Source organism: Pseudophryne corroboree, chromosome 6 (assembly GCF_028390025.1).
Source record: "Pseudophryne corroboree isolate aPseCor3 chromosome 6, aPseCor3.hap2, whole genome shotgun sequence".
Lineage (NCBI taxonomy): Eukaryota > Metazoa > Chordata > Amphibia > Anura > Myobatrachidae > Pseudophryne > Pseudophryne corroboree.
This window is the reverse complement of record NC_086449.1, coordinates 233,480,567-233,552,655: the sequence shown is the minus strand read 5'-3', so window position 1 is coordinate 233,552,655 and position 72,089 is coordinate 233,480,567. Positions and strand designations below refer to the sequence as shown.

At 45.9% G+C, this 72,089-nt stretch overlaps 2 long non-coding RNA genes across 2 annotated transcripts; one reads left to right on the top strand and one right to left on the bottom strand.

The window, feature by feature from the left end:
- Window positions 1–23,203: 23,203 nt before the first annotated feature.
- LOC134935151 (uncharacterized) lies at window positions 23,204–40,509 on the bottom strand. The gene is made up of 3 exons (XR_010179941.1): window positions 40,424–40,509; window positions 23,400–23,465; window positions 23,204–23,321 (listed from the first exon to the last, which is right to left on the bottom strand). It is a non-coding gene; the product is annotated as an uncharacterized LOC134935151 (long non-coding RNA).
- Window positions 40,510–40,549: 40 nt separating this feature from the next.
- Window positions 40,550–61,686, top strand: LOC134935150 (uncharacterized). Its single transcript, XR_010179940.1, has 2 exons — window positions 40,550–40,626; window positions 61,573–61,686. It is a non-coding gene; the product is annotated as an uncharacterized LOC134935150 (long non-coding RNA).
- The last annotated feature ends 10,403 nt before the right edge of the window (window positions 61,687–72,089 follow it).

Sequence of the window (72,089 nt, the reverse complement as noted above, 5' to 3'; positions counted from 1 at the left end):
CTCGTGCTGAAGCTGCTGCCACTAGTCATGGCCGAGACGATGAAATGCCATCAACGTCGTCTGCCAAGGCCGATGCCCAATGTCATAGTAGAGAGCATGTAAAATCCAAAAAAATAAAGCTCAGTAAAATTACCCAAAAATCTAAATCAAAATCATCTGAGGAGAAGCGTAAACTTGCCAATGTGCCATTTACAACACGGAGTGGCAAGGAACGGCTGAGGCCCTGGCCTATGTTCAAGGCTAGTGGTTCAGCTTCACCTGAGGATGGAAGCACTCATCCTCCTGCTAGAAAACTTAAAAGAGTTAAGATGGCAAAAGCACAGCAAAGAACTGTGCGTTCTTCTAAATCACAAATCCCCAAAGAGAGTCCAATTGTGTCAGTTGCGATGCCTGGACGGGTAGAGGTGGCGCCTTCCACCATTTGCACGCCCCCTGCAAGTGCTGGAAGGAGCACCCGCAGTCCAGTTCCTGATGGTCAAATTGAAGATGTCACTGTTGAAGTACACCAGGATGAGGATATGGGTGTTGCTGGCGCTGGGGAGGAAATTGACAAGGAGGATTCTGATGGTGAGGTGGTTTGTTTAAGTCAGGCACCCGGGAAGACACCTGTTGTCCGTGGGACGAATATGGCCATTGATATGCCTGGTCAAAATACAAAAAAAAATCACCTCTTCGGTGAGGAATTATTTCAACAGAAATGCGGACAACTGGTGTCAAGCCGTGTGTTGCCTTTGTCAAGCTGTAATAAGTTGGGGTAAGGGCGTTAACCACCTAGGAACATCCTCCCTTATACGTCACCTGGACCGCATTCATCAGAAGTCAGTGACAAGTTAAAAAACTTTGGATGACAGCGGAAGCAGTCCACTGACCACTAAATCCCTTCCTCTTGTAACCAAGCTCCTGCAAACCACACCACCAACTCCCTCAGTGTCAATTTCCTCCTTACACAGGAAAGCCAATAGTCCTGCAGGCCATGTCACTGTCAAGTCTGACGAGTCTTCTCCATCCTGGGATTCCTCCGATGCATCCTTGAGTGTAACGCCTACTGCTGCTGGCACTGCTGTTGTTGCTGCTGGTAGTCGATCGTCATCCCAGAGTGGAAGTCGGAAGACCACTACTTCCAGTAAGCAATTGACTGTCCAACAGTCCTTTGCGAGGAAGATGAAATATCACAGTAGTCATCCTGCGGCAAAACGGATAACTCAGACCTTGGCAGCCTGGATGGTGAGAAACGTGTTTTCCGGTATCCACCGTTAATTCACAGGGAACTAGAGACTTGATTGAGGTACTGTGTCCCCGGTACCAAATACCATCTAGGTTCCATTTCTCTAGGCAGGCGATACCGAAAATGTACACAGACGTCAGAAAAAGAGTCACCAGTGTCCTAAAAAATGCAGTTAACCACGGACATGTGGACAAGTGGAGCAGGGCAGACTCAAGACTATATGACTGTGACAGCCCACTGGGTAGATATATTGCCTCCCGCAGCAAGAACAGCAGCGGCGGCACCAGTAGCAGCATCTCGCAAACGCCAACTCGTTCCTAGGCAGGCTATGCTTTGTATCACCGCTTTCCATAAGAGGCACACAGCTGACAACCTCTTACGGAAACTGAGGAACATCATCGCAGAATAGCTTACCCCAATTGGACTCTCCTGGGGATTTGTGACATCGGACAATGCCACCAATATTGTGCATGCATTACATCTGGGCAAATTCCAGCACGTCCCATTTTTGCACATACATTGAATTTGGTGGTGCAGAATTATTTAAAAAACGACAGGGGTATGCAAGAGATGCTGACTGTGGCCCGAAGAATTGCGGGCCACTTTCGGCATTCAGCCACCGCGTGCCGAAGACTGAAGCACCAGCAAACAGTCCTGAACCTGCCCTGCCATCATCTGAAGCAAGAGCTGTTAACGAGGTGGAATTCAACCCTCTATATGCTTCAGAGGATGGAGGAGCAGCAAAAGGCCATTCAAGCCTATACATCTGCCTACGATATAGGCAAAGGAGGGGGAATGCACCTGACTCAAGTGCAGTGGAGAATGATTTCAACGTTGTGCAAGGTTCTGAAACCCTTTGAACTTGCCACACGTGAAGTCAGTTCAGACACTGCCAGCCTGAGTTAGGTCATTCACCTGATCAGGCTTTTGCAGAAGAAGCTAGAGACATTGAAGGAGGAGCTAAAACAGAGCGATTCCACTAGGCATGTGGGACTTGTGGATGGAGCCCTTAATTTGCTTAACCAGGATTCACGGGTGGTCAATCTGTTGAAATCAGAGCACTACATTTTGGCCACCGTGCTCGATCCTAGATTTAAAACCTACGTTGTATCTCTCTTTCCGGCAGACACAAGTCTGCAGAGGTTCAAAGACCTGCTGGTGAGAAAATTGTCAAGTCAAGCGGAACGTGACCCGTCAACAGCTCCTCCTTCACATTCTCCCGCAACTGGGGGTGCGAGAAAAAGGCTAAGAATTCCGAGCCCACCCGCTGGCGGTGATGCAGGGCAGTCTGGAGCGAGTGCTGACATCTGGTCCGGACTGAAGGACCTGCCAACGATTACTGACATGGTGTCTACTGTCACTGCATATGATTCTGTCACCATTGAGAGAATGGTGGAGGATTATATGAGTGACCGCATCCAAGTAGGCACGTCAGACAGTCCGTACGTATACTGGCAGGAAAAAGAGGCAATTTGGAGGCCCTTGCACAAACTGGCTTTATTTTACCTAAGTTGCCCCCCCCCCTCCAGTGTGTACTCCAAAAGAGTGTTTAGTGCAGCCGCTCACCTTGTCAGCAATCGGCGTACGAGGTTACTTCCAGAAAATGTGGAGAAGATGATGTTCATCAAAATGAATTATAATCAATTCCTCCGTGGAAACATTCACCAGCAATTGCCTCCAGAAAGTACACAGGGACCTGAGATGGTGGATTCCAGTGGGGACTAATTAATAATCTGTGAGGAGGGGGATGTACACAGTGAAAGGGGTGAGGAATCGGACGATGAGGAGGAGGTGGACATCTTGCCTCTGTAGAGCCAGTTTGTGCAAGGAGAGATTGATTGCTTCTTTTTTGGTGGGGGCCCAAACCAACCAGTCATTTCAGTCACAGTCGTGTGGCAGACCCTGTCGCTGAAATGATGGGTTTGTTAAAGTGTGCATGTCCTGTTTATACAACATAAGGGTGGGTGGGATGGGTGGGTGGGAGGGCCCAAGGACAATTCCATCTTGCACCTCTTTTTTCTTTCATTTTTCTTTGCATCATGTGCTGTTTGGGGACTATTTTTTTGAAGTGCCATCCTGCCTGACACTGCAGTGCCACTCCTAGATGGGCCAGGTGTTTGTGTCGGCCACTTGGGTCGCTTAGCTTAGTCACGCAGCGACCTTGGTGCACCTCTTTTTTTCTTTGCATCATGTGCTGTTTGGGGACTATTTTTTAAATCTGCCATCCTGTCTGACACTGCAGTGCCACTCCTAGATGGGCCAGGTGTTTGTGTCAGCCACTTGGGTCGCTTAGCTTAGTCACACAGCTACCTCATTGCGCCTCTTTTTTTCTTTGCATTATGTGCTGTTTGGGGACTATTTTTTTGAAGTGCCATTCTGTCTGACACTGCAGTGCCACTCCTAGATGGGCCAGGTGTTTGTGTCGGCCACTTGGGTCGCTTAGCTTAGTCATCCAGCGACCTTGGTGCAAATTTCAGGACTAAAAATAATATTGTGAGGTGTGAGGTGTTCAGAATAGACTGAAAATGAGTGGAAATTATGGTTATTGAGGTTAATAATACTATGGGATCAAAATGACCCCCAAATTCTATGATTTAAGCTGTTCTTGAGGGTTTTTTGTAAAAAAACACCCGAATCCAAAACACACCCGAATCCGACAAAAAATTTTCAGGGAGGTTTTGCCAAAACGCGACCGAATCCAAAACACGGCATCGGAACCGAATCCAAAACCAAAACACAAAACCCGAAAAATTTACGGTGCACATCACCCTGGAATCTTTTCTGTTGCTATCCGTAACACTCGGGGCTTCTACTTCTTTGAAATTGCATTTCTTCTAGCTTTGCACAGGATTCACATTATTTTGCTTGCACTTAATTGCTTAGTGACCTATCTTGTGTCAATTATAGCACTTGAACATTCTGAATTTTTCACTTTTTGTATGTAATACAGTGGGTCTGGGACTCCAGGTCGACAGCAAAAAGGTCGACACACCTTAGGTCGATGCCAATTGGTCAACACACCTTAGGTCAACATGGACAAAAGGTCGACATGGACAAAAGGTCGACAGGAACAAGGTCTACATGGAAAAAGGTCGACATGAGTTTTTTATGTTTTTTTGGTGTCGTTTTCTTCGTAGAGTGACGGGGAACCCCAATTAGTGCACCGTGTTCGCTCGCCATGCTTCGGGCATGGTGCCTTCGCTCCGCTCCGCTTGGCACAGATTACCGTTCCAATCGTAGTCCACGTGGATCGTTAAGTATGAAAAGGTTCCAAAAAAGAAAAAAATTGTGAAAAGCTCATGTCGACCTTTTTCCATGTCAACTTTTTTCCTGTCAACCTTTTGCCCATGTCGACATTTTGTCCATGTCGACCTAAGGTGTGTCGACCAATTGGCGTCGACCTAAGGTATGTCGACCTTTTTGTTGTCGACCTGGAGTCCGGATACCATACTGATTTGGGTGCAAGGCATTTAAGCTACAATGATTAATGGTAAACCCAGTTAACCAAATATGACCCTATCACAATCAAAGGAATTGTCAACTATGGGGGTAATTCCAAGTTGATCGCAGCAGGAATTTAGTTAGCAATTGGGCAAAACCATGTGCACTGCAGGGGAGGCAGATTTAACATGTGAAGAGAGAGTTAGATTTGGGTGGGGTGTGTTCAATCTGCAATCTAATTTGCAGTGTAAAAATAAAGCAGCCAGTATTTATCCTGCACATAAATAAAATAACCCACCCAAATCTAACTCTCTCTGCACATGTTAAATCTGCCTCCCCTGCAGTGCACATGGTTTTGCCCACTTGCTAACTAAATTCCTGCTGCGATCAACTTGGAATTACCCCCTATGTGCTCTCAGCTACAATGATGGTGGAATGATTAAAGCTCGCTTAAAAATTGGAACAAGAACACAAGTCACAGAAATCAAAGATGTGCTTTATGTAACTGATATGGGAACAAATATTATCTTGTCAACAGTGTCCTAGAACAGAGAGGCCACAGAGTTTACTTTGCTAGAGGAAAGTGTATTGTACAAAACAGAATAGGGACCGTCATAGCTACAGGCACAAGGTGTCAGTAATTGTACATTATTGATAAGCAGCATTGTTATGCTATGATGAAAACTGAGTGACAGTCATTAGAACTGTGATATAGAAGATTTGGTCACCTTGATTTTGTAGAGAAATAAAGTAATCGGCCATTTGAAAATCAACAAACAGTGCTAAAAACCTCTTGAGAGCAGTGACGTGCGGTCAGGGCCGGTTCAAGGGCGCTCTGCGCCCCGGGCAGGAAATGGGGCGTGGCCTAATACAGGGGGCGTGGTCAATTACGCCCCCTGTACATTAAAAGCGCCGCTTGAATGTTGAGCGGTGCGCAATGACGTCATCGCGCACCGCACAGCAAAAGGTCCTCCCCACGAAGGGAAACTAGACGTTATGAGTCTAGTTCCCTTCGTAGAGAGGACCTTTGCTGTGCGGTGCGCGATGACGTCATCGCGCACCGCTCAGCAAAGTTACTCTCCAGGAAGGGAAACTAGACGCATAGCGTCTAGTTCCCTTCAGGAGGCGGACGGGGACGGGGACGGCAGCGGAGGCGGACAGGGACACAGCGGGCAGCAGTGGCGGATCTTGCCACGGTGCGGCGCCCTCCGGATGGCGCCAGTGCCCTCCGGAAGGCGGCGCCCCGGGCAAAAGTCCTGCTTGCCCGTGGCAAGATCCGCCACTGCGTGCGGTGAGGTGAGCCAGAGCCTTTCCTGTCATACTAACATATATGCCAGAGTGTAGACTATATAAGGTATATGAAAAATACAAAGCATATATAAGAAATATCTTCTCTGTAGTATTCTAATATTTTTTATAGTCAAAACTCTAGAGTAAAAAGTCTATGACAGGCGAGGCAGATCAAATATTGGCAAAACACATAAGTAGTTTAATGAAGAATTTGCAAACATTGCAGTCAGTTAGCTTTAAGATATCCAGAGACCAAAACTAAAGTCTGATTAGTGTAAATAGAAATCCAAGATAGGCAAAGACACTTTGCAGGATTTAAGAGCCACAAGTCTGAAAAGCATTAGTGACTGCATCGTCATAGTGACTGCAGCAAATTCAAAAGTCGAGAAACTGTTGCAATGGCCCATCAGTAAAGGGACTTTTGTAATATTTAATCCAGTTTATTTTATAGTTTGCTATAGAGAAGCTTAAATTAAATGTCTGTGTAACATGGAGAAGCTTGTAACGAGGGGGGTGGGGGGGGGGTTTGAAGAGCAGTGTGCTACTGTGCAAACTCCAGTCTTCCTATGTCCAGGGAGGCTTCATGCCCTATCCCAAGATGGCCACCAAGATGACTACTTAGTGGCCCTCATTCCGAGTTGTTCGCTCGTTGCCGATTTTCGCTATACTGCGATTAGTCGCTCACTGCGCATGCGCAAGGTTCGCAGAGCGCATGCGCTTAGTTATTTTACACAAAAGTTAGGTATTCTACTCACGGCATAACAAAGCTTTATCATCGCTGTACTGATCGTAGTGTGATTGACAGGAAGTGGGTGTTTCTGGGCGGAAACTGGCCGTTCTATGGGAGTGTGCGGAAAAACGCAGGCGTTCGAGTTGCAAAACGCAGGAGTGGCTGGAGAAACGGGGGAGTGGTTGGGCAAATGCTGGGTGTGTTTGTGACATCAAACCAGGAACGAAAAGGACTGAGCTGGTCGCAATGGCTGAGTAAGTCTGGAGCTACTCAGAAACTGCTTAGAAATTTCTATTCACAATTCTGCTAATCTTTCGTTCGCACTTCTGCTAAGCTAAAATACACTCCCAGAGGGCGGTGGCTTAGCGTGTGCAATGCTGCTAAAAGCAGCTAGCGAGCGAACAACTCGAAATCACCCCCAGTATGTGCAGGAGCCATCTGGAGACTGTGTACTGTGGCTAGTTGGGAGACAGATGTCACATAATTAGCTACAGAGAGTTCTAATATAAACACAATAGATAATCCCGCACCAATCCAATATTATACTGTATTGTAGTATCTAAAGTTCCTTACTCTTTATATAAATAATTGGTATTACATCAAAATTTCCATAACATTTAAAGAGGTGCTTCCCACTACTCCAACAAGACCATAACACCTACACAAGACAAAGAAAGTGATTGGATGCAGTAAGGACCTTTCTCAAAATGTTTATTTAAAATGTAATAATACAAATTTTGGGAAAGGTTCTTAGCGCACCCATACAATCACTTTCTTTGTCTTGTGTAGGTGTTAGCTCTAGAGAGACCTGCGATTACCTGCAATCCACAATGATTCCATCTAATACTGCAGCCAGATATGGGCCCTCATTCCGAGTTGATCGCTCGCTAGCTGCTTTTAGCAGCCGTACAAACGCTAAGCCGCCGCCCTCTGGGAGTGTATCTTAGCTTAGCAGAAGTGCGAACGAAAGGATCGCAGCGCTGCTACAAAAAAAGATTGTGCAGTTTCTGAGCAGCTCCAGACCTACTCCTAGCTTGCGATCACTTCAGACTGTTTAGTTCCTGTTTTGACATCACAAACACGCCCTGCGTTCGGCCAGCCATGCCTGTGTTTCCCCAGGCACGCCTGCGTTTGTATCTGACATGCCTGCGTTTTTACACACACTCCCAGAAAACAGTCAGTTACCTCCCAGAAACACCCACTACCTGTCAATCACTCTGCAGCCAGCAGTGTGCGATTGAAAAGCGTCGCTAGACCTTGTGTGAAACTGCATTGGCTTTTGTGAAAGTACGTCGCGCATGCGCATTGCGTTCCATACGCATGCGCAGAAGTGACGATTTTTTACCTAATCGCTGCGCTGCGACCGAAAACAGCTAGTGAAAAACTCGGAATGACCCCCATGGATTTTACCACCTCTACATTCTCATCTGCCCCTGCCTCATTTAAACCTTTGTGCAAGTACTTTGCCACTTTATTGCCTTTGTTCCGATCTTTCTCTGCCAAACTCTTATTACCAGTAATGAATCCCCTTCCTCTCTCCATAGTCTTGAACACTAAATACAGAGACTAAAAGCACAACACAAACCACTCACACCCCACTCATACACAAAAAAAAAACACTGGCAATGCATAAAGCAAACAAGATGCCAGCAGTAATTACAAATAGCTAAATAATTAACAATTGAACAACAACAAAAACGGGCAAGATTACTTTCATAATTCACAAAATACTATCTACATAGTACTCCTGCACTTTATCACCATGCTCCTCAGATGCTTATCAAAGACAGTGAGGAAGTAGACAATCATGGACAGATGTTACAATCTCGCGTGTTTTGAAAGCCCATTGTAAACTGTCAGTGAAAATTTATTTTTTTATTTAAATCAACTAGGTTTGGCTTGTAAACAGCTGCCAGCCATTGACTCCATTAAATCCTGATTCCATAAGTGAAAATCCCTTTCAATGTTTAGCGACTTGCAAAGCACAAAAAAACAGTATCTTAGTAAATTAGTAAATATGCCCCTCTATATCAGGAGGTAACAGAAACAGTGACATTTTATCTTTGCACAATTTTCCCAGCCAATCACTGGACAGCAGCTGACAGTTTCACAGGTAGAAAGCTGCCGTCTGCTTCTCCTCCATGTCAGTGAACAGCAGTCTGTGAACGTGCACAGTGAAGACTTTAAAAACACTAGTAGTTTTGTGGAACTTGTGGGTGTTGGGCACAGGTGCAAAAATATAATTGGGCCCCTCTCCTCCACCTCATCCCAAGTACACAATATTCCACACAGCAGTGGGTTAAAAGGAGAGGCAGAGGGTGACAGCGTAAGGCAGAGGGAGGCAGGGTGTCAAAATGGAAGGCAAGGAGAGGCAGATGGTGACAGCATAATGCAGGGGAAGACAGTGGATGACAGGGGCTCAAGCACAATGTCCTGTGTGGTGTGGAGAACAGGTGGAGGCAGGAATACAGCAGCCTCTGCTCTGTCGGTGACAGGGGCTTTCACCTCTTGTGCTTTCCTTAGTTTGGCACTCGGTCAGACAGACTCTGACAGTGCCAGTTACACTGCCTGTAAGATGCCTTTAATTCACAGACAGCAGTGTATCAGAAATAATGTACAACTGTCTGTTAATTAAAAGCAGTAAGTGACTGTGATTACCAGCGCTGATAGGTGGCAGGAGTACTTTATCAGTCTGGCACACACATAATTAACCCTGCCTACCTAAGGGAAGGGGCATGTCCCTCAGGCAGCGGGCCCACCCTGCCCTCTGCACTGGGCCATTCATCTGACATTGCTCAAAATGGTTTGTGGCAGGACCAGGGTATAACTCTTACTTACTAATCTGAGCAGCAGTGGGCCCCTTAGTCCTGAGGGGCCTTGATGCAATGCACCTGCTGCACCAAGAGTACTGTAGTGCTGCCTCTGGGTACTAATTAGAGATGTGCGCCGACGCCCATGTTTTGGTTTTAGTGCTGGATCTGTATCTCCCTCGTGTTTTGGATCTGTATTTGTTTTTGCCAAAACTGCCCTTGGGTGTTTTAATCTTGGTTTTGGATCTCTATTTATGTAAAAAAAAAACATAAAAACCACTAAAATCACATAATTTGGGCTTATTTTTGTTCTTACAGTATTATTAACCTCAATAACATTCATTTCCAGTCATGGCAGTCAATTTTGACCCCCTCACAGCTCACAATATTGTTTTCATCCGTTTTAGGCCAAAGGATTCTTCGAGCTGATTGGTTACTAACCGACAGAGCAGCAGCACAAGCACGTGGAAGTTTATAGCACATTCGTGAAACATTGTCACACATTTTTGGAAGGGCTACCTCTGATAATTAATGTGGAGGTTGATGATGAGGGTATCAATTACATTATAATCTTGGGCCTAATTCAGACTTGATTGTTGCACGGCTATGATCAGTTACTCAGACATGCGGGGGGACGCCCAGCACAGGGCTAATCCACCCTGCATGTCTGGCTCTGTCCCACCGCACAGGTACAAAAGCATTGCACAGCGGCAATGCTTTTGTACTTGATGAGTAGCTCCCTACCAGTGCAGCTACTGCGAGGGGATGCGGTCAAGATGCCGCCGGCCGGAATCCCGGCGGTCGAAATACCGATGCTGGAATCCCGACCGCCACAATCCCGACCGCCACAATCCCGACATATTCTCCCTCCATGGGTGTCCACGACACCCATAGAGGGAGAATATAATAGTGTGCCGAGCGTAGCGAGGCACTGTGCCTGCAGCTCGGCGAGCGAAGCGAGCCCGCAAGGGGCTGCGTTCCGCTCGCCACCCCTGTCGGGATTGTGTGGTCGGGATTCTGGCGTCGGTATTTCGACCGCCGGGATTCCGGCCGGCGGCATTTAGTACTGATCCCACTGCGAGCTAGCAAGGAGCTACTCATCACTGTCTGGTTTGCAGCAGCTGCGTGTGACGTCACGCAGCCACCACAGCCCTCCCCCCACACGGTCTGGGCACACCTGCATTGCCCGGACTGTGCCCCTAACAGCCCTCCCCCTCCCGGCCAGCGACCGCCTCTGCCTGTCAATCAGGCAGAGGCGATTGCAGGGCTGAGATGGCCGTCAGCTGTATGGCATGTGCCGGTGCACTGTAGCGCATGTGCAGTTCAGACCTGATCGGCTGCTGTGCGAAAAAGCACAGCAACGATCAGGTCTGAATTAAGCCCTTTGTACAATAAATTTAATGAATTTGCAGCAAATGATGTAACATGGAGGAGTTGCCTAGATGGCTAATGTCCCTACCTTTACTAACTTTGGCCTCACAAATGGAGCAGATGCCTTCACAAACATTGTCAGGATTTGGGAAAACATAATCCCACACCCAAGAGGTGGCTGTTTTGGTCTTATGCTCAGGCATCACAATGGCTTTCTTTTTATCACAGACAAGAACTGCAGCCACTGGTAGCTGACTTACACAAACAACATCATCATCATCATCATCAACATCATCCTTAGTGTCAACAAACATGAACCAAGTGGGGTACAGCCACTCACAACAATTTGTACAAAAAAATGTACTTCTTACATTGTCACACGATACGTTTATGAGTCCGAAATAATAATCTAATGCTATGGTTTACTTTCACCAACAATATCACACAATACATGCATGAGTCAGAACTAAAACTATATCGTTGTGTGTGATTTACTTAACCAACAGTATCACACAATACATATATGAGTCAGAAATAATAGTATATCGCTAGGGTTTACTTTCACCTACAGTGTCACAATATGTGTATGACTACACTGCGGTCTGACCGGCAGTATCACAGAAAAATAATAGTATAGTACACTAGGGATTAGCACCCAAAAAAATAATATACATTTTTTTAACTATATATTTAGCTTTTATTTTGTTTAAACTGGTGCAGAAGAGCACCCCTAGATTGACAGAGGACTCCTAGATTGACAGAGGACTCCTAGATTCACAGAGCACTCCTAGATTGACAGAGGACTCCTAGATTGACAGAGCACCCCCTTGGTGGAGTGACACAGCACCTCTTTATGTACAACAAAGCATGGACCACCTACAGTGTCACAATACGTGTATGATTATACACTGCAGTCTGACTGGCAGTGTCACAGAAAAATAATAGTATAGTACACTGAGGTTTAGCTAAAAAAAATAATATTTCAAATGATATATTTAGGTTTTATTTTGTTTAAAGGGCTGCAGAAGAGCACCCTTAGATTGACAGAGAACCCCTACATTGACAGAGCACCCACTAATGGACGGAGAGAGTACCCCTGGAAGATACAGCACTCCTTTATGGACGGAGAGAATACCAGAAGCACCCCTGGACGGACATTGCACAGACATGTCTGTTCAATACAGTTTGAGTGAAATGGCGCTGATCACCGGGGACCTTAATAGAATCCAAAACCTGTGAGAATCCGACAGCGGGAGGATTACATTTTGCCTTATTTTGGGATCTGAGTAAGGCGGGAAACCTTGAGCCAGTCTCAGATCCTGGCTAGGTTCACAAAGTTTGGGTGGGTCCAGTTCCCATAGAACCGGACCCACTCATCTCTTGTACTAATTCAATGTTTTAGGTGAACTATTGATGCTGCCACCCTTATCTATAATGGATACAGAATCTCCAGTATCCACATTGCACACCCTGCATCTATTGAATAAGCTTACTTGCAGCCACCTTTGAAGACATCTCCAAGAAAATGGCTACAGTGCCATTTTACCAGAGATATGCACATGTGAAGTAGGCTTGAGCACAATACCAGATTTTATACTACTGTATGTGTGCCCTGGAGTAAGAAGGGAAGAGGGGGTTGGAGACTGGAAATAAGACGCCTCTGCATGTGTTTTTGCCTTGAACCTCACAACCTGCAATAAAAGGCAATTAAGCCGGCGCTGGCTGTCTTTCCAATAATTAAAACAACTATGGATGATTGAAAAACACTTGTATTTATTAACTGACACTAATTAGTGAATAAGAACATGAATAAAATATAAAATTCACACAATCATATAAAATTAAGGGCATATATGGAGCTGAGAAAAAATTCAAATGTGCTGCTAATGAGCAGCACATTTGAATCTCCTCTTTCACAACTTGCTTTACAGCTTTGCATTGCTTCTCCCTTGCTTTCTAATAAAGGCAATCCCGAGGTCCATTATGGAAACAGTGTATTTCAAATTACAGAATGACTTCTACATCTGCACCTGTGATTTTCTACTTCTCCAGACCCCACACGCTGCTTAACAGGAGAATGATTGCATCATGAGATAATGTTAATCCCACTCATAATAAACATATTTATTGTGTCGTTGGAGGAGATGTTTTCCAATCTGCACACATATGCTGGCATACATTTGAATAGAGCAAGAGAACAGCGGTAATTTTATCACAGAGCTGGGAGTGCATGTGAAATTACATTGAAGAGTGAAGAAGATTAAAGTGAGGAATAGTTAGTATTGTAAAAATCTCATTCTTCCGGGTGCGTGCCAGGAATTATAAGGGAGACTCGCTTAGGGAACTAGACCTGTAGCCATATGAGAGGTTTGTACAAGTGCTCCGGCCCTCTTACCAGCTTTCCTTCAATTTATTTTAATCAAAATCAAGTTTCTTTGTTTTCTGTCCACTGGATTGTGAAATTTAAAGAATATGTAATTTCTATGGTTCTTGTGAGTGGCAGCATGAGACATGTTAATTAGATAGTGTGAGGAAATGGACAACCAAGCACTTAAGACCTCTTACTTACGCAGGCTGCTTTTTTCTTGTTATAGCTTCACATCATTACATATTGTGTATTTTATTTTTTTATACATCAGAAAAAAAGAATGTATTAACTAGCAGACGAATATATTTTTTATCCTATTGTTTTGCCAAACCAGCAATTATTATTCAGCTGATATGTTAACTCCAAGGGCAAAATTTACTAAGAGTCGTGTTTGACTTTGCATTCTCGGCTGTGTTTTCGAAAATGGAAATTTACTAAAGGCAAACATGGGCTTACACGCAAATACGATCAAATACACCATTGGCCACAATCACAATTACTTCCCATAGGAAACAATAGATTGTGTTTGCAAACATACCCCAGAATTAGGCAAATTCTGGCCAAATAAAAATCCTCATCAGCAGCATGTTTGAGTGCGTTTTAACCTGAGTTGAGTGTGCACGCAATAATGTTGCCCATAAAAGAGGCCAAATCAGCTGCATTCATTTCTCACAGTTTGAAAATGGCTGAATATGTTACTACAGCACTGCAGAACACATGGCTGGGGTCAGAGCCGGCCCCAGCCAATATGATGCCCTAGGCAAGATTTTGGCTGGTGCCCCCTAGCACAACCGCTGGTTTCGCCTCTGACCTTGCACCTCTTTCCCAGCACCATCACCCCTCACCCATAGCAGTCCTTATTTTGGTGTTTGTACCCCCTATATTTTAAATAGGAACAGATCGCACATTTGGCGCACAGACCAAAAAGGGGTGTGTTTTTGCTGGCAAGGGGTATGGCCACACAATTGTAACTCCAATTCCAATTACGCCATACAGTACTGCAACTTTATTCACATTTGATCATGCGATAGTGTCCATAATTCATATTGCATCCCACAGTAGTATCACTTTACCTTAAACATTACTCCTCACAGTAGAGCCCCTTATTCACATTACATCACACAGAATTGCTCCTTAATCACATTACACCACACCCTATTGCTCTTTATTCACATTAGACGACACAGTTGTGCCCTTTCTATACGCAACGCCACATAGTAGAGCACCTTATACACATAATGCCACAAATTAGTAATGCATTTATACAAATAATTCCACACAGTAATGCCCCTTACACATATGAGACAAATTATTAATGTCCTTATAAACATAATGCGCCATACACATTATGACAATCTTTATTAATGCCCTTTTACACATAATGTCCCTTACACATATGCCGCACATTATTAATGCCCTTTTACACATAATGACACATAGTGCCCCCTACACATTTGCTGAACATTATTAGTTCCCCTATACACATAATGACACACATACAGTAGTACCCTGTTACACATAAGCCGCACATTAATAATGCCCTTATACACATAATGACACACATAGTGCCCCTTACACATATGTTGCACATTAATGCATTTTTACATGACACACATAATGCTCCTTACACATATTCCGAACACTACTGCACAACCAACCCACTCACATGCACACAGCCACTAACACTGTGACCTCTGCCTCTGCTTGGATACAGATGTGTCCTCATAAATCTTGTCTCAATGCTAACGTTGGGCACCTTTTTTTATGAAAATGCATCTTATTTGCATTGCTATGTCGCTAGGATGCACAAGCAACTCCTGCTGATTAAAATGATATGCAGCATGCCAATATACTGTGTGAGACTGTGGCTGTATCTACATATGACATGCTACACACAGAATATAGGCATGCCACATATCATTTTAATCAGCAGAAGCTGCTTATGCCCCTAGGCATATCAAATGCCCTAGGCAATTGCCTAGTTTGCCTATGCCTATGGCCGGCTCTGGCTGGGGTATCAGAGCCTCTACCACCAGGCTGAGCAGGTTATGCAGGTACCATGGAGGCTGCACAGGCCACGTTCTTTTTAGGGGGCATTTGAACCTGAACACATTATATGATAGCAAGGTCATACAGATGTTCCATAACAACATATTCCCCCTGTATGACCAAGTCAAACTAGAGCTAGATCCTGCAACAGGCAGGGCCATCTTAACAGCAGTGTAGGCCCCTGGGCACAGCAATGCACTGGGCCCCCTACCCATCCTCCAGCAGTAGGTGTGTGGAGGGGGGGGGGGGTGCAATCAGTGGATGATAGGAGGTGTTCTATCTTCCGCTCAGCATGTAGGACCTGGAGCAGTAATTTCTGCTAATTACTCCTTTACTGCACAGATGGTGTAAGATGGGGCGGGAGGGAGAACACTAAACTATAGAAGAGGCATTGGGCTGAATGAATGGGCCCTGGTACATGACTTCCAGGGTGGTAGGGGGTGTAATAGTGTAATACACAGGGGAGGGGTGGATAATGGAGTGGGCTTAATATTCCACATTTTCTGGTGGGAGGGCAGCTTGCTTGACTGAAGATATCTCCAGTTAGCTTTGAATGTGATAAAAAAAACTAGAGAGTCCCACCTTTCAGGAGGTACTAGGGACTTGGGAATCAGAGTTTAGGATCCAGAGCAATCCACCAGTGAAAATATAAAACTGCAAACCAGATGTGTGGAGCTGGAGCAGTGACCAGCTGCTTGAAGGCTTATATCTCCGGTTCTGGGCATAGTAGAGGCAAGCTGTCAGTGTCCACAGAAAGGTAAGGGATCCCATATTTTGGAGAGTGCCCTCAGAAAAGCTTTAGGTCAGACAGAACCCAAGATATCTGGCTGGGAAGAGCAATTAACAGTCTTGGATGGGGACCACTGCTTCGAAGTCAGATATCTCTGGTTCCCCAGGGCCGATTTTCAAAAATCTGGTACCCCTGGAAAGGGGGGACCCTCAGCTACAAGTCTAGGGCCCTTAGACTCCTGGGGCCCTTGGGCAAGAGCCCACTGAGCCCATACGAAAAGACGGCCCTGGCGACAGGATGTGCACGCTCTGTCTCAGGCCTTCATAATCTTTTCGGTGTGTTGCACTTTGTAGCTACTGGCAATTTCCAGTGTGTCACTGGTAGAGTTCTAGGGATATCACAATTCACCTTTCCCCAGTACCTCGGCCATGTTTTGGCAATATTTTAGCCACTGATCTGTACCTGCATCTGCTTCCCCGGCCATGAGTTACAGTCGCATGAAGTCAAGTTACCTTTTTTTTATCATTTCAGGCATGCCAAATGTCCTGAGTGCTATTGTCTGCACACACATTGAGCTGATACCACCTAAGACCAGAGCACATCTATCTAAGTCACCACCATGCTCATTCTACCAGTGTAAAGGTGTTTTGTGATTAAAATCTTTAAATCAAATGAGTGTTGTGGTTGGCTACCCTGGCTCATCTCACAATGGCCCTCATTCCGAGTTGTTCGCTCGTTATTTTCCTTCGCATCGGTGCGATTTTCCGCTAACTGCGCATGCGCAATGTTTGCACTGCGGCTGCGCCAAGTAAATTTGCTAAAAAGTTTGGTATTTTACTCACGGAATTACAAGGTTTTTTCTTCGTTCTGGTGATCATAGTGTGATTGACAGGAAGTGGGTGTTTCTGGGCGGAAACTGGCCGTTTTATGGGAGTGTGTGAAAAAACGCTGCCGCTTCTGGGAAAAATGCGGGAGTGGCTGGAGAAACGGGGGAGTGCCTGGGCGAATGCTGGGTGTGTTTGTGACGTCAAACCAGGAACGAAACTGACTGAACTGATCGCCGTGGCAGAGTAAGTGTCGAGCTACTCAGAAACTGCTAAGAAATTTCTATTCGCAATTTTGCGAATCTTTCGTTCGCAATTCTGCTAAGCTAAGATTCACTCCCAGAGGGCGGCAGCTTAGCGTGTGCACTGCTGCGAAAAGCGGCTAGCGAGCGAACAACTCGGAATGAGGGCCAATGCCTTAATCCTCAGCCAGTCATCCCTCAGGACAAATTTGAGCCTGGACTAATGCCAGATGGATGGCTGCTGTGTAAGTAAATGTTTCAATGTGCCTTTAATGCAAAATTATTACTCCTTTAGATGATACTTGTTTCACCATATCTATTTTATATGTCTTGGTGATTCTGGCTATGGCTGTTACTCCTGGCTTCTGCTGAGTGTAAGTATAATGATGCACATACAGATGGGTCCACATTTATCTTGACCTTTAATAGGATTAACTGACACTGGCCAGTCGGACTTGATCCCCTGCTGTAATGACTTCATCCCCTACTGTACTGTTCTCTGTATTGTATTGCAGCTGAGAACAATAGATGAAGGATTTATGCTAATAAGTAATGTTGTGACTAGGCGCAGAAAATTAGTCAAGATAACGGTGGACCCATCTGTAAGGCCACTAGATCAGTGATAGAAAATAGTTTTGGTATATTGATAAATAGGTTCTGTTCTCTTGAAAAAATCTGGTGAAATGTTGTTGTACTCACCAAGTAAGATCTAAGCTGTTGCTTACTACATAATTTGTTTGTGTTTGCAACAGCCACTCCATGCTGATTATGTAATAAGAAGTGAGCAGGCAGTGGAATTTGTTATATCAGGGGACAGTCTGAGCACACAAAGATTGAGGCAGGTCAGGGATGACTTACTTAACAGCACTTCTCGTGTAAGTATAATTTACAATATATTTGATTTGTCAAAAATTACACATTTCGCATACGTCCTAGAGGATGCTGGGGACACTTCAAGAACCATGGGGTATAGACGGGATCCGCAGGAGACATGGGCACTTTAAGACTTTCAAAAGGGTGTGAACTGGCTCCTCCCTCTATGCCCCTCCTCCAGACTCCAGTTTTAGAATTGTGCCCAGGCAGACTGGAGGCACTCTGAGGAGCTCTACTGAGTTTCTCTGAAAAAGACTTATGTTAGGTTTTTTATTTTCAGGGAGACTGCTGGCAACAATCTCCCTGCTTCGTGGGACTTAGGGGAGAGAAGTCAGACCTACTTCCAGTGAGTTAAAGGCTCTGCTTCTTGGCTACAGGACACCATTAGCTCCTGAGGGTTCGGAACACTAGGTACGCCTAGGGGTTCACTCCCAGAGCCAGCCGTCACCCCCCTTGCAGAGCCAGAAGTCAGAAGACAGGTGAGTAGAAGAAGATCAGAAGACTTCAGTGATGGCTTTGAGGTACCGCACAGTGATCGCGCTGCGCGCCATGCTCCCACACACAGCGGCACTACAGGGTGCAGGGCGGGGGGGGGGGGGGCGCCCTGGGCAGCATATAAAACCTCATATGAGACTGGCAAAGAGTGGTATAAGTGCCTAAGCACTAAATCCTAACCCCGCCAGTATAAATATGTTAAAAATTAGCGGGGCTGAAGCGTGTCATTAAGGGGGCGGGGCTTAGCCCTCACAGCTCTACTCAGCGCCATTTTCTCTTCACAGAGCTGCAGAGACGCTGGTCCTTCCTCAACACTGCTGTACAAGTAACAGGGTGCAAAACGGGGGGGGGGGGGAGGGCACAGTTAATTTGGTGCAAAATAAGTTAATTATATAAGCGCTACAGGTCTGAGGCAATATATAAGAGTTTTAGAACCGGGATAAGCGCTTGATTGTGAGCTGGCAAACTCCCTTTGTGTTTCTCTGACAGGCTTTACTGTGGGTCTGTCCCCTATATGCCCAGTGTGTCTGTAGGTGTCGGTACACATGTGTCGGCATGTCTGAGGCTGAGTGCTCTTCCCAGGAGGAGACTGTATTAGGGATAGAAACGGCTGTGGGAGTGACCCTGTCAGCACCGCCGACTCCTGATTGGGTAAAAGTGTTGAATGCTTTGAATGCCAATGTGGCTCTTATTAGTAAGAGATTAGATAAATCTGAGTCGCAAAACCAGGCATGGAAGAAATCTGTCGAGGTTGTGTTAGCACAAGTCCAGACCCCTCGGGGGTCACATAAGCGTTCGTTTGCTCAGTTGGCAGACACAGATACCGAGACGGACACTGACTCCAGTGTAGACTATAGTGATTCCAGATTAGACCCAAAATTGGTAAAGAGCAAAGTACATGATTGTGGCGATAAAAGACGTATTGCACTGAGGACCCTACTGTTCCTGATAAAAGGGTCTGTATGTATAAGGAAAAGAAACCTGAGGTAACGGTTCCTCCCATGCATGAACTGAATACTCTTTTTGAGAAACTGTGGGAAAATCCTGACAAAAATTTCAGATTCCCAAAAGGATTCCGGTGGCGTATCCCTTCCCCTCTGGGGATAGAGAAAAGTGGGAGTCACCCCCCATTGTGGACAAGGCTCTATCACGGTTGTCTAAAAAGGTGGATCTACCATCTCCTGACACGGCAGCCCTTAAGGATCCTGCAGATCGTAGACAGGAAAATACGTTAAAATCCATTTATGTCACCACAGGTACACTATTCAGACCAGCCATTGCATCTGCGTGGATGAGTAGTGCTATCGAGAAGTGGGCAGATAATTTGTCATCTAATATAGGGATAGCATCCTTTTAACGCTGGGTTATATCAGGGATGCTGCAGTCTACCTAAAGAGAAGCGGCGAGAGATATTGGCCTTTTGGGATCAAAGGCCAATGCCATGGCAATTTCAGCTAGGAGGGCATTGTGGATTCATCAATGGAATGCTGATGCTGACTCTAAGAAAGCTATGGAGTCTCTACCGTATAAAGGTGGTGTATTGTTTGGTGACGGCCTCGCTGATTTGATATCTACGGCTACCGCGGGTAAGTCGTGTTTTTTTCCTTATGTAATTCCACAACAAAAGAAAGTTCACCACTATCAGATGCAGTCCTTTCGGCAAAATAAATACAAAAAAGGCCAAGGTTATTCCTTCCTTGCTACTAGAGGAAGAGGAAAAGGTAAAAGATCTCCGGCCATGGTGGGTTCCCAGGAGCAGAAGTCCTCCCCGGCTTCTGCCAAATCCACCGCATGACGCTGGGACTCCTCTGCGGGAGCACGTCTCAAACTCTTCAGTCAGTTCTGGGTTCGTTCGGACCTGGACCCATGGGTATTAGAAATAGTGTCCCAGGAGTACAAACTAGAGTTTCAAGACGTTCCCCCTCGTCGATTTTTCAAATCGGCCTTACCAGCTTCTCTTCCGGACAGGGAGGTAGTATGCGATGCAATACAAAAGTTGTGTCAAAATCAAGTCATTATCAGGGATCCCCCATCACAACAGGGAGAAGGCTTTTATTCGAGTCTGTTCGTGGTCCCGAAGCCAGACGGCTCGGTCAGACCAATTCTGAACCTAAAATCCCTCAATTTCTACCTAAGAAAATTCAAACTCAAGATGGAATCTCTCCGAGCAGTGATCTCCAGTCTGGAGGAAGGGGATTTTATGGTGTCGGTCGACATAAAGGATGCCTACTTACACATCCCAATATATCCTCCGCATCAGGCTTAACTGAGGTTTGCCATTCAGGATTGTCATTACCAATTTCAGACATTGCCATTTGGTCTGTCCACGGCTCTGAGGATTTTCACCAAGGTAATGGTGGAAATGATGGTTCTCCTGCGCAAGCAAGGAGTCACAATTACCCCATACTTGGACGATCTCCTGATAAAGCCGAGATCCAAGGACTAACTGGTGCAGAACATTACGCTCTCCCTGACAGTTCTGCAACAACATGGTTGGCTCCTAAACTTGCCAAAGTCACAGTTAATTCCGACGAAACCGCTGTCGTTTTTGGGAATGATTCTGGACACAGAATTACAGAGAGTCTTTCTTCTAGTGGAAAAGGCTCTAGAAATTCAGAGTCTGGTCAAACAAATTCTGAAACCAGTGAGAGTGTCAATCCTTCAATGCACTCGATTGCTGGGGAAGATGGTGGCGGCCTACAAGGCCATTCAGTTTGGCAGGTTCCATGCCAGAGTGTTTCAGTGGGACCTGTTGGACAAGTGGTCCGGGTCCCATCTGCACATGCACCGGAAAATAATCCTGTCCTCCAAGACCAGAATCTCACTCCTGTGGTGGCTGCACAGCTCTCACCTCCTAGAGGAACGCAGATTCGGGATCCAGGACTGGATCCTAGTGACCACGGATGCGAGTCTCCGTGGCTGGAAAGCAGTCACACAGGGGGAAACTTTCCAGGAAAGATGGTCAAGTCATGAAATTTGTCTACACATAAACGTTCTGGAGCTAAGGGCCATTTACAACGGCCTTCTTCAAGCGGAACATCTTCTTCACAATTTGCCCGTCCTGATCCAGTCGGACAATATAACAGCAGTAGCGCACATAAACCGCTAGGGCGGTACAAAGAGCAGAGCGGCAATGGCAGAGGCCACAAAAGTTCTCCGCTGGGCGGAAAGACATACAAGCGCTCTGTCAGCGATCTTAATTCCAGGAGTGGACAACTGGGAAGCAGACTTCCTCAGCAGACACGATCTCCATCCAGGAGAGTGGGGTCTTCATCATCAGGAGGTCTTTGCAGAAGTGACAAGTCATTGGGGAATTCTTCAAATAGACATGATGGCGTCTCGCCTCAACAAGAAACTTCAGAGATATTGTTCCAGGTCGAGGGACCCTCAAGCAATAGCAGTGGATGCCCTAGTGACACCATGGGTGTTTCAGTCAGTGTATGTGTTCCCTCCGCTTCCACTCATTCCAAAGGTGCTATGGATCATAAGAAGAACAAAGGTTCAGGCGATCCTCATTGTTCTGGACTGGCCAAGGAGAGCTTGGTATCCAGATCTTCAGGAATCACTCATAGGAGATCCCTGGCCTCTTCATCTGCGAGAGGATCTGTTACAGCAGGGGCCGTGCGTATATCAAGACTTACCGCGGCTACGTTTGACGGCTTGGCGGTTGAACGCCAGATCCTAGCCCGAAAGGGTATTCCTAGTGAAGTCATTCCCACACTTCTTCAGGCTAGAAAAGGAGTGACCGCGAAACATTACCACCGTATTTGGAGAAAATATGTGTCTTGGTGTGAATCCAAGAAGGCTCCTACAGAAGAATTTCAGTTAGAACGTTTTCTCCATTTTCTACAAGCAGGTGTGGATGCGGGCCTAAAGTTGGGCTCCATTAAAGTACAAATTTCAGCATTATCAATTTTCAAGTGTCCCCAGCATCCTCTAGGACGTATGAGAAAATAGGATTTTAATACCTACTAGTAAATCCTTTTCTCTTAGTCCGTAGAGGATGCTGGGCGCCCGTCCCAGTGCGTACTGTATCTGCAGTTATTATCTATTAGTTATGGTTGCACACATGTTGTGTTACGTTTATGGTCAGCCTGTTGCTGATGTTGCTCATGCCGTTGACTTGCGTTGTTGAATGCCATGTTATACGGCGTGCTTGAGGTGTGAGCTGGTATGTATCTCACCTTAGTTAACAATAAATCCTTTTCCTCGAAATGTCCATCTCCCTGGGCACAGTTCCTATAACTGGAGTCTGGAGAAGGGGCATAGAGGGAGGAGCCAGTTCACACCCCTTTGAAAGTCTTAAAGTGCCCATGTCTCCTGCGGATTCCGTCTATACCCCATGGTTCTTGAAGTGTCCCCAGCATCCTCTACGGACTAAGAGAAAAGGATTTACCGGTAGGTATTAAAATCCTATTTTTTCATATTGGCAAACCTTTCTGAAATAGTTCTGGGGTTCATTCATAAATCTATGTCTTAATAGTGCATAATAGATATTTTGTACCCTACCAAACTGGGCTATAAAATTAAAAAAATACCAATACGACTCAAGTAAATTAAAAAATACCCATTATATTTCTATTGTCACAATATAAAATCAAACATTAATCAATAAAATCCATTTTGCATAGTTAATAAACAAATATACTTAAAAGCTTTTTTTTTCTATTGTGAACGTTCCTGTTGATTTGGAATAAAACAACCATACATATAAATTTTAGATATAACTTTATTAACTGTATATACACAGGCCCATTGTTTTTTCTCGATGCATGAAAAGGTTGCCCTTTGCAAAAAAACTGTAATTGCTCTTTAGTAACAAAGAGATGCATGACATGTCTCACATGTCTGGATGTTGGAGCAGTGGATGCACCTACAAGCATAAACATGTTTTAATATACACATTATTTGATATTCCTGTGTAGGATGATGGGTTTGAGCATGTACATACCAGCCTCTTACTCCTCACCAGTTCGTGGTTGGCTTGCGGGACGTGTGTTAGGTGCTGATGGCGGTGCTGTGAATTTAAATGTACAATAAAAATGACTCCTTAAAGTCCATATTGCTTATGAAAACATGTAAGATTCATTATCAACATTGGCTTGCAATCAACTCTACAACAGCCCCGTGTGAAATTATGCAAGAAATCCTAAGAAATATGTAATGGCTCATTATAGTCTCTGCACCATATGAATCTATATAAGACACCCCATATAATTAAGCTAGCCATGAAACGTAGGGATACATTTACTAAGACTCTTGTTTGTTCCAAGTTTAAACATGCTGGGTATTGCTGGTAGAGGTTTTCAAGAAAAATTACTTAAATTTACTAAGGATCATGTTTGACAGAATCATGTTTTCTGATGGTGTATGCAATCGTGTTTAGTTGTGTTTATTAGTGTGAGAGTTCATTCGTGCTGTCCTCGAATTCTATAGTCCTGCCTGTGAGCAGCGTGTTTGGAAAAGCCTGAACAGATCACTGTGATTTGTGCAGTGCTTTTCTTTGTGAAAAACAGCAGAACGAGTTAAAAATCAGGAAAACAAATGTGTGTGGTCTCCCTCTCCAAGCATAACTAGCACCGGGCTCTTTGAGATGTGAGAAGGGAGTGTTCGAATTCAATGCTACAGTGAATTGTTGTGTAGAAATCAAGGTGTCCAGCATTTGCGGGTTCCGGGCCTGGGGGGTCATTCCGAGTTGATCGTTAGCTGCATTCGTTCGCTGTGCAGCGATGAGGCAAAAAAATGGCACTTCTGCGCATGCGTATGCAGCGCAATGCGCACGCGCTTCGTACTATTACACAGAACGATGTAATTTTACACAAGGTCTAGCGAAGCTATTCAGTCGCACTGCTGGCCGCAGAGTGATTAACATGAAGTGGGTGTTAGGTGTCAACTGACCGTTTTCAGGGAGTGTTCGGAAAAACGCAGGTGTGCCAGCAAAAATGCAGGCGTGGCTGGGCGAACGCAGGGTGTGTTTGTGACGTCAAAACAGGAACTGAACAGTCTGAAGTGATCGCAAGCGCTGAGTAGGTCTGAAGCTACTCTGAAACTGCACAAAAAAATTTTGTAGCCGCTCTGCGATCCTTTCGTTCGCACTTCTGCTAAGCTAAAATACACTCCCAGTGGGCGGCGGCTTAGCTGTTGCACGGCTGCTAAAACTGCTAGCGAGCGAACAACTCGGAATGACCACCCTGATTCTTAGTAGTACACAAAGCTGATGGTTTATGTACAACTTGATGGTTCCAATTAGAATGGTTGTCCCCATTGTGTGGGAGTGTCATGGCCAGTTTCTGCAGATTTACTGGCCCTGGAAGCCTGAACAGCCCAGCCATCCTGAGTAATCTGATGGCCGGTGTCCATGCAAGCGATTGGATGCTGCATCTTTATAAGCAGCAGCGGTTCACACAAGCATGCAAGATGCATCTATTTACACATGTCCCCTCCTACAGCATTAGCATATTTCAGAACAATGGCCCTCATTCCGAGTTGATCGCTCACTAGCTGCTTTAGCAGCCGTGCAAACGCTAAGCCGCCGCCCTCTGGGAGTGTATCTTAGCTTAGCAGAAGTGCGAACGAAAGGATCGCAGCGCTGCATTAAAAAAAGATTGTGCAGTTTCTGAGTAGCTCGAGACCTACTCCTAGCTTGCGATCACTTCAGACTATTTGGTTCCTGTTTTGACGTCACGAACACACCCTGTGTTCGGCCAGCCATGCTTATGTTTTCCCAGCCACTCCTGCGTTTTTAACTGGCACGCCTGCGTTTTTTCACACACTCCCCGAAAACGATCAGTTACCTCCCAGAAACACCCACTTCCTGTCAATCACTCTGCGGCCAGCAGTGCTACTGAAAAGCTTCGCTAGACCTTGTGTAAAACTGCATCGGCATTTGTGAAAGTACGACGCGCGTGCACCATACGCATGCGCAGAATTGTCATTTTTTTACCTGATCGCTGCGCTGCGAACGAAAGCAGCTAGTGATCAACTCGGAATGAGGGCCTATATCTTCATACAAAGATGCAGTTACTGTGCTTCTGCATCAATCACTGAATCAGGCCCTACATACACTAGCAGCCAGTGTTTACCCATACAGAAACAATAAATGTATTTTCACTCCTTACATTGAACCATGGTTTGTTCAGGTTCAAAGTTACTTGCTTTTTTTGCTTTGCTCCCACCTCAGAATCAGTCCCTTAATATTAAATGATGTTGGACACAAATTAGAGCACGGACGATCCACTAACCTGCATATACACTTACCAATCGACGGCCCGATGTGTTATGTCTGACATCACATCTTGGTGGGCATTTACATGTGCCCGCCCAGCGGTGATGTCAGTGATTGGCAGCCTCTGCAGCAAGTGTACGAGCAGCCAGCTGACCACTCCTGCACGCAGCACGATGCACCACTATATATCTTCAGAAATGTGCTGCAGGTCTGACATGATGCAGTATGTCTGTGCATAGTTCCCACTACACACCTGATATATTGGCTGTTTAATTGAATGGCCGATATATCGGCCAGTGTATACAGTACAGTACCTAGCTTACGTCATCTGCCCCTCCATTAATCTACAGTCTACCGCATCGCCTGGTACACCCCGATTAGCTTGTTTAATCTTGTTTTATTTTTTATTATTAACAATAAACTGCATCCAAGTTCCAAATACAGTAGCCAACAAATATATTATCGTCCAACAGATAAAAAGAAAAGATTTAAATCATGTTTTTATGACCTATAATTAGCTTTCTAAGAGATTTTTGAAAACACACAGTTTACAAAGTCTCTTCATAAATGACACACAAATAGCATAATCTCTGCAAATTGCTTCAATGTGTGCATTATATAAAGACTTATTTCAGAAATTAGCATTGGAATGATTATTTATGCTGTAGTTCTGTATGAACTCTGCAGTATGCGTTTAAACACGCTGTTAATGGAGCATTGTTTTGCTTTCCTAGCTTTGAGCATAAATACAGTTTAAGGACAGACAGATAAGGGGGCCAGACGAAAAAGGCAGAGAAAATCCCTGTACCTACAGTATCTCTTCTCGATATGTACTAAAGGGATTTGCTCTGCCTTCATCTGCAAGCGCCATTAGCAGGCTACAATATCAGCGCTGCACCTGGTCACTAACACTGCCATAAACACTAGTGTCACAGGTGTTACTAAGAGGAGTGTACACAAAAAGAGAAATAAACCAGTGCTCACCAAAAAAGTGACAAAAGTAATAGTATTTTATTAAAAGTTCTAGTAGTATTTCAAGAGTATATGGGTTGGGTTATACGTATAAACACTGATCACTGATAAAAACTTACCAAATTTTTAGCAGTATATACTGCTGCACCCAGGGCCGGTGTTAGGGTGTTCAGCGTCCTCCTGCAAACTATAAATTTGCGCCCTCTCATACTTTAAAAAAGGGGTGTGGTCTCACAAGGAAGGGACATAGCCACACAGTAGTACCCCCATTTAAAATGCCCCCAGTAGTGGCGCTGCTTACACATAACACTCCAGTTGTAGCACAGTTTACACATAACGCCCCAGTAGTAGCACCGCTTACACATAACTAGTAGCGCAGCTTACACATTAAGAACCCAGTAGTAGCGCAGCTTACACATAATGCCCCAGTAGTAGAGCAGCGTACACGTAGCACCCTCAGTAGTAGCACAGCTTACACGTAACACCCTCAGTAGTAGTGCAACTTACACGTAACGCCCCTGTAGTAGCGCAGCTTACACGTAACGACCCAAACAGTAGCTCAGCTTACACATAACACCCCAGTAGTAGCGCTGCTTACACGCAACGAACCCAGTAGTAGCGTACCTTACATGTAACGCCCCCAGTAGTAGTGCACCTTACATGTAACTCACCCAGTCGTAGCACAGCCTACACGTAACGCCCCCAATAGTAGCGCAGCTTACACATAACGTCCCCAGTAGTAGTGCCACTTACACATAATGCCCTAGTAGTAGCGCCGCTTACACATAATGAACCCAGTGGTACCGCAGCTAACACATAACACCCACAGAAGTGCAGTTTATTCACATTTTGCACCCCCCCCCGCACACATACATACATTAAATACACACACACACACACACACACACACACACACACACACACACACACACACACACACACACACACACTTTCTCACTCAGTCCGCCTTCACTTATCACAGTCTGGCTGGCAGGATCTGGAGCAGCATGTCCTCCTCTGTGGCACTGCAGTCTGTTGGTCCCATGTATCTCCGCCCACTCCATCCATGTAGCTCTGCCCACTTTTCAGTGTTTAGATAACACTGTCACCAGAGGGAGGGGAGCCTGGGGAGAAGGCTTCTTCATGCTGCCGGTGCCGCTGCCTGTCAGTGTGACAGGTACATCAGCCGGCAGCAGCAGGGGGACAGGTCGGTGCAGCAGCAGGGATGCAGAGCAGGGAGAATGCCTCTCCAGCCTGGCGCCTACCTGCTCTGTATCCCTTTGCTTAGTGCGTAGCACCGGGCCTGGCTGCACCTTTGTATAATGCCAACATGAACCTTCAGGTTCATACAAGTGTGTGTAAATCTGGTTGATACTAGCCAGTGCCTCCCCAGCCATTTACCTCGCTGGAGGCGAGATCACTTACTTTTGAGTGTATTCTCTAGTGCTGATATCATCACCTATAGAAGGGGGCGTAGGAACTGGGGAGGGGGGGGGGGGGCAGGGGCAATTTCTATTGAAATGAACTTGTAAGCTTTTTCAGCCTTGCCATCGAGGTGCGGCTTCCGAGGCCTAGGAAACTGCGTATATAGCCATTTAACGATGTTTAAATATTGTACTATTTTCATAGGCAAATAGGCTGTGCAGTATATTTTCATTTGCTAGTACAGTATGTCTGAGTGCACACCATTCACATAGAGATCAGTAGGAACCAGATCAAAATGAAGTCACTTATATGAGTTTCTGCCACAACTTCCTTTATACCTAGGGTACATACAGTATGAAGCAGATAAAGGGTAAAAAAAAAAAGAACCTAGAGGTGCAGTAAATATTTAAAGTGGTTGTCTTACTTCAGATGACTAATGTATTGCCTTATACACATTTTCCTAAAACTTTTATTAAGAACATTGCTATAAACTTTGTGATTCCTTCTATAATATAAGTATGTCTTCATATCATTAGACAGAGTTGTTTATTATGTTTGCCCTGGAATATGACACAAATCTACTCTCTAGATTCAATTGTATCCAGTGCTGAGCACAGAACAGCTGTGTCATATCCCGGAGCAATGTAAACTACTCTGACTGGTGATATGTAGGAAAGGAGCCAGAAACAAAAAGCACAAATCGCAGTACAGAAAGCATACTACTAGGCACCACAAGCCAATTAGTTAAAGTATAATGAAGATGAGAAGCCTTTTATTTTTAGTTTTTGTTATACAAATGGCTATAGATATTTACTATGGGGGTAATTCCGAGTTGATCGCAGCAGCAAATTTCTTAGCAGTTGGGCAAAACCATGGGGGTCATTTTGACCCATTCGCATGCAGCAGTTCTTTGCTGCGGTGCAAACGGGTCGGAAATGCGCATGCGCAGTGGACGCATTGCGCACGTGTGTCGTTGCCGCAACGCCGCCACCAGCGAGAGATCGCAAGAAGACGGACAGGCGGGAGGCGTTCCGGGGTGTATACTCACCGTTTTCCAGGTGTGGTGAGTCCAACGCAGGCATGTCAAGGCGTTCGGAGGGTGGATGTATGACATCTGGACCAGGACCTTCTTCGCTGGATCCATCACACTGGGTGAGTAACTGCAGCCCTGATCTTGTTTTACTTGAAACTTTTTTAGCATAGCAGGGCTGCACAAGGGTTTGCAGCCCTGCTATGCTATAATACACTCCCCCATAGGCGGCATCAGGTTGATCGCACGAGCAGCAAAAAGTTGCTACGTGCGATCAACTCGGAATTACACCCCATGTGCACTGCAAGTGTGGTTGATATAACATTTGCAGACTGAGTTAGATTTTGGTGGGTTATTTTGCAGGGTGAATACTGGTTGCTTTATTTTTACACTGCAATTTAGATTTCAGTTTGAACACACCCCACTCAAATCTAACTCTCTCTGCACATGTTACATCTGCCCCCCCTCCCTGCAGTGCACATGGGCCCTCATTCCGAGTTGTTCGCTCGGTATTTTTCATCGCATCGCAGTGAAAATCCGCTTAGTACGCATGCGCAATGTTCGCACTGCGACTGCGCCAAGTAACTTTACTATGAAGAAAGTATTTTTACTCACGGCTTTTTCTTCGCTCCGGCGATCGTAATGTGATTGACAGGAAATGGGTGTTACTGGGCGGATACACGGCGTTTCAGGGGCGTGTGGCTGAAAACGCTACCGTTTCCGGAAAAAACGCAGGAGTGGCCGGGGAAACGGTGGGAGTGCCTGGGCGAACGCTGGGTGTGTTTGTGACGTCAACCAGGAACGACAAGCACTGAAATGATCGCACAGGCAGAGTAAGTCTGGAGCTACTCTGAAACTGCTAACTCGTTTGTAATCGCAATATTGCGCGTACGTCGGTCGCAATTTTAAGAAGCTAAGATTCACTCCCAGTAGGCGGCGGCTTAGCGTGTGTAACTCTGCTACATTCGCCTTGCGAGCGAACAACTCGGAATGAGGGCCATGGTTTTGCCCAACTGCTAATAAATTTGCTGCTGCGATCAACTCTGATTTAGGCCCAATATCATATCTTAAGGTGCACACACACTTGCTGAGAAAATGAATGACGTCGCTCATTTTAACCCTTCCTGAGCGATGTCGTTCACTTTCTCGGCAAGTGTGTATGCCGGCAGTGACGAGCGATGCGCGGCCCCATGAGTCGTTAGCGACCCTCATTGTCAGCCATTCATGCAGCTCAATTTGGACTGTTGTCCAAGAGCTGCCTGCAGGGCCCGGCCATGGCGTGACGTCACTGAGTGATATGGTCGTCATATCGCTCAATGTGTATGCACTGCCGCCGTCCGGGAGGGAAACACTAGGCAATGTCGCTCATAGAGCATGTCACCTAGTGTGTACCCACCTATAGACACGATAATTGGTTTAGATGTCCCTATTCACAGCATTAAGAAATTAGCATTTTTGCAGGGATGTACCAACAATCTCATGGGGTGCTGGTTTGGGAGTGTGGGGGGGGGAGGGGGAGGACATCCCTGCATCGTGAAAATGAGTGAAATGATTGCAAAAGCACTTCTGTATAGTAAACCTGGGACATACTGTGTATGCACAGCCTACTGCATTTTCTATTGCTTGGGAGGCCTCCGATGGAACACACTTCCAGTAATTTTTTTGCGGGTAATGCCATTTATCTTATCAGGCCCATGCTCAAGAATACTCTGCATTCTGGAGCTTGATAAAACCGGCAGCACTGCAGCCCACATAGAAGCCAGGTGTGGTATACAACTATACAAGTTAGACATTTAAAAGATAGACAGTCATTACGTCGACACCATAGGGTCGACAGTCAAAATCCGACAGTATCAAAAGTCTGAAAGGGTTAAAGGCCAGACAATCAAACGTCTGACAGGGTCAAAGGCCAGACAATCAAAAGTCTGACTGGGTCAATAGTACGACAATCAAAAGGTCAACAGGGGTCAAAAGGTCAGCATAAAAAAAGTTTTCTCTAACATCCTAGAGGATGCTGGGGTCCATTAGTACCACGGGGTATAGACGGGTCCACTAGGAGCCATAGGCACTTTAAGAGTTTGAGAGTGTGGGCTGGCTCCTCCCCCTATGCCCCTCCTACCAGACTCAGTTTAGAAAATGTGCCCGGAGGAGCCGGTCACAGCTAGGGGAGCTCCATAGGAGTTCTTTTAGTTTTATTATTTTAATTAGAGTTAGGCACAGGGAGGCTGCTGGCAACAGCCTCCCTGCTTCGTGGGATTAAGGAGGGGAGTAGTGTCCGCCCTGAGGGGTCTGAGCCACTATCTCCGCTGACAGAACACTGAGCTTCTGAGGGGATCGAATGTTCCCCACCACAGGGGATCGCTCACCCCAGCAGCATGCCGCCACCCCCTTACAGAGCCAGAAGATCGGTGGCGAGTTAGTCACCGGCCCCCCTAGCAAGTGGGTAGCCAGTGTGAAGATGGCGGCAACAGGGTATGGAGTGCAGTACTAACTGCGCTCCGGGGCTCAGCGGTACATAGTGCGGCGCTGTGAGGGGAGCCCTGAGCCAGTGCCTACACCCTACACTGACATCCAAGCCTGCCAGGGTCCCTGGGTCGCTGCCAGCGCAATTCCTCAGGCCAGTATAATCTTCAGAAGAGCGGGAAGATAGCGCCATGTAAGGGGGCGGAGCTTCTCCTCAAAGCGGACCCAGCAGCGTTCAGCTCCATTTTCCTGCCTGCAGAAGCGCTGTCAGTGTGAGCTGTCCCTCCAAACCAACTCCAGCTATCTATTACAATACCAGGGGAGTGTAGAAGGAGGGGGAGGCTGTATACAGACTGTGTAACCTATTAAGGTGCACAGTCAGCGCTGGTTAGGAGTCTCCCTATATATTAGCGCTCAGTGTGGGTTGGCTCCAATCTCTGTGTCTCTCTTGCCATTCGTAGGGGGAAAACTCTGTCTGCCCTTCCCTGTGTGTGTGTGGAGTGTCTGTGGTCTCCATTAAGCTATGTCCAGGGACTCTGTGCCATATGCTGCAGAGGATATGTCCTCTCAGGAAGATCCCATACCATGTAATCAGGATTGCACTGTGTTAGTGCAGGTCCCAGCAAGGGAGCCTGAGTGGTTAGCCTCAATTAAAACTATGATTTCTCAGATTTCTAGAAGGGTTGCACAAAATGAATCTGCAACTCAGGTTTTACAGAACTCTATGGCAGTTTGGTCCAGTTCTGTTACCTCAGGGCCCCCTACTGTATGTTCCCACAAATTTGCTTGTGCTCAGATTATGCAAGATGACACGGATACCGATTCTGACACAGCAGATGGTGATGGGGATGTGCTGAGGGGGAGGGCGGCATCTCTTGCAAAGGGGGGTGCACTTGATGAGGCCATTAGAGATGTGTTGAATATTGTTGATAGAACACCTGGGCAGGTTGAGGAGGCTTACTTCACTGACAATAAGAAAGCCTCGCTAACCTTCCCTACATCTAAGGAATTAAATGCTATATTTGAGAAAGCCTGGGAAAACCCAGAGAAAAAATGTCAGATCCCTAGAAAGGTTCTGGTTGCTTTCCCTTTCCCTGATGAGGATAGGAAAAAATGGGAAAACCCACCCATTGTTGATGCGTCTGTATCCAGTCTCTCAAAGAAGGTGGTTTTGCCTGTCCCAGGATCTACCGTGTTAAAAGAGCCGGCTGATCGCATAGTTGACACTACGCTCAAATCCATATACACGGCTTCAGGGGCGATACTCCGTCCTACTATTGCCGGTGCATGGATTTCCAAAACTACAGTAAAGTGGTCAGGCAAGATACTTGAAGATTTGGATACAATGGATAAAACTGACGTTGAATTGTTTTTACGTAACATTCAGGATTCTGCAGGATTTATTGTGAAATCCGTGAAAGACCTGGGTTCCATGGCTGCAGGGATATCTTCCGTGTCTGTCTCAGCTCATAGAGGTATTTGGCTGCGCCAGTGGTCTGCCGATGCGGAATACAGGAAAGGTGTGGAGACCCTACCCTATACAGGTCAGACTCTCTTTGGGGAAGCGTTGGATGTGTGGATTCCACTACTACAGCGGGTAAGTCACCTTTTCTTCCCTCAGCTGCACCTGCTACGAAGAAACCCTTTTCTTCAGCTGCATCACAGTCCTTTCGGGCTGCTAAAACAAGAAAGGCCAAACCGTCCAACACCTTCTTTAGAGGAGGTCGGCCAAAATCCAAGAAACCTGCTGCTGCAGGTTCCGAGGAACAGAAGCCTGCTTCAGGCCAAAGTCCTCAGCATGACGGTGGACCGTCTGGAGGTGAGGCTGGTGGGGGCGAGACTCAGGTATTTCAGTCACATCTGGGTGTCATCCGGCCTGGATCCCTGGGTGCAAGATATTGTGTCCCAGGGGTACAGGCTGGAGTTTCAAAATCTCCCTCCTCACCGATTCTTCAAATCAGGCTTGCCAGCTTTGCTGGCGGACAGGGCTATCCTACAGGAAGCCATCCAGAAGTTGGTGGAGTCACAGGTCATTGTACCTGTTCCACCCCATTTGCAAAACAAAGGTTACTATTTGAAGCTTTTCGTTGTTCCGAAACCGGATGGTCCGGTCAGGCCCATTCTGAACCTGAAATCGCTAAACCCCTTTCTGAGGGAGTTCAAGTTCAAAATGGAGTCCCTGAGGGCGGTGATATCAGATCTGGAAGAGGGGGAATTCCTGGTATCCCTGGATATAAAGGATGCGTACCTCCACATTCCGATTTGGCCACCACATCAAGCTTTTCTCCAATTCACACTGTTAGACTGTCACCATCAGTTTCAGGCACTGCCATTCGGCCTCTCCACAGCACTGAGGGTCTTCACTAAGGTGATGACGGAGCTGGTGGTTCGCCTCTGCAGTCAGGGGGTGAACATAATTCCATATCTGGACGATCTGCTGATAAAGGCATCATCCAAGGAGAAGCTGTTATGGTCCATTGTTCTCACTACCCATCTACTCAGGGAACACAGTTGGATCATGAATCTTCCAAAATCACATTTGGAACCAACCAAGAGGTTTCTGAGATTGATCCTCAACACGGAAGTGCCGAGGGTGTTTCTTCTGGAGGAGAAAGCGTTGGTGATACAAACAATGGTACAGGATGTCCTGAAGCCAGCCCGGATGTCAGTTCATCAGTGCATTCACCTTCTGGGGAAGATGGTGGCCTCTTACGAGGCTCTGCAGTATGGGAGGTTTCATGCTCGGCCCTTCCAACTGGATCTCCTGGACAAGTGGTCGGGATCTCATCTACACATGCACCAGAGAATTTGTCTGTCGCCAAGGGCAAGGATTTCTCTTCTCTGGGGGCTCCAAATGCTTCACCTCCTGGAAGGCCGCAGGTTCGGGATTCAGGACTGGGTCCTGCTAACAACGTATGCGAGCCTCCGGGGCTGGGGATCAGTCACTCAAGGAGTGACCTTCCAAGGATGGTGGTCAAGCCTGGAAGCCGGTCTGCCCCGCCAACATTCTGGAACTAAGAGCCGTTTACAATGGTCTTCTTCAGGTGGCCCCTCTTCTAAGAAACCGGGCCATTCAAGTACAGTCGGACAACGTAACAACAGTGGCTTACATAAACCGACAGGGCGGAACGAAGAGCAGAGCGGCAATGTCAGAGGTGACAAGAATACTCCTCTGGACAGAAAAACATGTGCTGGCGCTGTCAGCCATCTTCTTTCCGGGAGTAGACAACTGGGAAGCAGACTTCCTCAGCAGACATGATCTCCATCCAGGAGAGTGGGGACTCCATCTGGAGGTGTTCACGGAGGTAACAGATCTTTGGGGTGTACCTCAAATAGACATGATGGCCTCTTGTCTCAACAAGAAGCTTCAGCAGTATTGTTCCAGATCGAGGGACCGCAAGCCGTGGCGGTGGATGCCCTAGTGACTCCGTGGGTGTTCCAGTCGGTGTACGTGCTTTCTCCACTTCCACTCATTCCAAGAGTTCTTAAACTCATAAGGAAAACATGGGTTCTGGCAATCCTTAGGAATTTTACTCACGGCATTACAAGGTTTTTTTCTTCGTTCTGGTGATCGGAGTGTGATTGACAGGAAGTGGGTGTTTCTGGGCGGAAACAGGCCGTTTTATGGGAGTGTGTGAAAAAACGCTACAGTTTCTGGGAAAAACGCGGGAGTGGCTGGAGAAACGGAGGAGTGTCTGGGCGAACGCTGGGTGTGTTTGTGACGTCAAACCAGGAACGACAAGCACTGAACTGATCGCAGATGCCGAGTAAGTCTGGAGCTACTCAGAAACTGCTAAGAAGTGTCTATTCGCAATTCTGCTAATCTTTCGTTCGCAATTTTGATATGCTAGGATTCACTCCCAGTAGGCGGCGGCTTAGCGTGTGCAAAGCTGCTAAATGCAGCTTGCGAGCGAACAACTCGGAATGACCCCCATGGTTATTCCTACCCTGACACAGGCTAGGAAAGGAGTAATGTCTAAACATTACCAACGTATTTGGAAAAAATATGTATCCTGGTGTGAGTCCAAGAAGTTTCCTACGGTGGAGTTTCAACTGGGACCGTTTCTCCTCTTCCTGAAAGCAGGTGTGGATATGGGCCTGAGGTAGGGATCTGTAAAGGTCCAGATTTCGGCCCTATTAATTTTCTTCCAGAAACAGTTGGCTTCCATTCCTGAGGTTCAGACTTCTATGAAAGGGGTTCTGCACATCCAGCCTCCCTTTGTACCGCCTATGGCACCCTGGGATCTTAACGTGGTGTTGCAGTTTCTCCAATAGGATTGGTTTGAACCTCTGCCAGAGGTTGAGGTCAAGTTTCTCTCGTGGAAGGCTGTCACTTTGTTGGCCTTAGCTTCTACTAGACGTGTGTCAGAGTTGGGGGCTTTATCTTGTAAGAGCCCCTACTTGATCTTCCATGAAGATAGAGCTGAGCTCCGGACATGTCAGTAGTTTCTTCCAAAGGTTGTGTCGGCTTTTCCTATCAACCAACATATTGTGATGCCAGTGGCTACTGACTCCTCAATCTCATCAAAGTCCTTGGATGTTGTAAGGGCTCTGAAAATCTATGTGAAGAGGACTGCTCGTCACAGAAAATCGGACTCTCTGTTTGTCCTGTATAATCCCAAGAAAATTGGGTGTCCTGCTTCTAAGTAGACAATATCTCGCTGGATCAGGTTCACTGTCCAGCATGCGTATTCTACGGCAGGATTGCTGTGTCCTATGTCTGTTAAGGCCCACTCTACTCGTAAGGTGGGTTCTTCCTGGGCGGCTGCCCGGGGGGTCTCGGATTTACAGCTTTGCCGAGCAGCTACTTGGTCGGGGTCGAACACGTTTTCTAAGTTCTACAAGTTTGATACTTTGGCCTCTGGGGACCTAAAGTTTGGTCAATCAGTTCTGCAGGAGCCTCTGCGCTCTCCCTCCCATTTTGGGAGCTGTGGTACATCCCCTACATCCCCATGGTACTAATGTGGACACCAGCTTCATCTAGGACAGAGGTTCTCAAACTCGGTCCTCGGGAGCCCACACAGTGCATGTTTTGCAGGTAACCCAGCAGGTGCACAGGTGTATTAATTACTCACTGACACATTTTAAAAGGTCCACAGGTGGAGCTAATTATTTCACTTGCGATTCTGTGAGGAGACCTGCAAAACATGCACTGTGTGGGCCCCCGAGGACCGAGTTTGAGAACCTCTGACCTAGGACATAAGAGAAAATAGGATTTTAATTACCTACCGGTAAATCCTTTTCTCGTAGTCCGTAGAGGATGCTGGGCGCCCGCACAGCACTTCGTTATCTTGCTGTGGTTACTTAGCTCAGTACTGCTTGGTTCTTAGTTACATACTGTTTTGTTACTTTGTAAGTAATCTTGTTCAGCCGTTGCTGATGTATCAAGCTAGTTAGCTTGGTTTGCCTTGTGTGTGAGCTTTTGCGAATCTCGCCATTATCTGTGTAAAATCTTTCTCTCGAAGTTGTCCGTCTCCTCGGGCACAGTTTCTAGACTGAGTCTGGTAGGATGGGCATAGGGGGAGGAGCCAGCCCACACTCTCAAAATCTTAAAGTGCCAATGGCTCCTAGTGGACCCGTCTATACCCCATGGTACTAATGTGGACCCCAGCATCCTCTACGGACTACGAGAAAAGGATTTACCGGTAGGTAATTCAAATCCTATTATTTGGTGTTTTTAAATAATTTTTTCCCTCAAATTGTTAAAATTCGTCTCCGTTCGCTGCACTCGCCACACTTTGGGCTCGTGGCTTGCTTCGCTTGCCACAAGATTACTAAAGGTAATAGTTTGTGACATGGATAGTAAATGAAAAAAAAAGTTGTAAAAGCATGTCGACCTTGTGACTCGCAGACTTTTGAACCTGTCGTACTTTTGAATGTCAACCATATGGTGTCGACCTAATGCCTATACTGTATTTTAAGTGTCTATCTATCAACCGCTTCCCACAGAAGCCTATAGGGGATGCATATACAGTCAGAAATGGGGAGACCAAAGCATATAATGGAGATAGAATACAGAACATAAAACATCTGGGGATACTTTATATTTGCAGGTACCCCCTGAAAACATTTGCTTTCGGGGAATATCCCACAAATATTTAATGACAAATAGTCCACTTAACATGGTGGACTTGCTATTTAATATTTGGATAGTGACATTAATAGGATGGAAAGTGTTTAGAGTGTTTTGAAGATGTAACATATTGTTAATGTTTTCTGAGATTGTATCAATAAGATCATCTGCAGAGACCTTTCTTGTGGCCCTTATATCTTGCACTGCATGCCTTATTTTTCTATGTTAGAAATGATTTAGTCTGCTGGATAATTAAGGCAATATTAAAGATAATACAATACATCCCTGGCATTTTCCATTAATTATTAGGAAATTTCTCAACAGGAAATGTGTACAGAAAATAATATTTCATTCATAGCTGCTAAGGGGAAATATTTGAAATGTTTGCAATATATACGTAATATAAGGAATTTGAAGATAGTGCAGTCTATGTATTGGCATGGCATGTGCACTCTGGATGCCTCTGGAGCTGGGCATTACTGCCTTACGTGGAGGGTCATAGCCCAGTGCTGCATGTCCTATGAAAGTGTGCACTTGCCTCTATACTGTATATTAATTTACTACCTGCATAATTGTTTAAATGTCACCAAAGAATGGCCAGTGTTATAGTGCATCATAACCAGGAGACAAAGAAAGGACTAACCTAACATGTTTTTGTAATTGTACATATGCAACCAATTCATGCTATTATATTTCTAGGTTCTTTCTGTTGTGAGCTAGGGGGGTAATTCAGACCTGATCTCTAGGCTGCGTTTCTCACAGCCTGCGATCAGGTGTGAACTGCGCATGTGTATGCACCGCAATACGCAGGCGTGACGGACCGCAGCAATGGGGATCGATGCATAGTGAAGGGATGGTGCGAAAAAAGCGATTGCACGGGTGATCACAAGGAGATTGACAGGAAGAAGGCGTTTGTGGGTGGCAACTGACCGTTTCTAGGGATTGTCTGGAAAAACGCAGGCGTGTCCAAGCATTGGAAGGGAGGGTGTCTGACGTCAATTCCGGTCCCGGACAGGCTGAAGTGATCACAGCGGCAGAGTAAGTCCTGGTCTGCGCAGAGACTGCACAAGATCTGTTTGTGCAGCTCTGCTACACATGCGTTCGCACACTTGCACAGCTAAAATACACTCCCCCTGTAGGCGGCGACTATCTGATCGCAGGACTGCAAAAATCGCTGCCCAGCGATCAGGTCTGAATTAGGCCCTATATTTGCATAGTAATACTTTTAATTTATTGTACTGGTATTGATTACTTTTCTTGAACAGTAACAGTAAGTAGGGGGTAGCTTCAGATAAATGTATGACTATCCATACAAGCAGGTTTAGTCTTAGATTACTGCCCATTTCAGTATCTTTAGCAAATCATCCTTCTCAGATTTACTAGAAAGGGTGATAGTGTGAGCGACATTCTACTAAAGTCGTTCTAGAGTCATTGCTCTAAAGTCACTTAGAGTCCACCAACAGTACATTGGATTGTCCATATCAGTCTTGTCAATGTACATTGTCACACAGTTTTGGAGGTAGCTGAGAGACTCTGTATTTCAATCTAATCTGCTATCTATGGGGGTCATTCCGAGTTGTTCGCTCATTATTTTTTTCTCGCAACGGAGCGATTAGTCGCTAATGCGCATGCACAATGCCCGCAGTGCGACTGCGCCAAGTAAATTTGCTATGCAGTTAGGTATTTTACTCATGGCATTACAAGGTTTTTTCTTCGTTCTGGTGATCGTACTGTGATTGACAGGAAGTGGGTGTTTCTGGGCGGAAACTGGCCGTTTTATGGGTGTTTGTGAAAAAATGCTACCGTTTCTGGGAAAAACGCGGGAGTGGCTGGAGAAACGGAGGAGTGTCTGGGCGAACGCTGGGTGTGTTTGTGACGTCAAACCAGGAACGAAACTGACTGAACTGATCGCAGTTGCCGAGTAAGTGTGGAGCTACTCAGAAACTGCTAAGAAGTGTCTATTCGCAATTCTGCTAATCTTTCGTTCGCAATTTTACTATGCTGATTCACTCCCAGTAGGCGGCGGCTTAGCGTGTGCAATGCTGCTAAAAGCAGCTTGCGAGCGAACAACTCGGAATGAGGGCCTATATATATAAGCTCACAAATAATATACTTCAATAATTTATGTAAAGTGACTGGTGTTCTGTTCTTTACTACCTCTCACCACCTGCAACATCTATTTCTGCTCAGATTGTATTTTTAGACCAATGTTTGGCTTTAGTAAATCTCTGAGTTGCAAAAATGGGCTAAACTTGCACAAAAATGTAATTTTGACCAAACAAGAATCTTAATATTTTAACACCTTTTAGTGTGTACTTGTGACAAGGGCATGTTTGCGCTTGTGCCTATGTTCCTGATGGCGCTAGCCAGGCGCGATGATAGAGTGTTTGACGTCTCCCTGCAAACTATAAATTTGCACCCTCCTGTCCATACTGAATAAAGAAATAATGCGCGCCTTTAAAAAGGAGTGTGGTCTCTTAAGAGAGGGGTGTGACCACGTAATAGTAACCCCGAATTAAATAACTCCAACATTACACCGTACGTAGTGTCCCTGATTTTAACACTACAGCACATAGTAGTGTCCCTTATTTACATTATGACACACAGTAGTTCACCTTATTCACGTCACGCTACACAGTAGGCGTGTCTCAAACATATGCTTATATGTGTCCATCTATGTCTATATGTGTGCCCCCGTTCTGTATTGGTATGCTTGTATGCATGTGTTCTTAATTGGGCTCCTTGCATCCCTCCTTTTGTGTGCTATTTAACCTCTTCCCCACTTACATCAGTTTTTTAAGGTGCTCCTTAACACTCCATCAGTAATTACCAGCTCCAGAGGTGGGGCTGCAGGTCAGTTCAAATTTCCAATAGGGGAGCCACACCAACTGTCGCCAACTGCCATTTCAAACTGACTCACTGACAGTTAGTGTGGCTCCTCTATTTGGATTCTGAACTGAGCTGCAGCCCCACCTCTGGAGCCATCCCTGGTAATTACTATTAATGTGCTCCAGACGCCCTTTCCCCTTACAGTATGACCATATTTTGCTGCATAGCCCCCACCACACACACACACACACACACACACACACACACACACACACACACACACACACACACACACACACACACACACAGGGCTGGACTGGCCCAGAGGGGTACAGGGGAAATCCCCGCTGGGCTCCACTGCCTGAGGGCCCACCTCCTCCTCTAGGAATAGGTTTCCAGACTCTACAGCTGAATTATACATAAAAATATATTTATCATGAGGTCAAAACCATGCACTCTCTAATGGTTAGACAAACCTCTGTGGTGGATGACCACACCTCTTTTAGAGAGTGACCACACACCTAAGCATGGGCCCTTCATGCTCCAGTCCGACACTGCACACACACACACACACAACTCCACTCCCCTTTTTATATGTACCTCAAAGTCAGGGCCGGTTCGAGACCTCTCTGCGCCCCAGGCAGGAAATGGGTGTGTGGCTTAATACAGGGGTCGTGGCCAGTTACGCCCCCTGTACATTAGTAGTGCCGCTTAAATGCTGAGCGGTGCGCGATGACTTCATCGCGCACCACACAGCAAAAGGTCCTCTCCACGAAGGGAAACTAGACGCGTAGCGTCTGGTTCCCTTCACCGGGGACACAGCTGCACAGCCAGGGGACACAGCGGGCAGCGGAGGGCACAGCAGTGGCGGATCTTGCCATGGTGTGGCGCCCTCCGGATGGCGCCAGCGCCCTCTGGAAGGCGGCGCCCTGGGCAAAAGTCCTGCTCGCCCGTGGCAAGATCCGCTACTGCTCAAAGTTATACTCAACCATACCCCTTCCCCCTTCCCCATATGTTCTTTCTCAATAGCTTCCTTACCTTCGTGCCGCACTACTTCTGCTGTTCTGCACTCAGCTCTGTAATGGCTCCTCAGGCACAGACATTGGAGTGCCTGGTCCCCTTCCACATGATTCAATTTCAGACAATCCAGTAGAGGGTTTGCCGGGGGGAGGGATGAGGCCTGCAGAAGGGATGGGGATTCAGTCTTTGAATGGCTGCTTTAGCAGGAGAAAACTTTTCCTATCTACAGTAGCAGCAGCAATGGGGGATCGGAGCTGAGGCGTTTTGACGCTGCGGTTACACAGTTTGACATGCGCAGCAGCAGTGGAATTCAGCAGAGCTGGGAAAGCGCCTCTTCAGCCTGGTGCCTCCCTACTTTGCTTACCACGCTGTGCACATTGCACCAACCCTGATGCTAGCAGAACTACAAGCACCAGTATGCATAAAATCTGGTGGGATATCAGTGTATGCAGTTGTGAACCAATGGCCATGGGTACAGGGAGAACCTCTCCTCTACCGCCACTTTTGAGATGCAGGACTACAGTAGCTCATTTCCAGTACTTTCTGTTTACTTCTTTAATAATTAACATTTTAATAATTCAGTTAATGACATAGACAGAGATTTACTGTATCATAGCTTAGGAGAGCTAAAGTAGAGAGAGATTATGTACGAACCAATCAGCTGCTAACTGCCATGTTACAGGTTGTGTTTGAAAAATGACAGTTAGGGGCTGATGGTTGACACTTTGGGGTCTATTCATGAAGCAGAAAAAAGCCCTACCTGGGGAAGACCTCACTGCTGGATGCCAGGATACCGGATCACATCGCCGGAGAGGTGAGAAACATGAATTGCTACTTTATTACAGCTATATATTGCATCGAACCAATGCGATGTATAGTTATAAGTACCAATCCATTTTTTTTACATGAATAGACCCCTTTATCTCTCTCTACTTCATGTCTGTCCAAGCTTTGATACATCTCCCCCATAGCCATTTAACACTAGATTTACTGGATATATTCTCATACCTCTCTTAACTGACAGGGTCAATTGGCAATTGACTTTTTCTTTCCATTGTTAACTCTTATTTTGAGATTCAATGTTGTGTCTGCAATACTAGTGTTAATCTACATGTTTCTAGATGTGCCAATAAATATGGGTAGGAAAAGAGCATCACAATTATGTACACTGCACAAAATCACTGTTTATTAAAAATGTTCTGTAAGTTTTGTAAACATGCACAAATTGTTACAACATACAATAACTAGAGATGTGCACCAGAAATTTTTCGGGTTTTGTGTTTTGGTTTTGGATTCGGTTCCGCGGCCGTGTTTTGGATTCGGACGCATTTTGGCAAAACCTCCCTGAAATTTTTTTTGTCAGATTCGGGTGTGTTTTGGATTCGGGTGTTTTTTTTCAAAAACCCCTCAAAAACAGCTTAGAATTTGGGGGTTATTTTGATCCTATAGTATTATTAACCTCAATAACAATAATTTCCACTCATTTTCAGTCTATTCTGAACACCTCACACCTAATAATATTGGCCCTCATTCCGAGTTGATCGGTCGCAAGGCGAATTTAGCAGAGTTACACACGCTTAGTCTACGCCTACTGGGAGTGTATCTTAGCATCTTAAAAGTGCGAACGAAGTTTACGCAATATTGCGAACAAAAAAAACTTAGCAGTTTCTGAGTAGCTCCAGACTTACTCTGCCTGTGCGATCAGTTCAGTGCTTGTCGTTCCTGGTTTGACGTCACAAACACTCCCAGCGTTCGGCCAGACACTCCCCCGTTTCTCCGGCCACTCCTGCGTTTTTTCCGGAAACGGTAGCGTTTTCAGCCACACGCCCATAAAACGCCGTGTTTCCGCCCAGTAACACCCATTTCCTGTCAATCACACTACGTTCGCCGGTGCGAACAAAAAGCCGTGAGTAAAAATCCTTTCTTCATAGCAGAATTACTTAGCGCAGTCACAGTGCGAACATTGCGCATGCGCTCTAAGCTGATTTTCACTGCGATGCGAAAAAAAAGAACGAGCGAACGACTCGGAATGAGGGCCATTATTTTTAGTGCTACAATTTGCACCGAGGTCGCTGGATGACTAAGCTATAGAGATGAGCGGGTTCGGTTTCTTTGAATCCGAACCCGCACGAACTTCACTTTTTTTTTCACGGGTCCGAGCGACTCGGATCTTCCCGCCTTGCTCGGTTAACCCGAGCGCGCCCGAACGTCATCATGACGCTGTCGGATTCTCGCGAGACTCGGATTCTATATAAGGAGCCGCGCGTCGCCGCCATTTTCACACGTGCATTGAGATTGATAGGGAGAGGACGTGGCTGGCGTCCTCTCCATTAGAATAGATTAGAAGAGAGAGAGAGAGAGAGAGATTGTGCAGACAGAGTTTACCACAGTGACCAGTGCAGTTGTTGTTAAGTTAACTTTTATTTAATATATCCGTTCTCTGCTATATCCGTTCTCTGCCTGAAAAAAACGATACACAGCAGTCACACAGTGTGACTCAGTCTGTGTGCACTCAGCTCAGCCCAGTGTGCTGCACATCAATGTATAAAAGCTTATAATAATTGTGGGGGAGACTGGGGAGCACTGCAGGTTGTTATAGCAGGAGCCAGGAGTACATAATATTATATTAATTTAAAATTAAACAGTGCACACTTTTGCTGCAGGAGTGCCACTGCCAGTGTGACTAGTGGTGACCAGTGCCTGACCACCAGTATAGTAGTATATTGTTGTATACTATCTCTTTATCAACCAGTCTATATTAGCAGCAGACACAGTACAGTGCGGTAGTTCACGGCTGTGGCTACCTCTGTGTCGGCAGTCGGCACTCGGCAGGCAGTCCGTCCATCCATAATTGTATAATTATATACCACCTAACCGTGGTATTTTTTTTTCTTTCTTTATACCGTCGTCATAGTCATACTAGTTGTTACGAGTATACTACTATCTCTTTATCAACCAGTGTACAGTGCGGTAGTTCACGGCTGTGGCTACCTCTGTGTCGGCAGTCGGCAGGCAGTCCGTCCATCCATAATTGTATTATTATAATATATACCACCTAACCGTGGTTTTTTTTTCATTCTTTATACCGTCATAGTGTCATACTAGTTGTTACGAGTATACTACTATCTCTTTATCAACCAGTGTACAGTGCGGTAGTTCACGGCTGTGGCTACCTCTGTGTCAGCAGTCGGCAGGCAGTCCGTCCATCCATAATTGTATTATAATATATACCACCTAACCGTGGTTTTTTTTTCATTCTTTATACCGTCATAGTGTCATACTAGTTGTTACGAGTATACTACTATCTCTTTATCAACCAGTGTACAGTGCGGTAGTTCACGGCTGTGGCTACCTCTGTGTCGGCAGTCGGCAGGCAGTCCGTCCATCCATAATTGTATTATAATATATACCACCTAACCGTGGTTTTTTTTTCATTCTTTATACCGTCATAGTCAGTCATACTAGTTGTTACGAGTATACTACTATCTCTTTATCAACCAGTGTACAGTGCGGTAGTTCACGGCTGTGGCTACCTCTGTGTCGGCACTCGGCAGGCAGTCCGTCCATCCATAATTGTATTATAATATATACCACCTAACCGTGGTTTTTTTTCATTCTTTATACCGTCATAGTGTCATACTAGTTGTTACGAGTATACTACTATCTCTTTATCAACCAGTGTACAGTGCGGTAGTTCATGGCTGTGGCTACCTCTGTGTCGGCAGTCGGCAGGCAGTCCGTCCATCCATAATTGTATTATAATATATACCACCTAACCGTGGTTTTTTTTTCATTCTTTATACCGTCATAGTGTCATACTAGTTGTTACGAGTATACTACTATCTCTTTATCAACCAGTGTACAGTGCGGTAGTTCACGGCTGTGGCTACCTCTGTGTCGGCAGTCGGCAGGCAGTCCGTCCATCCATAATTGTATTATAATATATACCACCTAACCGTGGTTTTTTTTTCATTCTTTATACCGTCATAGTCAGTCATACTAGTTGTTACGAGTATACTACTATCTCTTTATCAACCAGTGTACAGTGCGGTAGTTCACGGCTGTGGCTACCTCTGTGTCGGAACTCGGCAGGCAGTCCGTCCATCCATAATTGTATTACAATATATACCACCTAACCGTGGTTTTTTTTTCATTCTTTATACCGTCATAGTCAGTCATACTAGTTGTTACGAGTATACTACTATCTCTTTATCAACCAGTGTACAGTGCGGTAGTTCACGGCTGTGGCTACCTCTGTGTCGGCACTCGGCAGGCAGTCCGTCCATCCATAATTGTATTACAATATATACCACCTAACCGTGGTTTTTTTATACCACCTAACCGTGGCAGTCCGTCCATAATTGTATACTAGTATCCAATCCATCCATCTCCATTGTTTACCTGAGGTGCCTTTTAGTTCTGCCTATAAAATATGGAGAACAAAAAAGTTGAGGTTCCAAAATTAGGGAAAGATCAAGATCCACTTCCACCTCGTGCTGAAGCTGCTGCCACTAGTCATGGCCGAGACGATGAAATGCCAGCAACGTCGTCTGCCAAGGCCGATGCCCAATGTCATAGTACAGAGCATGTCAAATCCAAAACACCAAATATCAGAAAAAAAAGGACTCCAAAACCTAAAATAAAATTGTCGGAGGAGAAGCGTAAACTTGCCAATATGCCATTTACCACACGGAGTGGCAAGGAACGGCTGAGGCCCTGGCCTATGTCCATGGCTAGTGGTTCAGCTTCACATGAGGATGGAAGCACTCAGCCTCTCGCTAGAAAACTGAAAAGACTCAAGCTGGCAAAAGCACCGCAAAGAACTGTGCGTTCTTTGAAATCCCAAATCCACAAGGAGAGTCCAATTGTGTCGGTTGCGATGCCTGACCTTCCCAACACTGGACGTGAAGAGCATGCGCCTTCCACTATTTGCATGCCCCCTGCAAGTGCTGGAAGGAGCACCCGCAGTCCAGTTCCTGATAGTCAGATTGAAGATGTCAGTGTTGAAGTACACCAGGATGAGGAGGATATGGGTGTTGCTGGCGCTGGGGAGGAAATTGACCAGAAGGATTCTGATGGTGAGGTGGTTTGTTTAAGTCAGGCACCCGGGGAGACACCTGTTGTCCGTGGGAGGAATATGGCCGTTGACATGCCAGGTGAAAATACCAAAAAAATCAGCTCTTCGGTGTGGAGGTATTTCACCAGAAATGCGGACAACAGGTGTCAAGCCGTGTGTTCCCTTTGTCAAGCTGTAATAAGTAGGGGTAAGGACGTTAACCACCTCGGAACATCCTCCCTTATACGTCACCTGCAGCGCATTCATAATAAGTCAGTGACAAGTTCAAAAACTTTGGGTGACAGCGGAAGCAGTCCACTGACCAGTAAATCCCTTCCTCTTGTAACCAAGCTCACGCAAACCACCCCACCAACTCCCTCAGTGTCAATTTCCTCCTTCCCCAGGAATGCCAATAGTCCTGCAGGCCATGTCACTGGCAAGTCTGACGAGTCCTCTCCTGCCTGGGATTCCTCCGATGCATCCTTGCGTGTAACGCCTACTGCTGCTGGCGCTGCTGTTGTTGCCGCTGGGAGTCGATGGTCATCCCAGAGGGGAAGTCGTAAGCCCACTTGTACTACTTCCAGTAAGCAATTGACTGTTCAACAGTCCTTTGCGAGGAAGATGAAATATCACAGCAGTCATCCTACTGCAAAGCGGATAACTGAGTCCTTGACAACTATGTTGGTGTTAGACGTGCGTCCGGTATCCGCCGTTAGTTCACAGGGAACTAGACAATTTATTGAGGCAGTGTGCCCCCGTTACCAAATACCATCTAGGTTCCACTTCTCTAGGCAGGCGATACCGAGAATGTACACGGACGTCAGAAAAAGACTCACCAGTCTCCTAAAAAATGCAGTTGTACCCAATGTCCACTTAACCACGGACATGTGGACAAGTGGAGCAGGGCAGGGTCAGGACTATATGACTGTGACAGCCCACTGGGTAGATGTATGGACTCCCGCCGCAAGAACAGCAGCGGCGGCACCAGTAGCAGCATCTCGCAAACGCCAACTCTTTCCTAGGCAGGCTACGCTTTGTATCACCGCTTTCCAGAATACGCACACAGCTGAAAACCTCTTACGGCAACTGAGGAAGATCATCGCGGAATGGCTTACCCCAATTGGACTCTCCTGTGGATTTGTGGCATCGGACAACGCCAGCAATATTGTGTGTGCATTAAATATGGGCAAATTCCAGCACGTCCCCTGTTTTGCACATACCTTGAATTTGGTGGTGCAGAATTTTTTAAAAAACGACAGGGGCGTGCAAGAGATGCTGTCGGTGGCCAGAAAAATTGCGGGACACTTTCGGCGTACAGGCACCACGTACAGAAGACTGGAGCACCACCAAAAACTACTGAACCTGCCCTGCCATCATCTGAAGCAAGAAGTGGTAACGAGGTGGAATTCAACCCTCTATATGCTTCAGAGGTTGGAGGAGCAGCAAAAGGCAATTCAAGCCTATACAATTGAGCACGATATAGGAGATGGAATGCACCTGTCTCAAGTGCAGTGGAGAATGATTTCAACGTTGTGCAAGGTTCTGATGCCCTTTGAACTTGCCACACGTGAAGTCAGTTCAGACACTGCCAGCCTGAGTCAGGTCATTCCCCTCATCAGGCTTTTGCAGAAGAAGCTGGAGGCATTGAAGAAGGAGCTAACACGGAGCGATTCCGCTAGGCATGTGGGACTTGTGGATGCAGCCCTTAATTCGCTTAACAAGGATTCACGGGTGGTCAATCTGTTGAAATCAGAGCACTACATTTTGGCCACCGTGCTCGATCCTAGATTTAAAGCCTACCTTGGATCTCTCTTTCCGGCAGACACAGGTCTGCTGGGGTTGAAAGACCTGCTGGTGACAAAATTGTCAAGTCAAGCGGAACGCGACCTGTCAACATCTCCTCCTTCACATTCTCCCGCAACTGGGGGTGCGAGGAAAAGGCTCAGAATTCCGAGCCCACCCGCTGGCGGTGATGCAGGGCAGTCTGGAGCGACTGCTGATGCTGACATCTGGTCCGGACTGAAGGACCTGACAACGATTACGGACATGTCGTCTACTGTCACTGCATATGATTCTCTCAACATTGATAGAATGGTGGAGGATTATATGAGTGACCGCATCCAAGTAGGCACGTCACACAGTCCGTACTTATACTGGCAGGAAAAAGAGGCAATTTGGAGGCCCTTGCACAAACTGGCTTTATTCTACCTAAGTTGCCCTCCCACAAGTGTGTACTCCGAAAGAGTGTTTAGTGCCGCCGCTCACCTTGTCAGCAATCGGCGTACGAGGTTACATCCAGAAAATGTGGAGAAGATGATGTTCATTAAAATGAATTATAATCAATTCCTCCGCGGAGACATTGACCAGCAGCAATTGCCTCCACAAAGTACACAGGGAGCTGAGATGGTGGATTCCAGTGGGGACGAATTGATAATCTGTGAGGAGGGGGATGTACACGGTGATATATCGGAGGGTGAAGATGAGGTGGACATCTTGCCTCTGTAGAGCCAGTTTGTGCAAGGAGAGATTAATTGCTTCTTTTTTGGGGGGGGTCCAAACCAACCCGTCATATCAGTCACAGTCGTGTGGCAGACCCTGTCACTGAAATGATGGGTTGGTTAAAGTGTGCATGTCCTGTTTTGTTTATACAACATAAGGGTGGGTGGGAGAGCCCAAGGATAATTCCATCTTGCACCTCTTTTTTCTTTTCTTTTTCTTTGCATCATGTGCTGATTGGGGAGGGTTTTTTGGAAGGGACATCCTGCGTGACACTGCAGTGCCACTCCTAGATGGGCCCGGTGTTTGTGTCGGCCACTAGGGTCGCTAATCTTACTCACACAGCTACCTCATTGCGCCTCTTTTTTTCTTTGCGTCATGTGCTGTTTGGGGAGGGTTTTTTGGAAGGGACATCCTGCGTGACACTGCAGTGCCACTCCTAGATGTGCCCGGTGTTTGTGTCGGCCACTAGGGTCGCTAATCTTACTCACACAGTCAGCTACCTCATTGCGCCTCTTTTTTTCTTTGCGTCATGTGCTGTTTGGGGAGGGTTTTTTGGAAGGGCCATCCTGCGTGACACTGCAGTGCCACTCCTAGATGGGCCCGGTGTTTGTGTCGGCCACTAGGGTCGCTAATCTTACTCACACAGCTACCTCATTGCGCCTCTTTTTTTCTTTGCGTCATGTGCTGTTTGGGGAGGGTTTTTTGGAAGGGACATCCTGCGTGACACTGCAGTGCCACTCCTAGATGGGCCCGGTGTTTGTGTCGGCCACTAGGGTCGCTTATCTTACTCACACAGCGACCTCGGTGCAAATTTTAGGACTAAAAATAATATTGTGAGGTGTGAGGTATTCAGAATAGACTGAAAATGAGTGTAAATTATGGTTTTTGAGGTTAATAATACTTTGGGATCAAAATGACCCCCAAATTCTATGATTTAAGCTGTTTTTTAGTGTTTTTGGAAAAAAACACCCGAATCCAAAACACACCCGAATCCGACAAAAATAATTCGGTGAGGTTTTGCCAAAACGCGTTCGAACCCAAAACACGGCCGCGGAACCGAACCCAAAACCAAAACACAAAACCCGAAAAATTTCAGGCGCTCATCTCTACTAAGCTAAGCGACCCAAGTGGGCGGCACAAACACCTGGCCCATCTAGGAGTGGCACTTCAGTGTCAGACAGGATGGCACTTAAAAAAAATAGTACCCAAACAGCACATGATGCAAAGAAAAGAGAAAAAGTGGTGCACTGTGGTCGCTGGATGGCTAAGCTAAGCGACACAAGTGATCGGCACAAACACCTGGCCCATCTACGAGTGGCACTGCAATGTCAGACAGGATGGCACTTAAAAAAGTTGTCCCCAAACATCACATGATGCAAAGATAAATAAATAAAAAAAAGGTGCAAGATGGAATTGTCCTTGGGCCCTCCCACCCACCATTATGTTGTATAACAGGACATGCACACTTTAACAAACCCATAATTTCAGCAACAGGGTCTGCCACACGTCTGTTGCTGATATTACTGGTTGGTTTGGGCCCCCACCAAATAAAGAAGCAATAAATCTCTCCTTGCTCAAACTGGCTCTACAGAGGCAAGATGTCGACCTCATCATCATCCTCCGATTCCTCACCCCTTTCACTGTGTACATCCCCCTCCTCACAGAGTATTAATTCGTCCCCACTGGAATCCACCATCTCAGGTCCCTGTGTACTTTCTGGTGGCAATTGCTGCTGGTGAATGTCTCCACGGAGGAATTGATTATAATTAATTTTGATGAACATCATCTTCTCCACATTTTGTGGAAGTAACCTCGTACGCCGATCGCTGACAAGGTGACCGGCTGCACTAAACACTCTTTCGGAGTACACACTGGAGGGGGTGCAACTTAGGTAAAATAAAGCCAGTTTGTGCAAGGGCCTCCAAATTGCCTCTTTTTCCTGCCAGTATACGTACGGACTGTCTGACGTGCCTACTTGGATGCTGTCACTCATATAATCCTCCACCATTCTTTCAATGGTGACAGAATCATGTGCAGTGACAGTAGACGACATGTCAGTAATCATTGGCAGTCAGTCAGGACCAGATGTCAGTTTTCGCTCCTGACTGCCCTGCATCACCGCCAGCGGGTGTTTTTGGAAATCTGATCCTTTTCCTGGCAGCTCCAGTGGCGGGAGAAAATGAAGGAGGAGCTGTTGGCCGGTCACGTTCCGCTTGACTTGACAAGTGTCTCACCAGCAGGTCTTTGAACATGTCTGCTGGAAAGAGAGATACAACGTAGGCTTTAAACCTAGGATCGAGCATGGTTGCCAAAATGTAGTGCTCTGATTTCAACAGATTGACCACCCGTGAATCCTGGTTAAGCGAATGAAGGACTCCATCCACAAGTCCCACATGCCTAGCGGAATCGCTCCGTTTTAGCTCCGCCTTCAATCTCTCCAGCTATTTCTGCAAAAGCCTGATGAGGGGAATGACCTGACTCAGGCTGGCAGTGTCTGAACTGACTTCACGTGTGGCAAGTTCAAAGGGTTGCAGAACCTTGCACAACGTTGAAATCATTCTCCACTGTGCTTGAGTCAGGTGCATTCCCCCTCCTTTGCCTATATCGTAGGCAGATGTATAGGCTTGAATGGCCTTTTGCTGCTCCTCCATCCTCTGAAGCATATAGAGGGTTGAATTCCACCTCTTTACCACCTCTTGCTTCAGATGATGGCGGGGCAGGTTCTGGAGTGTTTGCTGATGCTCCAGTCTTCGGCACAAAGTGGCTGTATGCCGAAAGTGCCCTGCGATTCTTCGGGCCACCGACAGCATCTCTTGTATGCCCCTGTCGTTTTTTTTTAAATTCTGCACCACCAAATTCAATGTATGTGTAAAACATGGGACGTGCTGGAATTTGCCCAAATGTAATGCACGCACAATATTGGTGGCGTTGTCCGATGTCACAAATCCCTAGGAGAGTCCAATTGGGGTAAGCCATTCTGCGATGATGTTCCTCAGTTTCTGTAAGAGGTTGTCAGCTGTGTGCCTCTTATGGAAAGCGGTGATACAAAGCGTAGCCTGCCTAGGAACGAGTTGGTGTTTGCGAGATGCTGCTACTGGTGCCGCCGCTGCTGTTCTTGCTGTGGGAGGCAATACATCTACCCAGTGGGCTGTCACAGTCATGTAGTCCTGAGTCTGCCCTGCTCCACTTGTCCACATGTCTGTGGTTAAGTGGACATTGGGTACAACAGCATTTTTTAGGACACTGGTGAGTCTTTTTCTGACATCTGTGTACATTCTCGGTATCGCCTGCCTAGAGAAGTGGAACCTAGATGGTATTTGGTACCGGGGACACACTACCTCAAGAAATTCTCTAAGTCCCTGTGAACTAACGCCGGATACCGGACGCACATCTAATGCCAACACAGCTGCCAAGGCCTGAGTTATCCGCTTTGCAACAGGATGACTGCTGTGATATTTCATCTTCCTCGCAAAGGACTGTTGGACAGTCAAGTGCTTACTGGAAGTAGTACAAGTGGTCTTCCGACTTCCCCTCTGGGATGATGATCGACTCCCAGCAGCAACAACAGCAGCGCCAACAGCAGTAGACGTTACACTCAAGGATCCATCTGAGGAATCCCAGTTAGGAGAGGACTCGTCAGACTTGCCAGTGACATGGCCTGCAGGACTATTAGCTTTCCTGTCTAAGGAGGAAATTGACACTGAGGGAGTTGGTGGTGTGGTTTGCCGGAGCTTGGTTACAAGAGGAAGGGATTTAGTTGTCATTGGAATGCTTCCGCTGTCACCCAAAGTTTTTGAACTTGTCAATGACTTCTGATGAATGCGCTAAAGGTGACGTATAAGGGAGGATGTTCCTAGGTGGTTAACGTCCTTGCCCCTACTTATTACAGCTTGACAAAGGCAACACACGGCTTGACACCTGTTGTCCGCATTTCTGTTAAAATAATTCCACACCAAAGAGGTGATTTTTTTGGTAATTTGACCAGGCATGTCAATGGCCATATTCATCCCACGGACAACACGTGTCTCCCCGGGTTCCTGACTTAAACAAGCCACCTCACCATCAAAATCCTCCTTGTCAATTTCCTCCTTAGCGCCAGCAACACCCATATCCTCATCCTGGTGTACTTCAACAGTGACATCTTCAATTTGACTATCAGGAACTGGACTGTGGGTGCTCCTTCCAGCACTTGCAGAGGGCGTGCAAATGGTGGAAGGAGCCACCTCTTCCCGTCCAGTGTTGGGAAGGTCAGGCATCGCAACCGCTGACACAATTAGATTCTCCTTGAGGATTTGTGATTTAGAAGAACGCACAGTTATTTGCTGTGCTTTTTCCATCTTAACTCTTTTCAGTTTTCTAGCGGGAGGATGAGTGCTTACATCCTCATGTGAAGCTGAACCACTAGCCATGAACATAGGCCAGGGCCTCAGCCGTTCCTTGCCACTCCGTGTCGTAAATGGCATATTGGCAAGTTTACGCTTCTCATCAGACGCTTTCAATTTTGATTTTTGGGTCATTTTACTGAACTTTTGTTTTTTGGATTTTACATGCTCTCTACTATGACATTGGGCATCGGCCTTGGCAGACGACGTTGATGGTATTGAATCATCTCTGCAATGACTAGTGGCAGCAGCTTCAGCACTAGGAGGAAGTGGATCTTGATCTTTCCCTATTTCACCCTCCACATTTTTGTTCTCCATTTTTTAATGTGTGGAATTATATGCCAGTAATATTATTATATCAATAGTAATGACCTACTGTACTGTACAACTATATACTGTTGGTCACCAAAATGCTGCACTGTACTACTATATATACTGCTCACAAAAATGCAGCACAGATATGGAATGGATACTTGCAGTGACACAGAGCTGCAAGAAATAGCAATGGCCTACTGTACTGTACAACTATATACTTTTGGTCACCAAAATGCTGAACTGTACTACTATATATACTGCTCACAAAAATGCAGCACAGATATGGAATGGATACTTGCAGTGACACAGAGCTGCAAGATACAGCAATGGCCTACTGTACTGTACAACTATATACTGTTGGTCACAAAAATGCAGCACACTGAGCACAGATATTTGCAGCACACTGAGTACAGATATTTGCAGTACACTGAGCACAGATATGGAGCTTTTCAGGCAGAGAACGTAGATTTTTGCAGCACACTGAGCACAGATATTTGCAGCACACTGAGTACAGATATTTGCAGCACACTGAGCACAGATATGGAGCTCTTCAGGCAGAGAACGTAGTTCCATCTCCAATGCACGAGTGAAAATGACGGTGACGCGCGGCTCTTTATATAGAATATGAATCTTGCGAGAATCCGACAGCGGGATGATGACGTTCGGCCGCGTTCGGGTTAACCGAGCAAGGCGGGAAGATCCAAGGCTGCCTCGGACCCGTGTAAAATAGGTGATGTTCGGGGGGGTTCGGATCTCGACGAACCGAAACCGCTCATCTCTAACAATAACCTGTTTTGAAAACCAGATGAAACAAGAAAGAAGAACAAGAACACTTTCATATCCACCCAGCTGTTGTGAATCTCAGCCACAATAGGAGGGTTGTAAGGATAGCTTTCATGACTATACCCTTCAGTATCCGAGTTCTGAGGTTCAAAATCCTTGTCACCTCATTGGATTTAGATTCCTACCCTCTGGACTGGGCAGGAGACGGTTACCGGACTTCAGGTCGACAACAAAAAGGTTGACACACATAAGGGGGACACACCTTATGTCGACACCAATTGGTCGACACACATTAGGTCGACATGGAAAAAGGTCAACATTAGTTTTTCACATTTTTTTTTCATTTTTTTAACTTTTTCATACTTTACGATCCACGTGGACTATGATTGGGAACGGTAATCTGTGCTGAGCTCAGCTGTAGCAGAGTGATGCACCTTACCCGAAGCATGGTGAGCGAAGCACTAATTGGGGTTCCCAGTCATCATACAAAAAAAACGACACCAAAAAATAAAAAACTCATGTCGACCTTTTGTCCATGTTGACCTTTTGTCCATGTCGACCAAAGGTGTGTCGACCAACTGGTGTCGACCTAAGGTGTGTCGACCTTTTTGGTGTCGACCTGGAGTCCGGATACCGTCTCCTGCCCAGTCCAGAGGGTAGGAATCTAAATCCAATATTTGGTGTCGACCTGGAGTCCCAGACCCAGAGTCCCAGAACCCAGGAGACATGTCATGCAGATACTCCAAAATTTTGGCATCGGTACGACCTCACCGTACGCATGGCATGTTGACGCCCCAAAGCAGGCAGAAGCACTGAGTGACTTGTAAACAAAACCACAGCATAACAATCTCAGCAAGTTGCACCTTGCACATGACTGCATTGTTGTGGCTCAGCTAGGCCCTGTCGGCGCTCTCTGTCACTATGCACCTTCAAGGAAACGTGCTCATCGCAACAAAGTGTAAATTGCACTTTGTCAGCTCCACAGAGATTTTTCAGAAATCAGAGCAGTTATTCTCCTCCAGACATAATATATGGAATTGAAAACCAAAAATATGCAGCATGTGCAAGCAAGTCACTTCTTATGGCAATGCAAATATGCAGATAATGCAGAGCAATTGCATACAAAAGGTCACTTTTTAAAAAAAAATATGGTTTATCGGCATCAAAACAAACATCAACAAACAAAATCATCGAATGAAGAGACGTAAAAAAGTTAAAATGAGATCTTCTAATGGTTTTTGAAAAATCTTTTCATCACTATTTTATACAAACAGCCAAGTTATTAAAAGCCAGAAAATTCTGTAGCCTTAAATACCTAAACAACAGAGCAGCAACATTTCAAAATTTGAAAAGGGTCAACTGACAACCCTTGGTAAGGGTGTAGTACGGTATGCCGGCGCTCGGGCTCCCGGCGACCAGCATACCGGCGCCGGGAGCCCGACCGCCGGTATGCGTGGCGAGCGCAAAGGAGCCCCTTGCGGGCTCGCTGCGCTTGCCACGCTGCGGGCACGGTGGCGCGCTACGCGTGCCACACTATTTTATTCTCCCTCCAGGGGGGTCGTGGACCCCCACGAGGGAGAATAGTTGTCGGTATGCCGGGTGTCGGGATTCCGGCGCCGGTATACTGTGCGCCGGGATCCCGACATTCGGCATACAGAAGACCACCCCTTGGTAAACCTAGTGTTTAGCTCTTATGGTAGTATGCATCCCATATGACTACACTGACTTGTCTCGTTTCATATGGACTCATGTCTAACTTTTTTGCATGAATATTCCTGAAGTTTAACTGTGTTCCCCTTTATTATCGGTTGGTAAGGCTGAATAAAGCCGTGGGCTGATTTAAACGGGGTTAAGAACTCTAAGGGCTGTTTCACATGCAGCAGTTTTTGCCGGGCGGGAAAAAGACGGATTGCTTTTTCCAGTGCCGGTATTGTAATTAATAATGTAAGGGGTAAGGTCCTTTCACATGACACGGTCCCGGCTGCCAGGTTTCAGCCTAAATATTCACAGAAAAATCGGGCTGCCAGGCCGGGGCCGTGCTGTCCTTGTAGGCAGTGAACCGTGTGTGTGAATGGGAGCTTTCATACACAACAGTTTTTTTTCAAGCTGGTTCTGCTGCTGCGCATGCACACAGCATTAAACAAGGCTCATAGACACTGCCGGATGGTAAAAAGCCAGACAACGTTTGTCTGGCTTTTTGCCATCCGAGCAAAACCGCCTCGTGTGAAATAGCCTTGAGGGTGAAAATTCCAAGGGTGATGCCTGTGACTTAGCCTGGACTTAAACTGGATGAAAACTGAAAGAAAATCAAACAAATAAGGAAAAACCTCTTATAACTACATCAACACTTGGACTGCTTCATAACTACAAATGTATGTTCATTTCTAACATCCTCCAATCATCACTGCTTGTGAACACTATACAACCAATTTCTGAGGAAAACATTAGAAATGCAATGTTTTGCTTGTCATTGACAATACCGGGGATCAATGGTGGCTCCAGAGGTAGGGCTGCAGGTCAGTTCAAATTTCAAATAGGGGAAACACACCAACTGTCACCAACTGCCATTTCAAACTGACTCAATGGCATTTGGTGTAGCTCCGCTATTTGAACTTTGAACTGAGCTGTAGCCGGAGCCCCACCTCTGGAGCAACCCCTGCTGGGATACAAATTTTGGTCTTAGAGGCATAGTTAATGAAGGTACACTGGATTGATGTTTGCACAAGCAAACACTGTAATTTTTGCTCTTTCATCAGCTTTATTTGCTGTACTGTTAACTTGTGTACATCAACCACCATTTATTTACTTGCAAGCCTTTGTATTACTATCACCTGCTTTTATGAAATTCTACTGCTCTTTCTCTCATTCTTCCACCACTCCTATATTCAATTTACTACCCCTATTTGCCTCAGCCACACTATGCCCAGGCTGACAACACCCCCCAATACTCCTTGTGTAATCCTTTATCTTATCCATCCGTATTGGACCATGTCACTGAATGCCTTTCTGCCATTTCATCTTGGATGACATCTCAAAACCTCAAACTTAATATTTCCAAAACAGAATTAATTATATTTCCTCCGGCCAATAGCAGTTGCCAACCTGATATCTCTATCACTGTTGATATAGTAACTCAGCAATCATCCCTACCCCACAAAATCGCTGCCTAGGTGTCTTTCTTGACTCTGAACTGTCCTTTGTTCCCCACATTCAATCTGTCTCAAAATCATGTTACATACATCTAAGAAACATATCCAGAATACGACCATATCTTACACAAGACACAGAAAAACTCTGATCCATGCTCTCATTATCTCATTCTCATTATCTCATTATCTCCCTCATTGATTATTGTAACAGTCTCCAGACTGGTCTTTCCAAACATAGGCTCTCACCACTACAATCCATTTTGAATGCAGCTGCGAGGCTAATCTTCCTCGCTAGATGTTCATCATCTGCAGATCTGCTCTGTCAGTCCCTCCATTGGTTGGAATGCCGGATCTGTCTGTAACAAACTGGTCCCAACCCATGGCCTCTTCTTCTCCAATTACCTGCATCCCCTAGCCATCACTAAAACTTGGATTACCCCCTCTGACACAGTTTCTCCTGCTGCTCTCTCTGCTGGAGGACTCACATACTCACATACCCGCCCGACCCAGGGGGTCGCCATGGTGGTGGTGTTGAAGCTCTTAATCCTCTAGCTGCACCTACCAACTCATACCTCCGGAACCGTCCTTCACATTCTCTACATTTGAGGTCCATGCTATACACCTCTGCTAACATGCTAATCTTCGAGTTGTTGTAATTTACCTTCCCCCTGGCATTTGCTCCAAATTCCTCAGCAACTTTGCTTCCTGGCTTCTTCACTTCCTCTCTTCTGACATTCCCTTCATCCTAGGCGATTTCAACATACCTATCAATATCCCCACTAAATCGCTTGCCTCTAAACCCCTTAACCTCACCTCTTCACTTGGTCTCTCCCAGTGGACCTCCTCACCCTCACATGGGAATGGGAGCTCACTGGATCTGGTTTTAACTCACTGTTGTGATATTTCTGATTTGTCCAACTCCCTTCTCCCCTCTCTGGCCACCACCTGTTCTCTTTTAACTTATCTCTATCTGCTTCCCCATCTTTTCCTCCTAAAGCTACCATCACTAAGCATAACATTGAGGCTATTGACACCACATCCCTATTCTTCCTGTTCGACTTCTCTCTCCTATTCTCTCTCTCTCTCTCTCTCTCTCTCTCTCTCTCTCATGTCCTAAAACAGCCACTTCTCTATACAATGCATTACTTACTTCTGCTCTTGACTCTGTCGCTCCACCAACCACTTTTCACCTTTGCAGATTACAACCTCAACCCTGGCACACCAAATTCACCAGATATCTTCAAAAATGCTCAGTGGAGGAAATCATGCTTTAAGGCAGACTTCCTCCATTTCAAACTTACAGTATGCTCTCGTCCTTCAGTGCGGCCCTTTCCCTTGTTAAACAGTCATACAGTACTTCAAGATTATCATCTCCTCCCAGTCATCAAACCCCCAGTGCCTCTTTGCCACTGTCAACTCCCTCCTCTGCCCACCCCCACCTCATCTCCCCTCCTCACTCTCTGCTCTTTACTTTGCCATTTATTTCACATCCAAGATTGACTCCATACGTCAGGAAATCACATGCCACCAGACCATCAGCAACCAGCCACCTCCTATCCCTTACCACCCCTTACGACCCCTCTTGTCAACTCTGCCATGTTTCTCCCATGTATCTGGTGAGGAAGTCATGGCACTCATCTGTCTCTCCCCCCACACCACCTCCTTACTTGACCTTATCCCCCCGAACCTCTTCTGCTAGCTCTCTGCTTCTGCCTGTTCTCATCTTGCCCACCTTCTCAATCTCTCCCTCTCATCAGGCACTGTCCCCTCTGCCTTCAAGCATGCAATCATCTCCCCTATTCTTTAAAAACCTACCCTTGCTCCAAACACCCTCTCCAACTACCGACCAATCTCTCTCTTCCCTTTTGCCTCCAAACTCCTTGAGAGTATTGTCTACAATCACATTACTGCCTTTCTTTCCTCCCACTCACTGCTTGACCCTTTCCAGTCTGGCTTCTTTTCTCTCCACTTCACTGAAACTACCCTCACAAAAGTCTGCAATGACCTCCATGCTGTCAAATCTAAGGGCCACTACTCTCTGCTTATTCTTCTTGACCTCTTTTCTGCTTATGACACTGTGGACCACCCTATCCTTCTGCAAATCTCTTTGCAGCAAGATAGATAAATAGAGCTAGGAGTATACTATCTGATTCTAGACATCCGTCTGCTTATCTTTTTACTAAGTTGCCCTCTAGTAAGCGTTTTAGATCTTTGAAAGCACGCACAAATCGTCAACGGAACAGCTTCTTTCCAACTGCCGTGCGCATGGTAAACACTCATTGTGAATAATGTGTCATCTCTCTAATGTGTGTTATAGTGTGCTCTTTTATACCTATGTCCTACTTTTTTATCATCGTTTGGTGTGTTGTAAAAATTTCATTTCGTTGTCAACCTTTCTTTGATAATGACAATAAATGTATCATATCGTATCGTAAATCCATCACTCACTTTGTCTCTGTGAACTGCCCTCTCCTGACTGTCCTCTTACCTCTCTGACCGTTCCTTCTCTGTCTCCTTTCATGATTTCACCTCCCCCCACTTCCACTAACTGTAGGTGTCCCCCAAGGTTCTGTTCTTGGTCCTCTCCTTTTCTCTCTCTATACATCCTCTTTAGGTGAACCCATTAGCTATTTTAACTTACAATACCTAATAATCTCTATGCTGATGATACTCAAATCTACCTTTCCTCGCATGTCCTCTCCCCTGCTCTCCTCACTCGTATCTCCAACTGTCTCTCTGTTATATCTTCTTGGATGTTAAACGTAACATGTCTAAGACTGAGCTGATCATCTTCCCACCCTCCTGCACAATCTCACCTCCCACAATATACTTATCTATGGATGGGACTACTATTTCCTCTAGCCCCCAAGTGCACTGTCTTGGAGTCATCCTTGACTCCTCCCTCTCCTTTAATCCACAAATTCAGCACCTCTCACAAACCTGCCATTTTCGGCTCAAAAATATTTCCAGAATTAGACCCTTTCTCACCCTGTATCCTACGAAGACCATTATCCACTCACTGGACATTTACAGACTGGACTACTGTAATCTACTCCTAACTGGCATCCCTAACAATTGCCTCTCTCCACTCCAATCTATCCTCAATGCTGCAGTCCGGCTCATCTTCCTCATCAAATTCACTATATACACCTCCCCTCTCCTACAAGCCCTTCATTGGTTTCCTTTCAGAATCCAATTCAAACTTCTCACACTCACTTACAAAGCCCTCACCTACTCCTCTCTCATTTACATCTCTGACCTTATCTCCCTCTACACTCCCACCCATCCTCTTCGCTCCACTAATGCACACCACCTCTCCTGCCTACTGATTACTTACTCCTACTCCTACCATCAAGATTTCTCATGTGATGCACCCTTTCTCTGGAATTCTCTATGTCAGACTCTCCACCTCTCTACAAGACTTCAAACAGGCTCTCAAACCCACTTCTTCACCAAACCCAGTCTAATCTCATCCTAACCCTGTTCCACACTCACTGTCTACCCCTTCTGTGTCACCCGTGACTGTCTTCCCCTCCCCTTTAGAATGTAAGCACTCATGAGCAGAGTCCTCAACCCTCATGTGCTTATCCTTCGCTTACTTAAACCGTCTTCAACGGCATCTCATCGCTCAGTTTTCTGCCACACTAATACTGTACTTATGTCAGTGTTGTCTGCTGCTATAGCTATGTTTATTTATTCTGCACTTGTCCTATTTTGTCTTCAACTTAAGGTCACTATTTTCTTGTTTTGATTATTTTGTTTATGTACTCTGTAATTGGGCACTGCGGATCCCTTGTGGTGCCATATAAATAAAGGATTATAATAATAATAATAATAATAATAACAACAATTGTAATTGTTATTACTGTTACTGAACAATATTATTTATTTTGATATTCTCAGGGTGGTAGCGAAGAGTGTGCAAGCAGTACCATCGCTTAGAGCACAGGGCCCTGGACCGGTTCTGTTGCTGCCCCATGGCACATGCATAAATAAAAATGTTTTTGGAAACATTAAGAGGTTTCTTGTTTATATGTCTTGACCTAGGCCTTATGTGCCTCCTTCCTTATGACTGAATCTTTATGCACAGTATCCTTCCTACAGTATCTCTAAACCCAAGCATGCAAGATTCACCAACTGGGCCTGATTCAGAGGTGGACTCAGGGAAGGCATTGGACGCGAAGGGCTGATGTATAAGTCTGTGCATGTGTCTGAGTCACACTGCCAGGGACATATATGGAACTAAAAGTGGCCCTGTAAAATGTTATAGAAGTGGCCCGACATGGGCAGCACAAGAGGTATAACATGCCGTGTAGCCATGGCAGCATCACTGGATGGCAGAGTTGCTGTACTGCAGAGATGGAATAACAGAATGAATGGGGACAATGCAGTGTACTGTGTGTGCTGGTCTACCTATCATGTGAGGGGTGAGACCAGATGACAACATACAAAACTGGGCCCCAAAGATACCCCCAAAACAGGCCCACAAACAGGCCCCTAGTAGGAATCTTCCTGGTGAGCCCTATGGCCAATCCACCCCTGCACACTGCACATGTATCCCAATGGTTACAGCTCAGACATAGATGCAAATGGCATGCACGTCCATGCAATTTCAATGGAAATTTCTGAGTGGTAACTTGGGGTGAAGTAGCAAGACGCAGGCATGTTGCGGTCAGCACTGACACAAGATGAAGAATCTGTGTCTCAGTAGGGATGGTGCCATCTCTGACGGTGTGTCTTTATGTACAGAGCGGGGGAATAATACTGCAGCTGGTAGATGTCTCAGGATGACCAGTGCCCACAGCATTAACATAAATACACAGTGGCAAAAGATGCAGTTGCTACTGCAATAGTATCCACCTCTGAATCTACTATCTGCAATAATATACTCTGCTGGACTTGCACTCAAACCCAACTGTAGTAAATAGAATAAGCAAGGAGAATCACATTGTCTGCTGGAAGACTCCCCCCTCTGGCGATGCCCTACTGAGCACACAGCACATCAGCTTAGTGCTGATGTGCTGTGTCTCCCTGCCCGGCTCCACTACGCATGCGTGGGATCCCACTAATCACGCGAGATCCAAGCCACAGCCAGGGACAGCTCTGTCCCTGCTGTGCTGCATGGACAATGCTTACCAATCTTACATTGCTCCTTTATATTGGCCTGCTATCTTTTAGATAGCAGTATCGAGATGGACAGGGGCGCATAGCTCCCCTGTCACTGAGCAAGCATTGCTGCTGTCTTCCAGGGCAGAGAAGCGGTATCAGTGCACATAACGTGTGCTGATACTGCTTCTCCCCCATAACGGCCTGATTTACCCCGTGGGGCCTGAATCAGATGTGGTTGGAGTTGCTAATACTGCTGCTTACATGGAAACCGCAGTGACAGCCTTAATATGGTAAAGCAGCATGAGGCGTCATGCCGCCTGCATGCATTACTGCTCTGAGCTGAATCCTAGGACGCACTATCAGGTCCAGTGTGACACCATTGGCAAGTTGCGTGACCCAAGCTGGTTGCCGCAGGTCCTATCTCTGTCCTCTGATGGAGTTTCTGGCCTCACCCCTCCCTTGCAACGGTGGCGACACCCCACTGTTTGGAGAAATGGAGGTCGTCGTTGCCGCCTCCATGTACAAAAACAGCATAAGACTGTCAGTCACCTACATCAAAGATGCATGTGCAATACGGGTCCAACAAATATTGGTATGTGCCGCATCATCATCAGGATCTGAATCTACCCTTTGTGCATGATTCTGAGGTGACAGCAATGCTGATATTTGTGGATTTGAAGGGTCTTTTTTGTACTGTGCATACGTCAGAGTTGCAATGCACATTCGCCAAGTTTGATTACAGATGACGGTCATAGTGAGGATTTGGACACAGAGTGATTGGCAGTTAGCAAGTCAGTGAACATTTGTTGGAGGTAACGGGTTGCGCGCGAAGGGGGGGAGCAAAGGCAGCCGTCGCAACCATTTCGGTGCTGCATCTCAGCCTGCAACTGCGTATTCATATGCAGTTGTAAGCAGAGGGTGGCTCCAGTGGAGTTACACTACTGTGCGGTGTAATGTGAATAACAGACACTACTGTGCGGTGTAATGTGAATAACAGACACTTCTGTGCGGTGTAATGTGAATAACGGATACTACTGTGCGGTGTAATGTGAATAACGGACAATACTGTGCGGTGTAATGTAAATAACGGACACTACTGTGCGGTGTAATGTGAATAACGGACACTACTGTGCGGTGTAATGTGAATAACGGACACTACTGTGCGGTGTAATGTGAATTGGTACTATTATGTGGCTACGCCCGATATTTTAGTTCCTCACCTTCGGTGCGCACTATTCATATTTTATACATGGGGGCACCCAAAGGAAACTTTTGCAATGAGCTCTACAAGGTCTAGAACTGACCCTGTCACCAATTTAAATATTGTTTCTTTTCAAATGTAACATACTAACACATGTTGGCCAGCCCCCCAATTCAGTACAGGTGAGAGGGGCGCCAAAACATACCCTTGATCCGGGTGCCATGGCACCTAGCTACACCTCTGGTTGTAAGTGCTCCTGTGGCTTACTTCCAATGGGCATTCTGGTTACTCAAGTGATCAGTGTTGTGACTGATGTGCGTCCAATGGTGAAGCAACTGACAGATTAGAGACACAGACAGTTGTCATATCTGTTCAATTCCCTGCGGCTCTGCCATTAGCATATTTTTGCAGTTCTGCTGTGTACAGGATCACAGTTGCAACAAAATGTGAGTCCACCTCTGAATCAGGCCCATTTTTACTTACTATTACTATTGAAAGACTTGGTTTATGGTGTTCTTTCTCCTGAACAGCAGCCAAACATGGGACCTTCTTGGAAATCTGTATTCCACTAACAACCTCTCAATTTTGCACTAACTTTGGAGCTGACATTCCTGAAAAATAACTAGTAAATGTGCGCAAACCGATCCAGGGAGCCCTCAAACAAATGAAGGCAAATAATCTAAAATTAATGGCTATGTGATTAGGATATTGGGAAAGCCAATGCAGTATCCAGTTGATCTCCACTGAGGTGGTATAACTTTTTCCTGGACTCACTAACTGATCCACATCCCTTAAGTTTTCCAATCAGAAGCACAAAGATGTAAAATGCGGTTCATCGCAATGGGAGCCCTCGTTTCAAAATTGACCAAAGAAAGTGAAACCCCACCATCAACTACAAACAGAACACATGTTAGGTAACCCTCTGCTGTACCATAGGGGATAGACAGAAGTTGATGAACTTCAGCTACCAGAAACTAGTAATCCCTCCCCAATATGATATTACAGAAGAGAGACAAAACTCCAGTGACTTCTCAGCAGGGTATACCTTACTGACGATCAGGATACCGTTGTCGATATACCGACGGCCGGCAACCCGATTGTCGGTAAATCCTGCTGATCCCCTCAGTAGGACTCCAGGAAAATCTGCAGTTTCTGCATAAATGATTTAATGAAGTCCATCTCCATCTCCCTATCTTTCTTCCCAGTGTCACTGTAATCTGATATAAACATCCATATATCCTCATAAGGGCCGGTTCTAGACCAAGCAGAGCCCAGGGTGAAAATTTCCTTTCTTAGTTTGAGCAGAATGATATGTGGCGCAAGCCAGATTGAATCTCTGACCTTTTTGCTTTTTTTTTTTTACCCAGATTGCATATTTATTCCTGCATTTTGCATCTTAATTCAATAATGGTGTACAAAGTACTTGGAATTAGTATTTCAACTGACCGCTCTATACCCTACCCTACATCCCTGACCCATCTATACTCTACACTACATCCCTGACCCCTCTATACCATACACGACATTACTGACCCCTATATACCCTACTCCACATCACTGACCCCAGTACTGCCAGATACACATAATGCTCCCTACGGGTTGGGGTCAGGTGACCAGAGGTCGGGATCCCGGTGGTCAGCATACCGATGCTGGGATCCCGGCCGCCAGAATGCCGGCAGGGGGGCGGGTACAATGAAGCCCCTTGCAGACTCGCTGCCCTCGCCATGCTGCAGGCTCGGTGGGTTGCTGTGCTAGCCACAGGTTCTATTCCCACTCTATGGGTGTCATGGACACCCGAGAGTGGAAATAGCCCTGGGCCCCCTGCTAGCATCCTGGTGGCCAGGATCCCGGTGTCGGTATGCTGACCACCAGGATCCCGACTGGCAGTCACCTGACTACATTCCCTTCCTACACAAGCACCCACACCTGCAATCCCTACTCCATACACAATCCCCCTGCCCTGCAATTCCTACACAAACCCCTGCTATCCATGCTTTCCATACATGCTTCCTGCAAACCCTGCTTCTTACGCATATCACACTTACCCAGGAGCCAGCTGAGGTGCACAAGAAGCAGCAGCCAGAGAGCAGGAAGCAGGGTGAGCGGGCAAGTGCTGTCATATCAACGGTGCCGGTAAGGGGACTGCGGCCACGCTTTCAGTCCACAGCGCTCTGGACCCTAGATCCGCCCTTGATTCCCATACTAATCTTTCCATTTATTGTCTACCAAAGTACTGGAAAGGTACACTACCACAGAAACCTCTAAAAACAAATAAGCAAAGCCCACATTAGCATCAGGTACCTTATAGAGTTTAGTCTTTATAGCTTGAGCTGCAGTACCAGATAAAGAAATACAATGCCTACAGGAAAAACTGCAGTTACCCTTACTCAGGGCTGCTAAGAGAAATTCTGGGCCCAGGTACAACAACATCCTGGGCCCCCCTGGAGGGGGAGTGACCACAGTATGCTGGGGACATGGCCACACCTCTTTGGAGGCGTGTCTAGCACATGAGAAGCACCCACTCACAGGAGCATTGCTTGCCTCCCAGCCAGGGCAGTAAAGAGCCTGTCTGGGCCCAGTTACTTTCCATGGGGCATGGCCTAATCACAGGAAGCATGGCCATACCCTCTTAGAAATAGAGATGAGCGGATTCGGTTTTACTCGGTTCTCAAAACGGCATCTGATTGGCTATCCAAAACACGTGACATCCGTGAGCCAATAAGATGCCGCTTTGAGAACTGAGTAAATCCGAGTAAAACCGAATCCGCTCATCTCTACTTAGAAACATACAGAAACATTTTTATTTTAAGCACTTCCTTGGTCACACTGCAGCCCAGCACACGCTGAGAAGAAAAGCAGCAGCTTCCAGGTAAGGGGGAGGAAGGGGGGTGGGTGGGGGGGACTACGACCTGGGCCCTTCCATCAGACCTGGGCCCAGGTAATTTGTACCCTTTCCCCCCCTCTCTGCACCACTGCCCTTATTGACTCATGTCTTCCAACGCACTGTGCTATCTTGCTTCCACAACTATGTAGAAGGCTCACTGATTTAACAAAATAATTAATCAAAGGTACTTGGTAATGAAGACTACTGTAATTCTAATCTAATTAAATAGCAATAGAACTCACTGAAGTGCAGCTTGATTACATAAGTGTTTTGAGAGTTATAAACAGCATTACCTGTGCACCTACAGTATATTTATACAGTCTATTCTTTGTAATCTAAGGGAAAAAATGTATGTGTACTTTATTTCTGCTCTGTGTGAGTAAGAATCTGCAAACAGAAAGAGAGGAGGCAGCTGTAACTACTGCTGAGTATCTGTCTGATTTAAGACAAATTAAGGGTCTGATTCAGGCTGGATTGCAGTCTCTGCTATGTAGCAGAATTTGCAATCCATGAGATCGCATGCTGGGGGCCACCCATCGCAGGGCAAGGCCACCAAGCATGCTGACCACCGCCTCCCCCCCTTTATCAAGCAAAAATTGCGATTGCATCGCAATTTCTGCTTGATAGCAAAAGTTAAGGTTGCCTCCTGCCGAAGCAGCTTTCCGATCGTGACAGCTGTGTTTGACGTCACACAGTCACCGAGGTCACGCAATTGTCACTTGCGTACCCACAACCCACCATTTTCAGGAGATGCCCCCGCAATGTTCCATCTCTGCCTAGGAAACGGAGCGTTGCTGCCATCCCCCCCTTGCCCCACGAACGCATGCGCAGGACGGTCTTTTTTGTAATTTTTTGCGGTTGGATCACATTTTGCGATCCAACCTGAATCAGCCCCTAAGTTTGTATGTTCTCATGACTATCAGTATCAGCAGAATTCAACAAACCTGCTCACTAATATTTGTGTGCTAGCAGAACAGCAGCTTGTCTGCATACATGTTTACATAAGTTGGAAATTAAGGTAAAAACACATCAATAGGTACTGTACACAAGCCATACTTGTTGACATTTGATATTTCCTTTACAGGGCTTAGTATTTGCATCATTGTGTATATAGTACCTGTAGAAAGGGAACTACAAATTCCATAACCGCCCACATAACTTTCATAAACTTTCCAATCAAATTGCATCCACTCTGCACAGTCCACACATATCCTCACGTCTTCTCATTCTTCACTTTCCCTTCCTTCTGACCCCAGTTCATCATTGCTGTGTGACCATATCATACAGCCCACTAAGAACTTTTGCAATCTGGTGGACAACTATGCAATAGATAGCACCTATCATTGTGTATCCATGCCTATTTCCCTATAGATTGTAAGCTTGCGAGCAGGGCCTTCCTACCTCTATGACTGTTTGTTATTACCCAGTTTTGTTATATCATTATTTCCAATTGTAAAGCGCAATAGAATTTGCTGCGCTATATAGGAAACTGTAAATAAATAAATAAATAAATAATAAGATTGAAATAATTATTAGGGAAAGTTAAGAATATAGAAACTGTCATTGAGAATTGTATTTTTCATCACTCTCTTTATCACCCTCATTATTGTTGTGTTGGAATATTATATCTGTGATTAGATTGTCCTATTGAATTACTAAATGTTCCAACTTATTGTAAGCAATGGTCAACTGTGATATGCTAATCTTCTTTAATGCCATCTTATTCTTGTGATTGTCTAATGTTTGCCAAATAACTAATCATCCTCTTCCTTGTGGCTCAATAAAAGACATCCTACTGGAATTGCTATCTATACATTCCTGTTGCATATCAATCTATCCTATCTCTCTGAGCAAGGTACTACGGACACTTTAGGGAAAAGGTGTGTCACATAGCCACCGAACATCTGTGATACCGCTTCCAACCATTTAGACATACTGTACCTGCCGACCCTTGGGTGTTACAATAGGACCATACTTACCTACTTTTGATTACTCCCCTTCAGGAGAACCCCAGAGAGGAGACGCTGCAGGAAACTCTGGGATACAGGGCCAGGCTTTGACATCATCAAGCCCCACCCCCACTTTGAAAAAACCCTGTGATTTGTTAGTCTGCAGGGGAGGGGCTATAATGTTGCAATGTGCATCTTTTTAGCCCCTCTCCACAGATATGCTAATGCCGGATATTATCTCTCCATCCTGCTCGTTACACTTTGGTGCGGGCAGGATGTGGGAGATCTGCCTTAGAGATGAGCGGGTTCGGTTCCTCTGAAACCGAACCCCCCCGAACTTCACGCTTTTTACACGGGTCCGAGGCAGACTCGGATCTTCCCGCCTTGCTCGGCTAACCCGAGCGCGCCCGAACGTCATCATCCCGCTGTCGGATTCTCGCGAGGCTCGTATTCTATCGCGAGACTCGGATTCTATATAAGGAGCCGCGCGTCGCCGCCATTTTCACACGTGCATTGAGATTGATAGGGAGAGGACGTGGCTGGCGTCCTCTCCGTTTAGATAGAGAGTGAGACAGAGACACTTGATTTACTGGAGCATTAGGAGTACTCAGAGAGTGCAGAGTTTTGCTGATAGTTATACTAGTGGTGACCACCAGTTTTATTTATCATTTAATATAATCCGTTCTCTGCCTGAAAAAAAACGATACACAGTCACATACCATATCTGTGCTCAGCCTCAGTGTGCTGCATGATAATATCATCTATGTATATCTGACTGTGCTGAGTAGTGCTCACTGCTCACACAGCTTAATTGTGGGGGAGACTGGGGAGCAGTTATAGCAGGAGTACATATTTAACAGTGCACAGTTTTGCTGCCAGAGTGCCAGTGTGACTGACCAGCAGTGACCACCAGTATATTGTCTGCCTGAAAAGGTTAAACACTCGTGTGGTGTTTTTTTTTTTATTCTATAAACGCATTCTGCTGACAGTGTCCAGCAGGTCCGTCATTCATTATAGTTCTATCTTCTTCATACTAGTAGTTTAGGAGTCTGCAGTGCTGACAGTGTCCAGCAGGTCCGTCATTATACAATATATACCTGTCCTGCAGTAGTGATATATATATATATATTTTATATCATTATCATCCAGTCTATACTAGCAGACGCAGTACGGTAGTCCACGGCTGTAGCTACCTCTGTGTCGGCAGTCGCTAGTCCATAATTGTATACCTACCTGTTATGGTTTTTTTTTTTCTATCTTCTTCATACTAGTAGTTTAGGAGTCTGCAGTGCTGACAGTGTCCAGCAGGTCCGTCATTATACAATATATACCTGTCCTGCAGTAGTGATATATATATATATTTTTTATATCATTATCATCCAGTCTATACTAGCAGACGCAGTACGGTAGTCCACGGCTGTAGCTACCTCTGTGTCGGCAGTCGCTCGTCCATAATTGTATACCTACCTGTGGTGGTTTTCTTTTTTTTCTATCTTCTTCATACTAGTAGTTTAGGAGTCTGCAGTGCTGACAGTGTCCAGCAGGTCCGTCATTATACAATATATAGCTGTCCTGCAGTAGTGATATATATATATTTTTTATATCATTATCATCCAGTCTATACTAGCAGACGCAGTACGGTAGTCCACGGCTGTAGCTACCTCTGTGTCGGCAGTCGCTCGTCCATAATTGTATACCTACCTGTGGTGTTTTTTTTTTTTCTATCTTCATACTAGTAGTTTAGGAGTCTGCAGTGCTGACAGTGTCCAGCAGGTCCGTCATTATACAATATATACCTGTCCTGCAGTAGTGATATATATATATTTTTTATATCATCATCCAGTCTATACTAGCAGACACAGTACGGTAGTCCACGGCTGTAGCTACCTCTGTGTCGGCAGTCGCTCGTCCATAATTGTATACCTACCTGTGGTAGGTTTTTTTTTTCTATCTTCTTCATACTAGTAGTTTAGGAGTCTGCAGTGCTGACAGTGTCCAGCAGGTCCGTCATTATACAATATATACCTGTCCTGCAGTAGTGATATATATATATTTTTTATATCATTATCATCCAGTCTATACTAGCAGACGCAGTACGGTAGTCCACGGCTGTAGCTACCTCTGTGTCGGCAGTCGCTCGTCCATAATTGTATACCTACCTGTGGTGGGTTTTTTTTTTCTATCTTCTTCATACTAGTAGTTTAGGAGTCTGCAGTGCTGACAGTGTCCAGCAGGTCCGTCATTATACAATATATACCTGTCCTGCAGTAGTGATATATATATATTTTTTATATCATTATCATCCAGTCTATACTAGCAGACGCAGTACGGTAGTCCACGGCTGTAGCTACCTCTGTGTCGGCAGTCGCTCGTCCATAATTGTATACCTACCTGTGGTGGGTTTTTTTTTTTCTATCTTCTTCATACTAGTAGTTTAGGAGTCTGCAGTGCTGACAGTGTCCAGCAGGTCCGTCATTATACAATATATAGCTGTCCTGCAGTAGTGATATATATATATTTTTTATATCATTATCATCCAGTCTATACTAGCAGACGCAGTACGGTAGTCCACGGCTGTAGCTACCTCTGTGTCGGCAGTCGCTCGTTATCCATAAGTATACTAGTATCCATCCATCTCCATTGTTTACCTGAGGTGCCTTTTAGTTGTACCTATTAAAATATGGAGAACAAAAATGTTGAGGTTCCAAAAATAGGGAAAGATCAAGATCCACTTCCACCTCGTGCTGAAGCTGCTGCCACTAGTCATGGCCGAGACGATGAAATGCCATCAACGTCGTCTGCCAAGGCCGATGCCCAATGTCATAGTACAGAGCATGTAAAATCCAAAACACCAAATATCAGTAAAAAAAGGACTCAAAAATCTAAAATAAAATCGTCGGAGGAGAAGTGTAAACTTGCCAATATGCCATTTACCACACGGAGTGGCAAGGAACGGCTGAGGCCCTGGCCTATGTTCATGGCTAGTGGTTCAGCTTCACATGAGGATGGAAGCACTCAGCCTCTCGCTAGAAAAATGAAAAGACTTAAGCTGGCAAAAGCACAGCAAAGAACTGTGCGTTCTACGAAATCACAAATCCACAAGGAGAGTCCAATTGTGTCGGTTGCGATGCCTGACCTTCCCAACACTGGACGTGAAGAGCATGCGCCTTCCACCATTTGCACGCCCCCTGCAAGTGCTGGAAGGAGCACCCGCAGTCCAGTTCCTGATAGTCAGATTGAAGATGTCAGTGTTGAAGTGGTTTGTTTAAGTCAGGCA